Source organism: Mobula hypostoma, chromosome 12 (genome assembly GCF_963921235.1).
Source record: "Mobula hypostoma chromosome 12, sMobHyp1.1, whole genome shotgun sequence".
In the NCBI taxonomy this organism is placed as follows: domain Eukaryota; kingdom Metazoa; phylum Chordata; class Chondrichthyes; order Myliobatiformes; family Myliobatidae; genus Mobula; species Mobula hypostoma.
This window is the reverse complement of record NC_086108.1, coordinates 2,765,946-2,837,728: the sequence shown is the minus strand read 5'-3', so window position 1 is coordinate 2,837,728 and position 71,783 is coordinate 2,765,946. Positions and strand designations below refer to the sequence as shown.

Here is a 71,783-nt window from a genome sequence, read left to right as displayed (position 1 = left end):
CCTCCCTGATGGTAGCAATGAGAAGAGGGCATGTCCTGGGTGATGAGGGGCTGGTCCTTAATGATGGAGGCTGCCTTTCTGAGGCATCGCCGTTGAGGATGTCCTTGATGCTGGGGAGCCTGGTGCCATGGTGCAAGTGGGCGAGTTTGGAGCTTTTTCCCGATCCTGAGCAGAAGCCCCTCTGTACTAGGTGGTGATGTAGCCAGTTAGGATGTTCTCCATGGTACATCTGTAGAAATTTGCGAGCTTTGACCCTGTCGTAAACCAGAACTGTGTATCAAACTAAGATATATTTTTGTCCACTGAGGGGCTTGGGTAGTTTTATGGTGAAGCAGCACACAGAATAAACCTTCAAGTTCACGTTTATTGTCGTGGGCATACGTACACAGGATGAATGACATAAACATTAATTTTACAGAAGCACAGTATATTCCACAGAATATTCATCTGAGTGCTACTGGTACCATGTAACCCAGCACTACCTGTCGCATGGTCGGGGCCGGCGACTAAACCAGCTCCCCCATCAGGCTTGCCTGGTGAGGCGGGTGGCTGGACACCCTGCAGGACGAAAAACAAGACCTGTCAAAGGGCGGATGAACCCTCTCGTGGGGTCAACGGCCATCTAGCAAACACGTGCCGTGAAGCGCGGAAAGGGCATCCCTTGCATCGAAGCTTGGTCTGGCCATTCACTGCAACAGAACCTCCCCCAGCCGTCTTGGACCCCATCATGCCACTGGATCCGGGAGGGGATGTCGAGAGGGTGGGTCTGGACCTGTGCAACCCCCTACTCACCTAAAATCCACTCACGCACACGCTGCTCCTTTCTGAGGAGTGGGGTCAACCCCACTAACTGACTGAAAGGAACCATCATCATCCTATGGGATGGATGGCCAAAGAGAGAGAGATATTCCAAAGATAGACAATAGACAATAGACAATAGGTGCAAAAGTAGACCATTCGGCCCTTCGAGCCTGCACTGCCATTCTGAGATCATGGCTGATCATCTACTATCAATACCCGGTTCCTGCCTTGTCCAAGATGATAAAGATAAGTTAATACAAACTTGCCTTAACATAAATGATACACTTCTTATAAACCTCAGGTGTTCTGTCTTTATTCCTTCCTTCCCCATCCCCCAGTCAGGCAAGAGATACAGAAGTCTGAAAGCACGCTTCACCAGGCTAAAGGACGGCTTCTAACCCAGTGTTAGCAGACGATTGCACGTTTGCCTAGTACGACAAGAGGGTCTCACAATATACCTCTCGTGCCCTCTCCGTTTGGCCCATCGAGTCTGCTCTGCCATTCAAAGATCAAAGTAAATTTTATAATTTGAACTTTGAGTAAATAGGTAACTTTAAGTAAATGTTATAATTAAAGTACATATATGTCAGCATATAGAACCCTGAGATTCATTTTCTCATTGGCATACTCAACAAATCTACAGAAAAATAACAGAATCAGCTGGGGCATTCAGTCAGAGTGTAGAAGACAACAAACTGTCATGGTCCGGATCGGGGTCTCTTTAAAATTACTTTGTTTATGTTACAATCTGGACTGTTTCCCTTTGGTTCCCTGTTTTCCCGTGTCCCTCGGCCTTGGTGATTAGAGGCAATTTGCTCTCGGCTGAACCGGTAGTTTATCGTCTCCGGCTTTCAGCCACTCAGTGCGAGAGCGTCTGCAAAGTCACTAAAGGAACGGCGTGCCAATGTCATCTGGCTGGAGCAAGCCATGTCTCCGCCCGAGGCGAGTGCTGATAATTCGCCTTTCCTCACTGGAGCACCTGTCAAGTTACCTCGCCAAAACGAGCCTGCAAAGTTTCCTTATCGAGGTGGGTCCGTCAGTTAACCCGCCAGAGGGAATCAAGAACCGCCGTCTACTGTTCCCGGGCTGAGTCGAGAGCTCGCCACTACCCGGAGGCTCCAAGTCAAGTCCCGGCCCTGGGGGCATCCAAGTTCCGAGTCAAGTCCCGGTCCTAGCGGCATCCAAGTTCCGAGTCAAGTCCCGGTCCTAGCGGCATCCAAGTTCCAAGTCAAATCTCGGTCCTGGCGGCGTCCAAGTTCCGAGTCAAGTCCTGGCCCTGGTGGTCTGTGATTCCTGTCCTACCCCCCGTCTGAACCCCTTCTCTGCCCCTTTCGCCTCTAGCCCTCGTCTGCAGCCCTCGTCTGCACCTCAGTCTTGTTCTATCACCGGTGCTAGATAGGTACTGTCTGGTGTTCTTTCGTGTTGGTCTTGTCTTGTCCTTGCCTCCGTGGGGTAAGTCAGGCCATCTTGCCGTTGCCCCGCGGGGGTCATGAGTCCCGGCCCTATGTCCTGTTCCCAAGGAGGGGTCCCGGCTCTCTGTTCTGTGTATGTGTCCATGGTTCCATGTACCTGCCCCCCGAGACCAAGGCTCGGTGTTCCCATATTCTTCCTCTCCCTAGTCCATGTCATGTCCTTGCCTTGTTCTGGGGTCCGAGCCCGAGGCAAGACCCAGGTACTGGGTCCTTGCCCAGTCTCTGGCTCGGAGTCCATACCGTAGCCTATTCATGTCTCCTCTAGTTCTGGGAGCCGATTCTGAGTCCTAGCCCAGACCCCTTGTCCCAGCCTAGTCGTAGTCCTCAGTCCTTGTCCAGTTCGCTGTTCCTACTCCTGCCTTGCTCTCCTGGTATCGAACAATAAACTAAATCTAATTAACCTCACAAGATGTGTCTTGCATTTGGGTCCAGTCTTGCTCCCAGTGCCCCCCCCCCATTGTGACACAAACTGCAAATGCAAAACAAAGAAACAATTGTAATAAATAAGTAAGCAGTAAATATCGAGAACATACAATGAGGAGTCTGTGACCCCGTCATGGATGATTTATTACCCTCTCAACACCATTCTTCTGCCCCCTCCCCAGAAACTTTGATGCCTTTATTAGTAAGGGCCATCAATCCCCATTTTAAACATAACTAATGACTTGGCCTCCACAGCCATCTGTGAATATGATTTCCACAGATTCACCATCCTCTAGCTAAAGAAATTCCTCCTTATCTCTGTTCTAAAGAGACATGCCTGTATTCTGTGGCTGTGCCCTCTGATCGTAGACTCCCCCACCATTGGAAACATCCTCTCCACATCCACTCTATCTAGCCGTTCCAATATTCTATAGGTTTCAATGAGATCCCCCTCTTTCTTCTAAACTCCAGTGAATACAGGCCCAGAACCATCGAATGCGCCACATAGATTAACCCTTTCATTCCCGTATTCATTCTTGTGAACTGCTTCTGAATCCTCTCCAATCCCAAGACGTCCTTTCTTAGATAAGGGGCCCAAAACTGCTCACAGTACTCCATGCAGTCTGAACAATGCCTTATAAAGCCTTAGCATTATATCTTTGCTTTTATATTCTAGTACCCTTAAAATAGAAACATAGAAACATAGAAAATAGGTGCAGGAGTAGGCCATTCGGCCCTTTGAGCCTGCACCGCCATTTATTATGATCATGGCTGATCATCCAACTCAGAACCCCGCCCCAGCCTTCCCTCCATACCCCCTGACCCCCGTAGCCACAAGGGCCATATCTAACTCCCTCTTAAATATAGCCAATGAACTGGCCTCAACTGTTTCCTGTGGCAGAGAATTCCACAGATTCACCACTCTCTGTGTGAAGAAGTTTTTCCTAATCTCGGTCCTAAAAGGCTTCCCCTCTATCCTCAAACTGTGACCCCTCGTTCTGGACTTCCCCAACATTGGGAACAATCTTCCTGCATCTAGCCTGTCCAATCCCTTTAGGATCTTATACGTTTCAATCAGATCCCCCCTCAATCTTCTAAATTCCAACGAGTACTATTAGTTCATCCAGTCTTTCTTCATATGAAAGTCCTGCCATCCCAGGAATCAATCTGGTGAACCTTCGTTGTACTCCCTCTATGGCAAAGATGTCTTTCCACAGATTAGGGGACCAAAACTGCACACAATACTCCAGGTGTGGTCTCACCAAGGCCTTGTACAACTGCAGTAGTACCTCCCTGCTCCTGTACTCGAATCCTCTCGCTATAAATGCCAGCATACCATTCGCCTTTTTCACCGCCTGCTGTACCTGCATGCCCACTTTCAATGACTGGTGTATAATGACACCCAGGTCTCATTGCACCTCCCCTTTTCCTAATCAGCCACCATTCAGATAATAATCTGTTTTCCTATTTTTGCCACCAAAGTGGATAACTTCACATTTATCCACATTAAATTGCATCTGCCATGAATTTGCCCACTCACTCAACCTATCCAAGTCACCCTGCATCCTCTTAGCATCCTCCTCACAGCTAACACTGCCACCCAGCTTCATGTCATCCGCAAACTTGAAGATGCTGCATTTAATTCCCTCATCCAAGTCATTAATATATATTGTAAACAACGGGGGTCCCAGCACTGAGCCTTGTGGTACCCCACTAGTCACTTCCTGCCATTCTGTAAAGGTCCCATTTATTCCCACTCTTTGCTTTCTGTCTGCTAACCAATTCTCCAACCACACCAATACCTTACCCCCAATACCATGTGCTTTAAGTTTGCACACTAATCTCCTGTGTGGGACCTTGTCAAAAGCCTTTTGAAAATCCAAATATACCACATCCACTGGTTCTCCCCTATCCACTCTACTAGTTACATCCTCAAAAAATTCTATGAGCTTCGTCAGACATGATTTTCCTTTCACAAATCCATGCTGACTTTGTCCAATCATTTCACCGCTTTCCAAATGTGCTGTTATCACATCCTTGGTAACTGACTCCAGCAGTTTCCCCACCACCGATGTTAGGCTAACTGGTCTATAATTCCCCGGTTTCTCTCTCCCTCCTTTTTTAAAAAGTGGAGTTACATTAGCCACCCTCCAATCCTCAGGAACTAGTCCAGAATCTAACGAGTTTTGAAAAATTATCACTAATGCATCCACTATTTCTTGGGCTACTTCCTTAAGCACTCTAGGATGCAGACCATCTGGCCCTGGGGATTTATCTGCCTGCAATCCCTTCAATTTACCTAACACCACTTCCCTACTAACATGTATTTCACTCAGTTCCTCCATCCCACTGGACCCTCTGTCCCCTACTATTTCTGGAAGATTATTTATGTCCTCCTTAGTGAAGACAGAACCAAAGTAATTATTCAATTGGTCTGCCATGTCCTTGCTCCCCATAATCAATTCACCTGTTTCTGTCTGCAGGGGACCTACATTTGTCTTTACCAGTCTTTTCCTTTTTACATATCTATAAAAGCTTTTACAGTCCGTTTTTATGTTCCCTGCCAGTTTTCTCTCATAATCTTTTTTCCCCTTCCTAATTAAGACCTTTGTCCTCCTCTGCTGAACTCTGAATTTCTCCCAGTTCTCAAATGCTAAGATTGCATTTGTCTTCCTCACCACTGACTCAACCTGAAAGGGAATTCTGCAGGAGGACTCCCAAGTCCCTCTGTACCTTGGAAATAGTTAAATAGTCTACCCTTTCTTCAACCAAAATGCATGACTATATACTTCCCAACACTGTATTCCATCTGCCACTTCTTTGCCCATTCTCCTAATCTGTACTAGTCTTTCTGCAAACTTCCTGTTTCTTTAACTCTACCTTCCCTGACACCTTTGTTTGTATCATCCACAAACTTGACCACAAAGCCATCAACTCCATGGGGGTGAATTAGAGACTGAAATGTAATGAAGGGTTCAGGACATTGGTCTAGATTACAAGCAATCAAGATGGTGGAGGCAACACACGGCGACATTTTTAGCAGACGGCTCTCTAGATACCCTACTAGTTACACTTCTTCTGAACTACAATCACTGCAATCCACAGCCCATAATTTCCCATTTAGAAATATACTTTTTAACCATCTAAATGAACTAGCAATTTTAAGATATACTGAAGCACTTGGCGAACTTCCCTCTCGAGAACGCGGATACGGCCGGACACTGCATCGAGGCCCGTGAACCGAAACTGTGAGGATGTAACTAGTAGAGTGGATAGGGGAGAACCAGTGGATGTGGTATATTTGGATTTTCAAAAGGCTTTTGACAAGGTCCCACACAGGAGATTAGTGTGAAAACTTAAAGCACACGGTATTGGGGGTAAGGTATTGGTGTGGGTGGAGAATTGGTTAGCAGACAGGAAGCAAAGAGTGGGAATAAACGGGACCTTTTCAGAATGGCAGGCGGTGACTAGTGGGGTACCGCAAGGCTGAGTGCTGGGACCCCAGTTGTTTACAATATATATTAATGACTTGGATGAGGGAATTAAATGCAGCATCTCCAAGTTTGCGGATGACACGAAGCTGGGTGGCAGTGTTTGCTGTGAGGAGGATGCTAAGAGGATGCAGGGTGACTTGGATAAGTTGGGTGAGTGGGCAAATTCATGGCAGATGCAATTTAATGTGGATAAATGTGAAGTTATCCACTTTGGTGGCAAAAATAGGAAAACAGATTATTATCTGAATGGTGGCCGATTTTGAAAAGGGGAGGTGCAACGAGACCTGGGTGTCATTATACACCAGTCATTGAAAGTGGGCATGCAGGTACAGCAGGCGGTGAAAAAGGCGAATGGTATGCTGGCATTTATAGCGAGAGGATTCAAGTACAGGAGCAGGGAGGTACTACTGCAGTTGTACAAGGCCTTGGTGAGACCACACTTGGAGTATTGTGTGCAGTTTTGGTCCCCTAATCTGAGGAAAGACATCCTTGCCATAGAGGGAGTACAAAGAAGGTTCACCAGATTGATTTCTGGGATGGCAGGACTTTCATATGAAGAAAGACTGGATGAACTGGGCTTGTACTCGTTGGAATTTAGAAGATTGAGGGGGGATCTGATTGAAACATATAAGATCCTAAAGGGATTGGACAGACTAGATGCAGGAAGATTGTTCCCGATGTTGGGGAAGTCCAGAACAAGGGGCCACCGTTTGAGGATAGAGGGGAAGCCTTTTAGGACCGAGATTAGGAAAAACTTCTTCACACAGAGAGTGGTGAATCTGTGGAATTCTCTGCCACAGGAAACAGTTGAGGCCAGTCCATTACCTATATTTAAGAGGGAGTTAGATATGGCCCTTGTGGCTACGGGGGTCAGGGGGTATGGAGGGAAGGCTGGGGTGGGGTTCTGAGTTGGATGATCAGCCATGATCATAATAAATGGCGATGCAGGCTCGAAGGGCCGAATGGCCTACTCCTGCACCTATTTTCTATGTTTCTATGTTTCTATGAACCCGTGCTCAGCTCCATTACTCTGTGGTGATTAAAGCATCACAGCCCAAGAATGAGAAACGAATCAGTGTAACTGCAAGGTCTGTGTCTTTGCTATTGCTTAGCGCACACACGGGCTCGGTGATTGTACCGATGCACGTTTACTTTTGCTGGGGGGGGGACTTTGGGGTTCTCACGTTTAACTGTCATTCATTCTTTGGGGCACTTCTCTGTTTTCGTGGATGTTTTACGAAGAAAAAGCATTTCAGGATGTATATTGTATACGTTTCTCTGACATTAAACTTGACCTTTGAACCTTTGAACATGGTATACAGAGTTTGATAATAAATTGGAAGTTTTTGAACCCTTGATATATCTAATTAAATATTCTGGAATTTTACAGAGACCTTTTGTTCATGCAGAGAATCACGAGTGTAAGGACTAGAAGGGCCGAGATGGCCTGTTTCTGTGCTGTAATGGTTATATGGTTATATGGTACTGAGACCAAATCATAAACTCTGGGTTGCTTTTAAGGTAAAATAGATCGTATTCTGAGTACTACACAAAGCCTAAACACCTGAGCACAAAAACAGTCCCCCACTTAAAGCTTTTGGAGGATATGTCAGCTCTAGGGTAATTTGTCATCATCGTCATCATCATGTGTCGTGTATTGTGACTTAAGTGATCATGGTCCCATGACCATGGTTGCTGTTAACAAATTTTTCTACGGAAGAAGTTTGCCTTCTTCTGGGCAGTGTCTTTACAAGACGGGTGACCGCAGCCATTACACTGAGCAACAAAGATTTAGATTTCTGAATACCTTTGGGCATATCTCATGAATTTTCAGCCACTGATGAAAATCACCATGACATTTCCATATCACACACCATTTTTTTGAAAGTGCCTATATTTGTTATTTCAATTCATAATTCATTCAGAATAATTGATGCCAAGATTAAGGCAGGCATTTTTGTTGGTCCACAAATCAAACAGGTCATCAATGACAGGCAATTTGAAGAACTTCTAGTGGGACTGGAGAAAGTCACATGGAAGGCATTTAAGGATGTTGCTGAAAATTTTCTTGGCAACTACAGAGCACCAAACTACATACAGCTGGTTGACAAGGTGCTTCAAGCATACAAAACCATGAAGTGCAACATGTCACTAAAGATTTATTTTCTGTGTTCCCATTTAGTGCAAATCTTGGCACTGTCAGTGATAAACATAGTGAAAGGTTTCACCAGGACATTGTGGTCATGGAGAAACCATATCAGGGCAACTGGAATCCATCAATGCTGGCTGATTGTTGTTGGACAGTTGAATGAGAAGCCTCAGACACTGCGTATAAACGAAAATCATCAAGAAAACATTTTTAGTTTAGTTGAACTATTGCAAAGCGTCACCACCATTATGCAATTAAACATGTTATAGAAGTTAATTTCTTGTTTCTCCAAATTCCTACATGATACAAATTGTCTGGAATTATATTGGTGTTCAGTTTCAAGCGGTCTGTCATAAACAAAAAAAAAATTCTGAGAAAGCAACACTTTTGTCCAGTGTTTTTAATAGTGTTCAGAGATTGTCTGTCCGGTGTCAGTGGTCACATAACCAGGACTTGTGATATGCACCAGCTGTTCATACAATGACCCAACACCTGCTCCCATGGCTTCACATATCTCCACCTCTCCCCCCATGTGGTAATTGGACTTGTGTCAGAATTAATAATGCAACCTACAAGCCCTGTCAGAAAATTCATTACACATTCAGAACAAAAGGTTTTGCCAATGTGACAGAGGAAAGGTCCTTTCAATCTCAGGGATTAGGTGGGACGAAGTGTAAGAACTCTGAATAGAGTTTTCAATGGCTCAAGGATTACATCATGATACAGAACCATGTTGAATCAAATACCTTTTCGATTCACTCCCATTGAAGTCAGTCCAGTTAATTTATTTTTAAATTTGGTGATACAGCGCAGAACAGGCCTGTTGGATTTTGATGCTTAAATCCAAGATTCTGTTGGAAGTCAGGAAAGAGGCACAAAATTTGTTGCTCCACAATTGTTTTATTAAGAGTTGATGGAACAAAGGGAAGTAGAACAGGACAGTGATAGTGGTCTACTAGTTGAAGAAAAGAGAGAAACTAAACATAGCGCCTGGCATAAAACAGCATTTTTGTACCCAAGGATAAGAAAAATTCCATTCAAATTTGTAGATAAGAGACACCCCATTAAAAAGTACTCATTTGAAAACTGCACTTAGCCGATAAGATACACTTACTGAAGTAACACAAAACAAATTTCCAGAGCTTTGCAGAATTATATTTTGTACAGCCATTATTAAACTTGTATAAAATACAAGCAGATAATTAATTGTTAATCTGCAAAGAAAGGAAAAATTAAACTGTCTAATCTAAGAATTAAATAGATCCAATAGGCTCTTGCAGCCAAATGAGCCACGCCACCCAGAAAACCACCTATTTAACCCTAGTCTAACTGCAGGACAATTTACAATGACCAATTAATTTATTAACTGATAATTCTTCGGAATGTGGGAGGAAACTGGGGCACTTGGGCATTCACAGGGAGGGTGTACAAAATCCTTATAGACAGCATCAGAATTGAACTCTGAACTCTGACACCCTGAGCTGTAATAGGGTCACACTAACTGCTACGCTATTGTGTTGCCAGAGTACATTTATCGCCATGTGTACAAGTACACGTATGCATAGGTGCAATTAAAAATTTTACTTGCAGCAGTATCACAAACACATCGCATCTCATAAGCTGCATTGTCAAGAAAAAATTATCAATTATCCATATTTCTTTCACAAGAAAGAACACAATTCAAACAAAGTAAGTCCAGTTTTGTGTAAAGTGATCAAAGTGGTCATAGTATTGCTATAATGATGGAGTGGTTAGCGTTGGTTCAAGAGTCGAATGGTTGGAGGGAAGTTGCTGTTCTTGAACCTGGTGGTGTGGGACTTCAGGGTTCTGTATCGCCTGTTCAATGCAAGGAAGATGCATAGCCTGCTGGTGGGGATCTTTGGCAGATGTTAACTTATGGAGGCAGCACCCCCTGTAGATATTACCAGTAGTGGGGAGGGTTGTGCCCATGGCACGTCAGCATAGCAGTTAGCACAATCACAACAATCATTCCAGGATTGAAAGGCTTATCATATGAGGACGTTTGATGGCTCTGGGCCTGTACTCACTGGAATTCAGAAGACTGAGGGGGAGATTTCAATGAAACCTATTGAATGTTGAAAGGCCTCGATAGAGTGGATGTGGAGAAGATGTTTCTTATGGTGAGAATATTGTCTCAGAATAGAGAGATGTCCTTTTAGAATGGAGATGAGGAGAGATTTCTTTAGCCAGAGAATGGTGAATCTGTGGGATATGTTGCCACAGGGGGCTGTGGAGGCCAAGTCATTGGGTATATTTAAGCAGAGGTTGATAGGTTCTTGATTGGTCCGGGCATGAAAGGTTACGAGGAAAAGACAGGAGATTGGAGCTGAGAGGAAAATGGATCAGCCATGATGAAATGGCAGAACAGACTTGATGGGCCAAATGGCCTAATTCTGCTCCTATATCTTGTGGTCTTATGGTTTCAGCTCCAGCAGTCAGTGATCGGGCTTTGATTACTGCTGATGTCTGGAAGGAGCTTGCATGTTTTCTCTAACCATTCCTCCCACATTCCAAAGACCTATGGTTAGGGGCAGTGAGTTGTGCGCACGCTGTGCAGGTGTCAGAAGCATGGCAACTCTGGGGGCTACCTCCAGCACGTCGCAAACGATGACACAAATGTGACAAATCTATATGTTTTATGTGTTGGGCTGAGTCTGGTACTTTCTTACATTCCAGTGCGTTCAGATTGCCATACCAGATCATAATGCTGTCACGGTCCGGTCTGCTGACTTCTCATTTCAGTTAATTTCCTTTACCCGTGTTCCACTGGGTTCCCTGATTAGGGCATCTGATCCTCATTCGAACCAGCAGCATAAAACCTCCAGTTTACATCTACTCGCTGCTGGTTCATCACCGTAGCCAGTGCGGCTATGCTTGTCCCAGAGCCACCGAGAATCCTGGACTCTAAGTTGCTTCGGTGCCTGTGGCTGCTTAGTGAATCCAGTCGTTTTCGTGTCCAGATGAGTTGCTGGCCGTTTTGCTGCTACTCTGAGTCAGGATGCAAATTCTGTCGTTTTCATGTCCGACTGAGATTTGCTGGCCAATTGCCGCCACTCAGAGCCAAGATACAAATGGACTGTCATTGTTTGGTTTTTGCCATCTCGTTTCCAGCTGAGTAGGTCCGGCCGTTTGCCACTACTCCGAGTTGAGAATTCTATCTCTTTGTGTCCAGCTAAGGGATTGCCGGCCATTTGCTGCTTCATGAGCTACTCCATGTCAAGATTCGCATTGTCAGTTGTTGGTTGGGTTAGTCGTCTTGTTTCCAGCCGAATAGGTCCGGCCATTTGCCACTACTCCAAGTTGGGAATTCTGTCTCTTCATGTCCAGCTGAGTGCTGGCCGTTCGCCGGTTCATGAGCTACTCCGTGTCAAGCTATGGATTGTCTGTTGTTGTTTGATTTGGTCGCCTCGTTTCCAGTTGAGTAGGTCCGGCCATTTGCTGCTACTCCGAGTTGGGTATTCTGTCTTTCTGTGTCCAAGTTCAAGTTCAAATCCAGGTTCTGTGTCCAAGTCCGAGTCCAAATCCAGGCTCTGTGTCCAAGTCCGAGTCCAAGTCCAGGCTCTGTGTCCAAGTCCTTGCTCTGTGTCTAAGTCCATGTCCAAGTCCAAGCTCAAGTCCAAGTCCAAGTCTAAATCCAGGCTCCGGGTCCAAATCCAAGTCCAAGACCAGGCTCTGTGTCCGAGCTCCTCCTGTTTTGTTGTCCTGCATCCTAGTCCGTGTAAGCATTCTATCCTCGCTCCCCGGCTTTCCTGGCAACTATTAATAAACACACTTCTGTTAATGCTACTTACGTGTCTATGACCTGCTCTTGGGTCCGCTCCCTATGCCCCATTACAACAAATGCAGCCAGTCAGGACACAGAGCTAAGTAGTGGATCTGAAGTATGTATTAAGAGCGAGAACATAGCACAGTACAGCTCTTACAGCTCACGATGTTGTGTTGACTTTTTAATCTACACCACGATCCCTCCCAATTACCCCTCCGTTTTTCTATCATCCACGTGTATCTATCTAAGAGTCTATTAAATGTCCCTAATGAATCTGCCTCTACTAATTAATTTATTAATGGCTCCGTCTGTCTAAGTAGACAATGGATGCTCCCGGTTTTTCTCCAGGGCACAGACCTGGGTGATGAATATGGAGATCCTGTGCTGCCCAGACATCAAGATCCCCCTCTCGGCCTTGCGGAAGTGGTGCAAAGGAATGCGAAGCAGTACATTTGGCATCAGCTTGGCTGCAGGAGCTGCCGGGAGGTGACGTGATATGTCATCCAACCGCCTTAGGGGCTCCACTCCGGATTTGTGTAGGGTTTACTCCTCAGCCTTTTCTTCTCCCGAAGATACCCACAAGGCAGTGGGATCCGTAACCCTGGATAGGGGCCCATACCGGGTACTGTCAGCCGGAGCCAGCTGAGCCCGGGACTCGTGTAAGGTAGGGTCGTCACCGCCCTGTAGTAGTGACATATGGAGCCACTACCCACTACCCATATCTGCCTGTACTACTGCCTCAGAATCCACCACACACCCGCTGCTCTCTACGTAAAGAACTTACCTCTGACATCCCCTCCGATATTTCCCTCCAGTCACCTTAAAATTATGCCCCTCACCCTGGGAAAAAGTCTCTGGCTGTCCACTTGATTTATGCCTTTTAAAATCCTGTACACCTCTATCGAGTCATTTTTATTCTCTTTCTCTCTAAAGAGAAAGGCCTTAGCTCACCACACCAACCCTCATAAATGTACAAACGTACATCAGTACAGCCCACAGTGTTGTGTCGAACCGGCTACAAAGCAAATCAAAAACACCCAAACACTGATTCCTCCTCCCTACACCATGTCCATATCCCTCCATCTTCCTCACATCCATGTGCCTATCCAAATGTCTCTTAAAAACCTCTAATGTGTTTGCCTTTACCATCAGACCAGGCAACGCATCCACCACTCTCTGATTAAAAAGTTACCCCTCATATCCCACTTGAACCTACCCTCTCTTACCTTCAATGCATGCCCTCTGGTATTAGACATTTTAACTCTGGGAAACAGATACTCCCTGTCCACTCTATTTCTCTCACAATCTTCAATAAACCTCTATTAGATCTCCCCTCAGCCTCCGACACTCCAGAGAAAACAACCCAAGTTTATCCAGCCTCTCATGATAGCACACGCTCTCTAAACCAGACAGCATCCTGGTAAACCTCTTCTGCACCCTCTCCAAAGCCTCAACACCCTTCCTGCAGAGGGCGACCAGAACAGTGCGCAATACTCTAGATGTGCCCTAACCAGAATTTTATAAGTTTGCAACATAACCTCCTGACTTTTAAACTCAATGCAAGCATTCCATAAACCTTTTTAACCACATCGACCTGTGTAGTCGCATTCAAGGAGCTATGAACTTGGACCCAAGGCCTCTGGGCTCAGCAACTCTGTTAAGGATCTCGCCCTTAACTGTCTCCTTGCATTTGCCCTGCCGAGGTGCAACACCTGGTAAATCTCTCTGTACCCCTCCTAAAGCTTTCACATCCTTCCAAAAACGAGGCAGCTGGACCACAGCATAATACTCCGAGTCACTAAACTGGGATGACTGCCAAGTCTTTTTCAAAAATTTTGCCGGGATTCGGGGGCGTGAGTTATAGGTTGGATACGTTAGAACTTTACTCCTTGGAGCTTAGGAGACACCTTATAGAGGCGTATAAAGTCATAGGGGCACAAACGGGATACATTACACAGGAAAAGGGAATCAAAAATGGGGGTGAGGTAGGTTTAAGATGAGAGGATCGGGGGCCGGGGGTGAGCCTCTGACACCCGGGGAACCAACGCTCACAGCGTGTTGGCGGAATCACTCAGCTCTCCCAACGGGGACGAGCGGCCGGCGACACAGCCGATCGATAGAACAATATAAATAGTCGGAACAATGTAAACGTGAGCTCTCGGCAGAAACAACACTCAATTGCGCACTGATGATGTCACTTCGACTGGGTGACGAAACGTTCGCGTCCCCACCAACACGCTCGGCGAACGGCTCTCCGAACAAGGGGAAAGATTACAATGGGCAACTTCTTCACACAGAGGGTGGTGGGTATAAGGAGTGAGTTGCCAGAGCAAGTGGTTCAGACAGGAGGAACAATAACATTTAACAATTTGGACAAGGTGCATGGACAGGAAAGATTTAGAGGGATAGGGCAGGCAAATTAGACTAGGTTCGATTGGCATCCTGGCTGGCATGAAGGAATTGGTTTCTGCGCTGAATTTTTATATAACTTCTTGACTAACATCACCATAATTATCATTATACGCAGTGCCGTATGACGTGGGCAATCATGGTGACCGTGATTGTCCTTGGCAAATTTTCCTACAGAAGTGGTTTGCCATTGCCTTCTTCTGGGCAGTGTCTTTACAAGACGGGTGACCCCAGCCATTATCAATACTCTTCAGAGATTTTCTGCCTGGAGTCAGTGGTCACATAACCAGGACTTGTGATCTGCACCGGCTGCTCATACGACCATCCACCACCTGCTCCCACGGTTTCACATGACCCTGGTCTGGGGTGGGGGGACTAAGCAGCTGCTACACTTTGCCCATGGATGACCTGCAGGCTAGCGGAGGAAAGAAGCACCTTACACCCCCTTTGATAGAGACATACAGTATCTCCACCCTGCTACCCCGACTAACAGCATCTCCAAACCTGTGACTTTACCACCCAAATATAGAAGGTGGTATATGCCTAGACACATCAGCATCGCCAACTTCCCTTCCAAGCGGCTCAGAAATGTATTGTTTAGCTACTGTCCTTGGATTTAAATCCCAGAACCCCGAGCCTAACAACACGGTAGGAGCATCTTCCCCAGAGAAACAGCAGCCATTGAAGAAACAGCCCGCCCCCGCCTTCTCAAGGGCAAACAGATTCATCATGAATGCCGGCCTTATCGTGAGTGCCCAGGTCATCTAGTAGTCTGTGATAGCAATGATCAGATTGTTGTTTAAAGAAGATTTTGAAAGAACTATAACACCGTGGTCTTGGGGGAAAAAAACAGTAGGTGATTTCTGAAAATTCAGTACTGTGCACCCTACCCTAAGCCTTTTGCCCAGTACTGTATGTGTCAACGTGGACCAGTGAGTCAGTTTGTAAAGCTGAGGAGAGCAAGGACGTTGGGAATGACGAGGGTGGTGCACTGCAGGAGGGGAGTGGGACAGCTGGAGGAGCAGAGAAGGAGTGCCAGGGACGGGGTGATGTGGGTGCAGACACACCCAGCCCTGAGACACCAGGCAGGGACATTTGATTCCACATAATTGGTTTATTGATCATTGCAGAATGTCTCTCTGGTGCTTCCCGCTCCCTCCCCTCTCCCTTTCCTTTTTCCCAACCATGAACCCCTTCTCCCTGCCCCTTTCCCAATCTCAGTCCGCAACAGAGACCCAGATCAGAATCAGGTTTATCATCACTCACATATATCATGACATTTGTTTTTTATTTTAAAGCCAGTGCAAAAATCTTAGACACTGTACTGTCTATTGTTAGAAATCAAAGCAGGGTTAAGGACAAGAACAGAGTAAATATTTCAGACAAAGACCAATTCTGATTTAAACCCTTTCCCTCTCCGCAAATGCCGCCTGGCCCGCCGACCAGCAACAGTGACATTTTCTGATTTTATTTCATGTTTCAGGCACCTGCGGCGTTTTGTCGTTCTCAGACCTGGTACCTAAGCTTTAATTAAAGGGCCGTTTTGTTACGTTGATGTTAATCCGAGTGCCTCAAGGACTGTTCTAGTTTCGGTCCCAGACAATAAATGGTGATTGCATTTACCTTTAAAAATATGTATAATAGACTCCAGCCATTGACATCACTTCCTCTGGTCCGGCTATTTAAAAACACAATCGCTTGAATATTCCAGGTTGGTTCAGATCTCCTTAGCGGAGACGGTCGAGCCGCCTTCATTTCCATTGCTTTTCCGTTTGTTACAGCGAACTCATCCCATCTTCAACCTCTTCATTAAATGCTGTATTTCTCCGTCTGTCTGCCCTTAACTGCAAGCCCCCCACACATCGGGAGGCGCGATCCACAATGATTTACAGGGGTTTCGCGGTCTTGATGCTCCTCTGTTACCAGGGTAAGGTTGTTCCAACATCCAAGTGCGTTTCATTGTGTTAAAATGTATTTAAATACTATTTGCACTGTGTTAATACTGTTTGTCTGGTGTCGGCTCTATTATTTAAACGGACTTGCTGGTTATGTGTTATTTAAAATAGAAAAGTTGTGCTTTGTGTGAGGTGGCGAGATTGGTTGGTTAATAGTTAATGGAAAATATAAGATTAAATGCCAGATGGTTATCGGGAGGTGCGATATTATCCCCAAAGCTCCTGTTCTCGAGGGTTCGAGATGTTTTCAGCTCCATGGACAGAGAGCAGAGCCGGGAGCTCCGGTGGCGCTGCGGATTCGCTGTTGTTCTCCGCTCTCCCCGGCCAGGCCACCCTCTCCCTCCAGCCTCCCGGCTCTCCCTCCCTCGCTCCTTCCAGTCGTCTTGTCTCATCCTTCTCTCTCCGCGAGTATGAATGCATGAACATCCTCCCTCTCTCCGCCTTGTTATCTCTCCCTCTGTCCCGACCCTCAATTTAAACCCACACTCTCTCGCCCTATCTCTCCCCCACACCCTCCCCTATTTTCCATTCTCCCCGTCCTAATCTCCGTCTTCCTAATGTCCCTCCCCCCATCTCCCTCCCCCCAGACCCACTCCAGCAAGCCACTCCCCCTTTCCTCCCTTTCTTCTCCTTTACCACCCCGTCTCTCCATCTTCTTTTTCTCCCCCATCTGCCCCCCTGCCTCTTTGTGTCCCTCTCACTCCCCACTTCAAACCCCATTTCTCCTCCTCCCCATTCCTTCCCTCTCCCTCCCTCAGTCTCCCACACCCTCTTCTTCACTCTCTCTCTTCCTCCCCCTCACCCTCTCTATCTGTCTCCCTCTATCACACCCTCTCAAATCTCTCTCACAATCTCCCTCTCTCTCAGTATTTCGTCTCTCACTCCTTCCCCTTTACTGTCTACCTCTCCCTCACTCTCTCCGTCTCTCTCTTCCTTTCCTCACTATCTCTATCTCCCTCCCTCACAATCTGTCTCCCTCACTTTCTCCGTCTCCTTCTCCCTCAATATATTTATCTCCCTTTTCCTCTCCCTCACTATCCCTGTCTCCCTCTTCCTCTCCCCTTATTCTCCCTCACTATCTGTTTCTTTCTCCCACTCCCTTACTATCTCCCTCTCCCTCCCCCTCACTATCTGTCTCCCTCTCCCTCATGACCTCTGTCTATTCTCTCGCTTCCCTCACTATCTGTCAACTTCTTCTCCCTCATCTCTGCCTCCCTATCCCCGTCCCTCCTCACTATCTCGGATCCCTCTCCCATTCCCTCAAATCACTACCTCTGTGTGTCTCTCCCCCGCTCCTTCCTCCTCACTATCTCTTTCTAGACTCCCTCTCCCTCACTCTCACCCTCAGTATCTGTGTCCCTCTCGCTCTCCCTCCCCATTAATACCACCGACTCCCTCGACATCATTTTCTTCCTCACTATTTCTGTCTCCATCTCCCACTCCACCCTCACTGTCTCAGGCTCCCTCTCCTTCACTGTCTTTGTCTCCCTGCTCCCCCCTCTCTTCGTCACTATCTATCTGCCGTCTCTCGTTCTCCTTCACTAACTGTCTCCCTCTTTCTCACCTGTAATTTGGTGACCAAAACTGAACACAATACTCCAGATTCGGCCTCACCAATGCCTTATACAACCTCATCATAACATTCCAGCTCTTACACTCAATACTACAATTAATAAAGGCCAATGTACCAAATGAACTGATTCCCTGATCTGTAAACTCGCTTTCCAGGACTCTGACAACTGATGCTCCCGGTATTGTTTTTATTTACAGTCTGTCTTCTTTTGAACACTAGTTCTTTGTCAGTCTTTATGTATAGTTCTTCATAAATTCTATTCCATTTCTTTTTTCCCTGTAGAAGTCTGCAAGAACATGAATCTAAAGGCAGTGGATGGTAACAGATACATATCATAGAAACATAGAAACATAGAAAATAGGTGCAGGAATAGGCCATTCGGCCCTTCGAGCCTGCACTGCCATTTATTATGATCATGGCTGATCATCCAACTCAGAACCCTGCACCAGCCTTCCCTCCATACCCCCTGACCCCTGTAGCCACAGGGCCATATCTAACTCCCTCTTAAATATAGCCAATGAACTGGCCTCAACTGTTTCCTGTGGCAGAGAATTCCACAGATTCACCACTCTCTGTGTGAAGAAGGTTTTCCTAATCTTGGTCCTAAAAGGCTTCCCCTTTATCGTCAAACTGTGACCCCTCGTTCTGGACTTCCCCAACATCGGGAACAATCTTCCTGCATCTAGCCCGTCCAATCCCTTTAGGATTTTATGTTTCAATAAGATTCCCCCTCAATCTTCTAAATTCCAACAAGTATAAACCTAGTCAATCCAGTCTTTCATCATATGAAAGTTCTTCCATCCCAGGAATCAATCTGGTGAACCTTCTTTGTACTCCCTCTATGGCAAGAATGTCTTTCCTCAGATTAGGGGACCAAAACTGCACACAATACTCCAGGTGTGGTCTCACCAAGGCCTTGTACAACTGCAGTAGTACCTCTCTGCTCCTGTACTTGAATCCTCTTGCTATGAATGCCAGCATACCATTCGCCTTTTTCACCGCCTGCTGTACCTGCATGCCCACTTTCAATGACTGGTGTATAATGACACCCAGGTCTCGTTGCACCTCCCCTTTTCCTAATTGGTCACCATTCAGATAATAATCTGTTTTCCTCTTTTTGTCACCAAAGTGGATAATCTCACATTTATCCACATTAAATTGCATCTGCCATGAATTTGCCCACTCACCAAACCTATCCAAGTCACCCTGCATCCTCTTAGCATCCTCCTCACAGCAAACACTTCCGCCCAGCTTCGTGTCATCTGCAAACTTGGAGATGCTGCATTTAATTCCCTCATCTAAGTCATTAATATATATTGTAAACAACTGGGGTCCCAGCACTAAGCCTTGCGGTACCCCACTAGTCACTGCCTGCCATTCTGAAAAGGTCCTGTTTATTCCCACTCTTTGCTTCCTGTCTGCCAACCAGTTCTCTATCCACATCAATACCTTACCCCCAATACCATGTGCTTTAAGTTTGCACACTAATCTCCTGTGTGGGACCTTGTCAAAAGCCTTTTGAAAATCCAAATATACCCCATCCACTGGTTCTCCCCATCCACTTTACTAGTTACATCCTCAAAAAAATTCTATGAGATTCGTCAGACATGATTTTCCTTTCACAAATCCATGCTGACTTTGTCCGATGATTTCACTGCTTTCCAAATGTGCTGTTATCACATCTTTGATAACTGACTCCAGCAGTTTCCCCACCACCGACGTTAGGCTAACCGGTCTATAATTCCCCGGTTTCTCTCTCTCTCCTTTTTTAAAAAGTGGGGTTACATTAGCCACCCTCCAATCTTCAGGAACTAGTCCAGAATCTAAAGAGTTTTGAAAAATTATCACTAATGCATCCACTATTTCATGGGCTACTTCCTTAAGCACTCTGGGATGCAGACCATCTGGCCCTGAGAATTTATCTACCTTTAATCCCTTCAATTTACCTAACACCACTTTCCTCCATCTCACTGGACCCTCTCTCCCTTAATTCTGGAAGATTTTTTATGTCCTCCTTAGTGAAGACAGAACCAAAGTAGTTATTCAATTGCCCCAAACAGTCCTTCCAGGTGAGGCAACACTTCACCTGTGAGTCGACTGGGGTGATATACTGCGTCCGGTGCTCCCGATGTGGCCTTTTATATATTGGTGAGACCCGACGCAGACTGGGAGACCGCTTTGCTGAACATCTACGCTCTGTCCGCCAGAGAAAGCAGGATCTCCCAGTGGCCACACATTTTAATTCCACATCCCATTCCCATTCTGACATGTCTATCCACGGCCTCCTCTACTGTAAAGATGAAGCCACACTCAGGTTGGAGGAACAACACCTTATATTCCGTCTGGGTAGCCTCCAACCTGATGGCATGAACATTGACTTCTCTAACTTCCGCTAGGCCCCACCTCCCCCTCGTACCCCAGCTGTTACTCATTTTTATGCACACATTCTTTCTCTCACTCTCCTTTTTCTCCCTCTGTCCCTCTGAATATACCTCTTGCCCATCCTCTGGGTCACCCCCCCCCGTCTTTCTTCCCGGACCTCCTGTCCCATGATCCTCTCGTATCCCCTTTTGCCTATCACCTGTCCAGCTCTCGGCTCTATCCCTCCCCCTCCTGTCTTCTCCTATCATTTTGCATCTCCCCCTCCCCCTCTAGCTTTCAAATCCCTTACTCACTCTTCCTTCAGTTAGTCCTGACGAAGGGTCTCGGCCTGAAATGTCGACTGCGCCTCTTCCTATAGATGCTGCTTGGCCTGCTGCGTTCACCAGCAACTTTGATGTATGTTGCTTGAATTTCCAGCATCTGCAGAATTCCTGTTGTTTTAGTTATTCAATTGGTCTGCCATGTCCTTGTTCCCCATGATCAATTCACCTGTTTCTGTCTGCAGGGGACCTACATTTGTCTTTACCAGTCTTTTCCTTTTTACATATCTATAAAAGCTTTTACAGTCAGTTTTTAATGTTCCCTGCCAATTTTCTCTCATAATCTTTTTTCCCCTTCCTAATTAAGCCCTTTGTCCTCCTCTGCTGAAATCTGAATTTCTCCCAGTCCTCAGGTGAGCCACTTTCTCTGGCTAATTTGTATGCTTCTTCTTTGGAATTGATACTATCCCTAATTTCCCTTGTCAGCCACGGGTGCACTACCTTCCTTGATTTATTCTTTTGCCAAACTGGGATGAACAATTGTTGTAGTTCATCCATGCAACCTTTAAATGCTTGCCATTGCATATCCACCATCAATCCTTTAAGTGTCATTTGCCAGTCTATCTTAGCTAATTCACGTTTCATACCTTCAAAGTTACCCTTCTTTAAGTTCAGAACCTTTGTTTCTGAATTAACTATGTCACTCTCCATCTTAATAAAGAATTCCACCATATTATGGTCACTGTTACCCAAGGGGCCTCTCACGACAAGATTGCTCTTAAAATTCAGGTGCTGTTAAAAACCTCAGATCCCACTGTTCACCCGTTCCCCACACAGGCCCAAAGAGCTCATTTACACTCACCCGTGATAGTAGATGTACTCATTAACGAAGGGAATTAGCCGAGATGGGCTTAGCTGTACCCATTACTTTTTGTAGGACTTTCCATTCCAGGGAATTAGCGCTTCTATACCAGACTGTGATGCATCCAGTCAGAATACTCTCCACTGCACATCTGCAGAAGTTTATGAAACTTGTAGATGATATGCCCAAAAACCAGATTTGATGGAGAAAGATTTTAAGGTTTTCAGCACTGGAAAGATTAGTACGTAGGTTCTGATTTAGATGACATGACCTTCGTTGTTTTGTGGCAGCAGTACAGTGCAAAGACTTAAATCTAGCGTAAATTAGAAAAATAAGTATAGTACAAAAGCATGGTGAGGTAGAGTTCAAGGTTCATGGACTGATCAGAAATCTGACAATGGAGGGGAAGAAGTTGTTCCTAAAATGTTGAGTGTGGGTCTTCAGACTCCTATACCTCCTGCCTGATGAAACCACCACATAGACAAGAGGCTGGTCCACTTGAGTTTTTGGTTAATGATGAGCCATTGAACATGGACGTTTTGGGTCTCAATGAAGGTAAAGTCACAGAGCATTGAATATGAAGGTAGGGTGTAAACCTCTCTCCTGTTGGATATTCTCATTGCAGAAAGACTTCGTGAACCAAACGATGGAATGAGAATCCAATTTTGGTTCCTAGCGGATTTGAATTGACTTTATTTCTTACATTTTTCACATAACATGAAGAGTAAAAATCTTTACGTTACGTCTCCATCTATATGTGCAATCATAGTAATTTATAATAAATAGAACAGTCAATCTATCACAGAAATAGACTCAAATCAGCGTGAGTTCATCAGTCTGATGGCCTGCTGGAAGAAGCTGTCCTGGAGCCTGTTGGTCCTGGCTTTAATGCTGCGGTACCGTTTCCCTGATGGTAGCAGCTGGAACAGTTTGTGATTGGGGTGACTCGAGTCCCCAATGATCCTTCGGGCCCTTTTTACACACCTGTCTCTGTGAACGTCCTGAATCATGGGAAGTTCACAACTACAGATGCGCTGGGCTGTCTGCACCACTCTCTGCAGAGTCCTGTGATTGAGGGAAGTACAGTTCCCATACCAGGCAGTAATGCAGCCAGTCAGGATGCTCTCAATTGTGCCCCTGTAGAAAGTTCTTAGGATTTGGGAGGCCAGACCAAACTTCCTCAACCGTCTGAGGTGAAAGAGACACTGTTGTGCCTTTTTCACCACACAGCTGGTGTGTACAGACCACGTGAGATCCTTGGTGATGTGGATGCTGCAGAATTCAAAGCTGTTTACCCTCTCAACCCCAGGTCCATTGATTTTCAACAGGGGTTAGCCTGTCTCCATTCTTCTTGTAATCCATAACCAGCTCCTTTGTTTTTGCGGCATCGAGGGAGAGGTTGTTTTCGTGACACCACTGTATCAGGGTGATGACTTCTTCCCTGTAGGCCACCTCATTACTGTTTGAGATTAGGCCAATCAATGTACTGTCGTCGGCAAATTTAATTAGCAGATTAGAGCTGTGGGTGGCGACACAGTCATGGGTATACAGGGAGTAAAGGAGGGGACTTAGTACACAGACATGAGGGGTTCCTGTGTTGAGAGTCAGAGGGGTGGAGGTGAGGGAGCCCACTCCTACCACCTGCCGGCTCTCTGAAAGGAAGTCCAGGATCTAGTTGCACAAGGCAGGGTGAAGGCCGAGGTCTCTGAGCTTCCTGTCGAGCCTGGATGGAATTACGGTGTTGAATGCTGAACTGTAGTGCAAGAACAGCATTCTCACAGAAGCAGCCTTCTCCAGATGTGTAAGGACAGTGTGTAGAGGTGTGGCTATTGTTCCATCTGTTGATCGGTTGTGTCAGTAGGTGAATTGTAGGGGTCCAGTGTAGGTGGTAGCCAGCTGCAGATGTAATCCTTGACCAGCCTCTCAAAGTATTTGCTGATTATTGAGGTGAGTGCGACAGGACGCCAGTCATTCAGACATGTTACCTTGGTCTTTTTAGGTACAGGAACAATGGTGGATGTTTTGAAGCAGGAGGGAACTCTACACTGGGAGAAGGAGAGATTAAAAATGTTTGCAAGCACACCTGCCAGTTGTGCTGGGCACATCCTGAGTACCCGCACTGGGATGCCATCCGGTCCCACAGCCTTGCGACTGTCCACTTGTTGGAAACATCTGCGTGCCTCAGCCTCAGGGATGACCAGGTTGCAGGTAGTAGCGGTGGCTTTCCTCGGAGGCTCAGTGTTAGTGACATCGGACCGAACGTAAAAGCGATTGAGCTCATTTGAGGCCACGATGTTGGTGGCTTTGCAGTTTGCGACCCTCGCCACAGGTCACATGTGCTATTCGTTGTGAATCTTGACTCAATCTTGTCCTTGTATTGCTGTTTCGCAGTCTTGATGGCTCTGCGCAGATCGTAGCTGCTTTTCCTGAGCTCCTGCTGACTGCCAGCAGCGTAAGCTCTGTGTTGAGTGGTAAGTGCTGCTCGCGTGGAACTATTGATCCAGGGTCTCAGGGTCTTCCCGAACCTGACTGACCTCTGGGGGACAACATCGTCGATGCACTTCCGGATGAATGAGTAGAGGACGTCTTCTGGATGGTGAAGGTCCTTGAGGATGAACACTGCCTTCTTGGATCACCGCCTCTTGAAGATGTCCTCACTGGTGGGGAGGTTTGTGCCAGTGATGGAGCTGCCTGAGGCTACAACCTCTTGCCATCCTGTGCATTGGTGCCTACGTGCCAGATGGTGTGGCAACCAGTCAGTATGCTCTCCACCACACATCTGTAGAAATTTGGCCATGCCTCTGATGTTAATGCTTCCAGAAGATGTTGGGTGGAACCCAGACTTGGTGGTGCTGTAGATGTTACTTGCCTGTTAACTTGTCGGTGTTGTTGAAAGCCACGTCACAGATGTTCGCTGAAAAAGCAGACACTTAATTACCAACAAATACTTGATTACTCTGTTTACTTATTTGGATTAATACCGAGTCTGTTCATGAAGGGGTCCTTCCTTCACTTCTGTCTGTTTAAAGGTCAATCTGAAACCCCTGTTGTTCTTCTACATTAATTAAAAGGTTTAGTGTTTCCAATTAATATCAGAGAATGTATACAGCCTGAAATTCTTACTTTTCACAGACCTCCACCAAACAGAAGAAAAACCCCAATGAATGAATGACAGAAAAACGTTAGAACACCATCGCCCTTCCTCCCACAAGCAGCAGTAAAGCATCAACCCTCTCCTCACCCCCCCCCACTTATTCCAGCACAAAGCAACAGCACCCCCCCCTCCCCACCTGCCAGGCAAGCAATTGCAAAGCTCCCATAGAGACTATGATCTGGGGTTCATCAAAAAAAAGATGTTGTTTATCCCAACACTTTGACATCCCACAGGCTCTCTCTTACTAACAAGGGAGTGAGGTTTCATTCATGCCACAGTGAGAGGAGAGGCCCACAGGTCTCTGTTTCGATGTCACAGCCTGCAGAAACAGCAGCAAATTGCTTCTCACCATCGAGAGGGAGAGAGACTGATCACTTGAGTGCGGAGGCCTCTGACAGCCACACCCACTCCCTCGATGTTCTGATCTCCCGCAATGCTTCAGCGAGAATTGGGTCATCCACAGGGCCACAAAAGCCCATCCCCGAAGGCGGGCACCTTCTGCAGAGATTGAAAATGCTAGGCCGCTGGGCTGGCTCCACTGCTTGTGAAGAAATACAGTTTGAGTGCAGCTGTAGGTCACTGACACCCACAGCACTACAACCACCTTGAAAAGGAGAGAAGAGACAGTAAAGTGAAGAATTTAAACTGTTTCGCAGATGAACTGGAGAAAGTTGCCCTCTGAGCCATTGTTAGCTCTCGATGTCCAAAGACATTAAGGCAAGATAGAGTGGAAGTCATGGTCAGTTTTAACTGTGAGAATGACTACCTTGCCTCTAAAGATCCTCCATATTTTCTGGCCAAGAAAGATCTCCAGCCATGCCCTATTTCTTCAGAGTCTCCAAATGGACCTGCCCTAGAGACTGTTGTATGTGGAAAATCCCAGGAGACCTGCAACTTCCGAGATATTCAACCAATGGTCTAAGTCACTTGGGTCACATCTCTTCCCCATTCCGATGTTCGAACAACAACCATGTCCGCATGGGTTTTTGCACTGAGTTGCTGCCACACAGTTGGCTGATTAGATATTTGCATGAACAAGCAGGAGTACCTAACAAAGTGGCTGCAGAGTGCAGAGCCCCCTGACCCCGTTAACGTCAACTTCCTTTCCGTTAAGTGCTGAAGGTCCTGCTGCAAACTCTAAATCTGAAATCGAGCCAAGAGCACCAGAAATATTTAGCCAGGCAAGCAGCATCCAGTAAGTGAGAAACAGACTTCTCTAAATGTTTCCACTCTTATGACTTTGACTTTGTTTCTGTCTGACCAGCTGAGTGTTGCAAACATTTTGTGGTCTTATTCATGGATATTCAGTTGTGATTGTCAGTACAGTGTAGACAATGTCAAAGCGGGCAAGAGTGCTTTTTTTTAGACCGTAACCAGGCACATACATGTGAGGAATCAAAAAGACGGGCAGAGAAGGTCATTGGTGCAGTCTATCATCACTGAAAGACTGGTACGTGTCCAGGACAAGGGAGCAGGCAAGACAAATCATTCAGAGACCACCCACCCTGCAACCTGCCTTTTACAAAACCTCCCAGTGTGAAGCACTATAGGGCTATTACAACACAAACTTCACACCAAGTTAAAAGCTTCTTTCATCAGCTAGTTAATCTGGTCATCTGGTGACCTCCCCAACCCCTCTATGTATTACCTCCGTCACAGCACTGTAAACACTTTAAACCACTTTGTAAAGCTGTTTTGTGCTGGTATTCATGCACATTTTATTCCATATCTGGCTCTTAACCTCTAACTTTATTTTTTATATAATTCTTTATGCTTTATAGTTGTATGTTGTATGCCATGTCGTGGCCAGCACACCACAGCAAATTCCGAATACATGTAAACGTATACAGCAAATATATGCAAGAATCATTTATGTAATTTAACTTTTAATAAGGTAGGGAGGATGTTTGCACACAAGGAAACCAAAACCCAGGATCTATATATAGAAGTATAAGATATGATTCGGGCCTTTGTGCATATTATAGAGTCATCACAGCCCGATCTGGAAATAACAAAGCCCTTGAATGGGGAAAGCCTCCAAAGGGCAGGGGATACCGTGTCACTTGGATTACTTCAGGGGACTCCTGATTTGCGCTAATTGTGGGGTCCTAGTTTTGAGAATGTTACGACTTGTGGTGTCGCTCAGCCAACCGTTCTGTTGGAATTCTTATGAATAAACTCTGGTCGCCCTCTCTACACTAGAGTCGGTCTTCCTCCTCACTTAGGTTCCAACATTGCCAGTGCCAAGAAAGCAGCATCCATCATCAAGGACTCCAACCATGCTCTCTTCTCGCTGCTGCCATCAACCTTCGGTCCCACACACTACCAAGTTCAAAAATAGTTATTACCCTACCACCATAGATTGATAGATGTTTATGAAGGAGGTGACAGTCACACCAGTATTTAGATTTCTGGATATCTATCAAGCAACTTTGATCAACAGAATGGATTGATGTGAAGTCCTTAAACCTCTTGGGGAAACAATGTCTCACTTGCATTTTATGGTTTTTGAGGATGTGCAGGATTCAATTGTGCACCCTGTGTACAAGCAGCAAACATGCCTGCTGGGGCTCGGGTACACGTGATGGGCCTCGGTTCCATTCACATCTTGCACTTAAAGCAGACCCAGACACAAGAGACTCTGGATCAGGCTCTTTGATGTTTAGACTGGAGATGGCAGTCACTCTCTAACAGAGAGACACTAGAAGGTGTGCCACACTGATTGACAGAGTTATGCATGTCAGTTCACCCCAAGGCTCGACTTTCCATTTCCCAGCAGCTGCCTGTTCTGGGCCAGTGTCATAGATTCCTAGAACTACAGCACAGAAACAGGCCCTTTGGCCCATCTAGTCTGTACCGCACTGCTGATCTACCTACTCCCATTGACCTGCACTCAAACCATAGCCCTCCATACCTCTGCCATCCATGTACCTATCCCATTTCCTCTTCAGTGTTGAACTCAAAGCCGTATTCACCGCTTCCAGCGGCAGCTCGTTCCACACATACATCCTCACCACGCTCTGAGTGACAAGATCCACCTTAGGTTTCCCCAAGACATTCTTCAATTACGTGAAGAACAAAAGGATGACAAGAGTGAAGGTAGGACCGATTAGAGATAAAGGTGGGAAGATGTGCCTGGAGGCTGTGGAAGTGAGCGAGGTCCTCAATGAATACTTCTCTTCAGTATTCACCAATGAGAGGGAACTTGATGAAGGTGAGGACAATATGAGTGAGGTTGATGTTCTGGAGCATGTTGATATTAAGGGAGAGGAGGTGTTGGAGTTGTTAAAATACATTAGGACGGATAAGTCCCTGGGGCCTGACGGAATATTCCTCAGGCTGCTTCACGAGGCGAGGGAAGAGATTGCTGAGCCTCTGGCTGGGATCTTTATGTCCTCATTGTCCACGGGAATGGGACCGGAGGATTGGAGGGAGGTGAATGTTGTCCCCTTGTCAAAAAAGGTAGTAGGGATAGTCCAGGTAACTATAGACCAGTGAGCCTTACCTCTGTGGTGGGAAAGCTGTTGGAAAAGATTCTTAGAGATAGGATCTATGGGCATTTAGAGAATCATGGTCTGATCAGGGACAGTCAACATGGCTTTGTGAAGGGCAGATCATGTCTAACAAGCCTGATAGAGTTCTTTGAGGAGGTGACCAGGCATATAGATGAGGGTAGTGCAGTGGATGTGATCTATATGGATTTTAGTAAGGCATTTGACAAGGTTCCACACGGTAGGCTTATTCAGAAAGTCAGAAGGCATAGGATCCAGGGAAGTTTAGCCAGGTGGATTCAGAATTGGCTTGCCTGCAGAAGGCAGAGGGTGGTAGTGGAGGGAGTACATTCAGATTGGAGGGTTGTGACTAGTGGTGCCCCACAAAGATCTGTTCTGGGACCTCTACTTTTCGTGATTTTTATTAATGACCTGAATGTGGGGGTAGAAGGGTGGGTTGGCAAGTTTGCAGACGACACAAAGGTTGGTGGTGTTGTGGATAGTGTAGAGGATTGTCGAAGATTGCAGAGAGACATTGGTAGGATGCAGAAGTGGGCTGAGAAGTGACAGATGGAGTTCAACCCGGAGAAGTGTGAGGTGGTACACTTTGGAAGGACAAACTCCAAGGCAGAGTACAAAGTAAATGGCAGGATACTTGGTAGTGTGGAGGAGCAGAGGGATCTGGGGGTACATGTCCACAGATCTCTGAAAGTTGCCTCACAGGTAGATAGGGTAGTTAAGAAAGCTTATGGGGTGTTAGCTTTCATAAGTCGAGGGATAGAGTTTAAGAGTCGCGATGTAATGATGCAGCTCTATAAAACTCTGGTTAGACCACACTTGGAGTACTGTGTCCAGTTCTGGTCGTCTCACTTATAGGAAGGATGTGGAAGCATTGGAAAGGGTACCGAGGAGATTTACCAGGATGCTGCCTGGTTTAAAGAGTATGCATTATGATCAGAGATTAAGGGAGCTAGGGCTTTACTCTTTGGAGAGAAGGAGGATGAGAGGAGACATGATAGAGGTGTACAAGATAATAAGAGGAATAGATAGAGTGGATAGCCAGTGCCTCTTCTCCAGGGCACCGCTGCTCAATACAAGAGGACATGGGTTTAAGGTAAGGAGTGGGAAGTTCAAGGGGGATATTAGAGGAAGGTTTTTTACTCAGAGAGTGGTTGGTGCGTGGAATGCACTGTCTGAGTCAGTGGTGGAGGCAGATACACTAGTGAAGTTTAAGAGACTACTAGAAAGGTATATGAAGGAATTTAAGGTGGGGGCTTATATGGGAGGCAGGGTTTGTGGGCTGAAGGGCCTGTACTGTGCTGTACTGTTCTATATTCTAAACATTGCAAAGAATACAGCATGGAAATAGAACACCCAGCCCACCTTGGCTATGCCATCCAAGATAGCCATCTCAGCTAGTTCCATTTTCCAACACTTTCCCATCCATGTCCCTGTTCTGCATTTCAATAGACCAATAGATGTTATTTCCTTCAGCTTCTTCTGCCAGTTACACCGCTGGTGTTTAGGGCAGTAATGAAGGTCCTCCATCTCTGGTGGTGTTCAGGGCTTCCTTCATCGTGTCAGTAGCTTCCTCTCGGTTTTCACTACTGTCAGTCACCCAATCCCGGGTGGAGACTCAGGAATACCGTCACACTCAGATGTAGAAGGATTCTTCATTGCTGTTTCTGTAATGATGTTGTTTGACCAGTCAGGGTTGTTGGCCCTGAGCTGAACCCCTGAACCTGGAGGACTGGTGGATCACTCTCCGTCTGGCCTCTACCCTTTGACCTGTTTGGCTGGGTGACCCTACCAAGAGCCAAATCATAAAGCCCTGACCCCAGCCAACATGGCTCTGTGGGTCATTGAGACACAGGAGACTCTAAGCCACAGCAAGGGTGTGGTCCTTTTGGAGGCATTTCAGGAGCCACTTGATTCGCTCCATCAGGCTCTTGTTTGAATATTCCCAGCACTGACCCCTCACAGTTCTCAAGAACAGAACCCCCAAAAATTCACCATCTTCTGGATGAAGTCATATCTTCTTGACTCACTCTATTGTTTGAGCCTTGCTCACCTCAACCTGGGGTAACATCACTCCTGCATCAGCCCTTCAAAGCCGACAAAAATATTGGACTCTTCAATGGATCGTCCTCCGATTCTTCTTAATTCCTCAAGACAGATCACAAAGCACTCCAACGGGTGACCAGGACAGCTCAGCACATCACTGGGACCCAGAGACGACCTACAACTCACGATGCGTACGGCATGCTCGTCACATCACTAAAGTCCCATCCCATCCCATCCATCCCATCCCATCCCGGACACTGTCCTGTCTGTTCAATCTCCTGCCATCTGGTAGGAGATGCAGAAATATTTTAGCCAAGACAGTAAGACTTCATGAGTTCAAAAGTGGAGGTTATTTTACAACTTTATAGAACTCGGGTTAGGTCATATCTGGAGTATTGCATACAGATCTGATTGCCCCAGTTTAGAAAGATGGCCTATTCCTGTCCTGTGCTCTTTTATGTTCTATCTCCTTCCATCTACAGTCTGAAGGCAATTGACACTGGCCTGTTAATACCCTGTACACCTTTTGTACAGGAACCCAATACGGGCACAGGAGAAACATACAGGCTGCTGCCCCCTAGGTCAGCGTAGAACTTGGGTCTCTGGAGATGTGCCACAGCGTTGCCAGCGTTTCTTCCCATGGTCACTTAAAGAACCTATACCTTGTTGGGCAGCACATGCTCCTGTCTACACCAACAGTGTTAAAACCATTAGATATAGGAACATAATTAGGCCATTTGGCCCATTGAGTCTGCTCCACCATTTCATCATGGCTGATTCAATTTTCCTCTCAGCCCCAATCTCTTGCCTTCTCCCCATATCCCTTCATGCCCTGACCAATCCAGAATCTATCACCCTCTGCCTTAAACATAGGTAAAGACTTGGCCTCCACAGCTGCCTGTGACAAAGAATTCCTCAGATTCACCACTCTCTGGCTAAAGACATTCCTCCTCATCTCCATTCTAGAAGGATGCCTGTCCTCGGGTCCCAGACCTCCCACCACAGGAAACATCCACTCCACAACCACTCTATCGAGCCCTCTCACCATTCAATAGGCTTCAATTGGGTCACCCCTCATTCTTCTGAACTCCAGTGAATACAGACCCAGAGCCATCAAACATTCTTCATATGATAAGCCCTTCAATCCTGGAATCATTTTCGTGAACCTCCTTTGAACTCTCTCCAATTTCAGCACATCCTTTTTTTAAGGTAAGGGACCCAAAACTGCTCACAATATTCCAAGTGAAGCCTCACCAGTGCCTTATAAAGTCTCAACATTACATTCTTGCTTTTATATTTTAGTTGTCTTGAAATGAATGCTAACATTGCATTTGCCTCCTTCACCACCAACTCATCCTGCAAATTAACATTTAAGAGATCCTGCACAAGGACTCCCAAGTCCCATTGCACCTTAGATTTTGGTATTTTCTCTCCATTTAGAAAATAGTCAAACCTTTCATTTCTTCTACCAAAGTGCATGACAGTACACTTCCCGATACTCTATTTCATCTACCATTCATTGCTCATTCTCCTAATGTGTCTAAATCCTTCTGTAGCCTCTCTAATTCCTCATAATGACCTATCTTCATATCATCTGCAAACTTTGCAACAAAGTCATCAATTTCACCATCCAAATAATTGACATACAAAGTAAAAATAATCGGTCCCAGCACTGACCGCTGTGGAATACCACTAGTCACCAGCAGCCAAGCAGAAAAGTTCCCTTTATTCCCACTCCTGCCAATCAGCCATTAACATTTTATAGGCTTTGGAAGTTTCAGGTTGCTAGGTGAGGTGGGACAGGTAGATCTGAAGGACTACTCACCGTTTCAAGGTGAACGATCGAATCCCTGAGTGGTGCTGTTACTCAAGGGCCCAGGCACATAAAGAAGAGGGGCTGATGGAGGAATGGGATGTGCACCGGGGGTTCGGTACGAGGAGGGAGAAAGCAAAAGGTGGAGGTGAAACATATTCAGGCCATGTCCTCATCTCATTGCTACCATCAGGGAGGAGGTACAGGAGCCTGAAGACACACACTCAACGATTCAGGAACAGCTTCTTCCCCTCTGCCATCAGATTTCTGAATGGACATTGAACCCGTCAACACGAACTCATACTTTTTATTTCTGATTTTGCACTACTTATTTAATCTAACTATTTAATATACATATGTATTTGCTATAATTCAGTTTTGTTTCTATATGATCATGTATTGCATTGTACAGCTGCCACAAAGTTAACATTTTTCACAACATATGCTGGTGATATTAAGCCTGGTCCTGGTTCTGGTTCAGGGATAAAGTGAGGGGTACAGTCATGGGGGACAGAGGGGGAGCCATCGACTCACCACGTCTGCACTGACTGTCAAACACACTCATGCACGAGTCACTAGAGATTCTGCAGAGGTTGGAAATCTGGGTCAACACAAACAAAATGCTGGAGGAACTCAGCAGGTCAGGCAGCATCTATGGAGGGACATAAAGAGGATGTTTTGGCCGGAGACCCTTCGTCAGCACTCCTGACCCACTGAGTTCCTCGGTGTGAACATCACCGACAGCCTGTCCTGATGGCCAAGAAAGCCCAGCAACACCTCGACTTCCTCAGGAGGCTAAAGAGATTGGAAATGGTCCCCATTGACTCCTACCAATTTGACCGATACACCATAGGAAGCATTCTGTCTAGGTGCGTCACAGCTTGGCACGGCAAATGCTCTACACATGACTGCTAGAAACTGCAGAAGAGGTTGAGGCAAGGTAGGTTACTTGTGAGGAATAGAAACAGGAAGTATGCTGTGAGGCTGTGTTCTGTACTGGGTGTCAGATGTGGGATGTCCGGGAGACTCCCAGCCTCCCAGCCTCCCGGACGGCCACATCTGCGCCAGATGCATCGAGCTGCAGCTCCTCAGGGAACACATTAGGGAACTGGAGATGCAGCTCGATGACCTTTGTCTGGTCAAAGAAACTGAGGAGGTGATAGAGAGGAGCTATAGGCAAGTGGTCACACCGAGGTCTCGGGCGACTGATAAGTGGGTCACAGTCAGGAGAGGGCAGGAGTCAGATACTAGAGAGCACCCCTGTGGCTGTACCTGTACCCCTTAACAATAAGTACTCCTGTTTGAGTACTGTCGGGGGGGGGGATGGCTTGCCTGGGGGAAGCAACAGTGGCCGCACCTCTGGCACAGAGTCTGGCCCTGTGGCTCAGAAGGATAGGGAAAGGAAGAGGATGGCAGCAGTGATAGGGGACTCTATAGTTGGGGAGTGCAGACAGGTGATTCTGTGGACTTGGGAAAGAAATGTGGATGGTAGTTTGCCTCCCAGGTGCCAGGGTCCGGAATGTTTCTGATCACATCCATGATATCCTGACGTGGGAAGGAGAACAGCCAGAAGTCGTGGTACATATTGGTACCAACGACATAGCCAGGAAAAGGGAGGAAGTCCTGAAAACAGACTACAGAGAGTTAGGAAAGAAGCTGAGAAGCAGAACCACAAGGGTAGTAATCTCAGGATTGCTGCCTCTGCCACGTGACAGTGAGTATAAGATTAGAGTGAGGTGGAGGATAAATGCGTGGCTGAGGGATTGGAGCAGGGGGCAGGGATTCAGATTTCTGGATCATTGGGACATCTTTTGGGGCAGGAGTGACTTGTACAAAAAGGACGGGTTGCACTTGAATCCCAGAGAGACCAAGATCCTGGTGGGAAGGTTTGCTAAGGCTACTGGGGAGAGTTTAAACTAGAATTGCTGGGGGGTGGGAACCGAACTGAAGAGATGGAGGAAGAGGTGGCTGGCTCACAAATAGAGAAAGCTTGGAGACAGTGTGAGAGGGCGGATAGGCAGGTGATAGAGAAGGGATGCGCTCAGACTGATGGTTTGAGATGTGTCTATTTTACTGCAAGAAGCATTGTGAACAAGGTGGATGACCTTAGAGCGTGGATCAGTACTTGGAGCTATGATGTTGTGCCCATTACAGACACTTGGTTAGATCAGGGGCAGGAATAGCTACTTAGAGTGCCAGGCTTTAGATGTTTCAGAAAGGACAGGGAGGGAGGTAAGAGGTGGGGGCACAGCATTGCTGATCAGAGATAATGTCACGGCTGCAGAAAAGGAGGATGTCATAGAGGGATTGCCTACTAAGATTCTGTGGGTGGAAGTTAGAAACAGGAAACACAGAAACATAGAAAACCCACAGGACATTACAGGCCCTTCGGCCCACAAAGTTGTGCCGAACAGGTCCCTACCTTAGAAATTACTATACTTACCCATAGCCCTCGATTTTTCTAAGCTTCATGTACCTATCCAGGAGTCTCTTAAAAGAGCCTATCATATCCACCTCCATTGCCGGCAGCCCATTCCACACACTCACCACTGCGTAAAATACTGACCTCTGACATCTCCTCTGTACCTACTTCCAAGCACCTTAAAACTGTGCCCTCTTGTGCTAGCCATTTCAGCCCTGGGGAAAAGCCTCTGACTATCCACATGATCAATGCCTCTCATTATCTTATACACCTCTATCAGGTCACCTCTCATCCTCTGTCGCTCCAAGGAGAAAAGGCTGAGTTCACTCAACCTATTCCGATAAGGCATGCCCCCCAATCCAGGCAACATCCTTGTAAATCTCCTCTGCACCCCTTCTATGGTTTCCACATCCTTCCTATAGTGAGGTGACCAGAACTGAGCACAGTACTCCAAGTAGGGTCTGACCAGGGTCCTATATAGCTGTAACATTACCTCTCGGCTCTTAAACTCAATCCCACGATTGATGAAGGCCAATACACCGTATGTCTTCTTAACCACAGAGATAACCTGCACAGCAGCTTTGAGTGTCCTATGGACTCGGACCCCAAGATCCCTCTGATCCTCCACACTGCCAAGAGTCTTACCATTAATACTATATTCTGCCATCATATTTGACCTACCAAAATGAACCACTTCACACTTATCTGGGTTGAACTCCATCTGCCACTTCTCAGCCCAGTTTTGCATCCTATTAATACCCCACTGTAACCCCTGACAGCCCTCCACACTATCCACAACACCCCCAACCTTTGTGTCATCAGCAAATTTACTAACCCATCCCTTCACTTCCTCATCCAGGTCATTTCTAAAAATCACAAAGAGTAGGGGTCCCAGAACAGATCCCTGAGGCACACCGCTGGTCACCAACCTCCATGCAGAATATGACCCGTCTACAGCCACTCTTTATCTTCTGTGGGCAAGCCAGTTCTGGATCCACAAAGCAATGTCCCCTTGGATCCCATGCCTCCTTACTTTCTCAATAAGCCTTGCATGGGGTACCTTGTCAAATGCCTTGCTGAAATCCATATACACTTGAAAATTTTTACAGATGTACCACGGACAGCATTCTAGCAGGCTGCGTCAACTTGTGGTGTGGGGGGTGGGGGGCAGTGGCTACTGCACAGGATCGAAGTAAGCTGCTAGGATTTGTAAACTCAGTCAGCTCCATCATGGGCACTAGTCTCCGTGGTATCCAGGACATCTTCAAGGAGCGGTGCCTCAAAGGCAGCATCCATCATTGAGGACCCCCATCACCCAGGACATGCCCTCTTCTCATTGCTACCATCAGGGAGGAGGTACAGGAACCTGAAGGCACAAACTCAGTGATTCAGGAACAACTTCTTCCCCTCGGCCATCTGATTCCTGAACGGACATTGAACCCGTGAACACTACCTCACTTTTTTTATTTCTGTTTTTTCTGTTATTTAATATAACTAATAAATATACATATAGTAGTTCACATTTTTTTCCTATTATTATATATTGCATAGTACTGCTGTGGATTCTGATTCTGAACACCTCTATCGAGTCATCTCTCATCTTCCTTTATCCTAAGGGAAAAACCCGAGCACAATCTACCTCCTTAATCCTGGTAAAGCTCCTCTGCACCCTCCCTAAAGCTTCTGGAGGTTCAAAGGTTCATCTTATTGTCAAAGTATACCTGTACAATACAACTCTGATATTCATCTTCTCCAGAAGGCCATGCAATACAGAAAAACCACGGGAGTCATTGAAAAGGAAAAAGAAACAAAACTCTCAAATCCCAAACCCCTGACCCCCCCCGCTGCACAAAAAGCTCGCAGATTGCCCCCTCAGAAAACCTTCCACATCCTTCCAATCATGAGGTGACTGAAACTGAGCTCGATACGCCAAGTGTGATCTAACCTGGTGCACTGAGTGTCGTCCAGCTCCAAAGAGACTGGGGGAGTTAGCTGAGACATCCTGGGGGCGGGAGGTGCAGGATAGAGGCTGGGGTTGTACCTCAGAGTTGTGTTAACATTGACTGCCCTGCCTGTCACTGTACATCAACTGTTTCTCTCTTGCAGTGACCTGTCGACCACTGTCATCCAAGATCCTGAAGGACGATGATAAGGTAAATTAGTCCCTGTCTTGGCTTTGCTCAAATGTCCACTGCCTTTTGTCCTCTGCCATTTCATCATGAGCTGATCCATTCTCCCATTTAGTCTCACTCCCACGCCTTCTCACCATAACCTTTGATACCCTGGCTACTCAGATACCTATCAATCTCTACCTTAAATACACCCAATGTTTTGGCCTCCACTGCCGCCCGTGGCAACAAATTCCACAGATTCACCACCCTCTGGCTAAAAAAATTCCTTTGCATCTCTGTTCTGAATGGAAGACATTCAAGGATGTTGTTGAAAATTGTCTTGGCAACGACAGAGCTTCAATCTATGTGAAATCCCCTATTATGTATCATTTTCTAAAAATCGTCTTTATTTGTTATCTCGATTCACATTTCAAGTCAGTTGAAATGCTGCCCACAATGTGAGCTGAAACCATGAAGTCGTCGTCGTCGTGGCTATCCCTCAAGGTCGAGGATGATGGTCTTCGTTCTGAAGAAGTGACCCACAGAGTGAAGACGCCTGTGCGTGTATTTGTTTAACGTGTACTTGATGTTGCACTCCAAGAAGCACACGATACTTCACAAATCAACCAACTGGTTCCAATGGCACGGAAACCACGACGATTGGAGCTGGTGGATTTGTTGCAGCCTTCATCCGCCTTCACAGCCATTGAGTTTAAAGTAACTTCTTCTGCCTGTTCCACCGTTGAGGTCTTGGTTGGATTGTTCTTTGTCAGGGACCTCACCCTTGACCTTACCGCCATGGGTGACCCTACCAGGAGCATAGCTCCAGACAGCATTGCTCTCGGGATCACAGGACCACACAAGCCTCTCCACCGCAACAAGGTGACAATCCACGGAGAAGAAACCATGAAGTGCAACATGTCACTAAAGATTCATTTTCTGCCTTCCCATTTAGACTTCTTCCCAGAAAACCTTAGCGCTGTCAGTGACGAACGCAGTGAAAGGTTTCACCAGGACATTGCGATCATAGAGAAACTGTTTCAGGGCAACTGGAATCCATCAATACTGGCTGATTATTGTTGGACACTTAAGTGAGAAGCCTCAGACACTGAGCACAAATGAAAATCATCAACAAAACATTGTTAGCTTAGTTGAACTACTGCAAAGCTATGCAATTAAATGCATTATACTCAATAAAAGTTAATTTCTTGTTTCTCCAAATTGAAGTTGTATTTCTGTTCAGCTTCAAGCAGTCTCTCATCAACAAACCAAATTTCTGAGGAAGCAACATGTTCTAAAATATTAGTTGTCCAAGTTTGTTTGGCAGAGCAGATGAAAGGCCAAATGACCTAATTCTGCGCTGATGCCTTATGGGCTTGTGCAAATGAGAACAAATTCCTCCTTGACATTGTTAAATATTTGAGTTTAAGCTGTTAGTAATAGTGTCCATCTTGTACATTCACATGGGCCAAATCATTTACCCTAACTTGTTATACACTATATGTAACTCCAGACACAGTGTGATTTGGAGACACAAGACACTGCTGAAATAACCAGAGAAGTTGATTCATAAACACAAGAACTTCTGCAAGTGCTGGAAATCCAGAGCAACACACACAAAATTCTGGAGGAACTCAGCAGGTCAGACAACATCCATGGAAGTGAATAAGCAGTGGACATTTTGGGCTGAGACCCTTCATCAGGACTGAGGAGGAAGGGAGAAAGGGTAAGACACCAGAATGAAAAGGTGGAGGGAGGGGAAGGAGGACAGCTGGAAGGTGATAGCTGAAGCCAAATGGGTAGGAAAGGTCAAGGGCTGGAGAGGAAGGAATCTGATAGGAGAATAGAGTGGACTGAAGATTCAAAGTACATTTGTTATTGAAGTATGTATGCAGTATACAACCCTGAGATTCATCTTTTCACAGACAGTTACAAAACCAGGAAAACCATGGAACCTGTTCAAAGAAAAACATCAACCCCGCCCCCCCGCCCCCGCCATGTGCATATGGCACAAATAGACAAGCGAAAAACACCAAAAATAAAACTTTAAACCACAAGTCAAACCGTCCAGGAGAAAGGGAAGGAGGAGGGGCACCAAGGGAGGTGGTAGGCAGGCGAGAAAGAGTAAGAGGCCAGAGTGAGGAATAGAAGAAGAGGGGGAGGGAAAGGGTTTTTAAACTGGAAGGCGGAATTGAAATTCATGCCATTAGGCTGACTGTCCATTTCCCTCCACAGATGCTGCTTGACCCCTTGAGATCCTCCAGCAAGTTTGCCTGATAAGGTTGTTACTTTCCATCATTAGGTGGCAGTTCAGGGAGAGTGAGGGATGGGAATTATCATGCTGATTTTGTTTGTGATATCTATTAAACATGAACGGAATAAGGGGCAGTTAGTCTTCGGGAGGTTGAACGACCTGCAATTCAGTGTCCATCTGTACCTTTGTCTCCCCCTGCAGGTTACCAGATGTATTGCCGAGGTGATTTCAGATACTCTCTCCAAACCCTCACTGCCTCTCAGTGATGAATGCAGCAACATTCTCAAAGAAGGTTAGTCAGCCCGTTCCTCCGATACTTTCCTCTGCCCATTCTCTGCCTCTCTCCCAGTTGTGCAACTGCATGTCTGCTACATGCTCTCTGTCTCTCTCTCTCTGTCACTCACTGTGTCTCTCTGTCTCTGTTGCTGTGCATCCTTTCGACTATATTTTCATAATCTGCCTGGATCTTTTTCAATCCTTTGCATTTAAGATGGTCACAGTGCTAACTGCAGTATTTATCCCTCCTGCTAGATGAGACAGTTCTGGCTATGGTGCATCATCAGAATCTTCTGAGGGAGCTGGAGGAACTCACACATCACGGTACAGTGACCACGTCAAACTGCTGTGGCTGTCGTTTGTGGTGTAAACATCCACCTGCAAACAATTGTAGGATTCTCACCATCTCTCATTCTCTCTCTCTCGAGTCTATCTCACACTCTCGTTCCATCTCTTTCTATCTTTTTTCACTCACCATTTATTTGTATCCGTTTTCTCCCCCCTCATTTTATCTATCTACCTATCTATGTCTCTCCCCTTCCCCATCCCCTCAATCTCTTTTCCTTCTCACTATCTTCTTTCTATCCCCTCTCTCTAATTCTCGATCATCTCTCTGCTGTCTCTCTGTCCTCTCTCCCCCTCCCTCTCTCCTTCTCTCTCCCCCCTCTCCTTCTCTCCAACCCCTCCCTCTCTCCTTCTCTCACCCCCTCCCTCTCTCCTTCTCTCACCCCCTCCCTCTCTCCTTCCCTCACCCCCTCCCTCTCTCCTTCCCTCTCCCCCCTCCCTCTCTCCTTCCCTCTCTCCTTCCCTCTCCCCCCTCCCTCTCCCCCCTCCCTCTCCCCCCTCCCTCTCCCCCCTCCCTCTCCCCCCTCCCTCTCCCCCCTCCCTCTCTCCCTCCCTCTCTCCCTCCCTCTCTCCCTCCCTCTCTCCCTCCCTCTCTCCCTCCCTCTCTCCCTCCCTCTCTCCCTCCCTCCTCTCCCCCCTCTCTCTCTCCCCCCCCCTCTCTCTCCCCCTCCCTTCTCTCCTTATCTTTATATTTCTGTGTCTCTTCTCTTTCCTCTCAATAAATTCCCCAGTATGAATAGTCAAGTTTAATTTCTACCGAGAAGCAGCTGAGGACCAGAGTCAGATTTAATATCACGGCATATGTCATGAAATTTGTTATGTGGCAGCAGTACAATGCAATGCATAATAATAACAAAACTATAAATTATAGTAAGAAATTTATATTTAAAAATTAAATTATATTAGTAGCGCAAAAAGCAAGACAGAAACTTAATGAGGTACTGTTCATGGACTGTTCTGAAATCGGATGGCAGAGGGGAAGAAGCTGTTCTTGAATCACTGAGTGTATGCCTTCAGGCTTCTGTACCTCCTCCCTGATGGTGGCAATGAGAAGAGGGCACGTCCTGGGTGGTGGGGGTCTTGAATGACAGAAGCTGCCTTTCTGAGCCATGGCCTTTTGAAGATGTCCTGGATGCTGTGGAGGTGGGTGTCCGTGATGGAACTGACTGAGCTCACAACTTTCTGCAGCGTTTTCCAATCCCGTACATTAACACCTCCGTACCAGATGGTGATGCTGCTGGTTAAAATGCTCTTCACAGTACACATGTAGCAATATTTGAGAGTCTTTAGTGACATACCAAGTCTCCTCAAACTCCCAGTGAAATATAGTTACTGTTTATCAGTTGTCGACCTGAGGATACATTTCCTTCACATATTCTCTTCACTCTATCCATCCCACCCCATCCTCCTTGTAAAATAAAGTTGCTTTCTCACTTGCCCGGATCTGACGAAGGGTCTCCAATCTGAGGCATTGATTCTGGTCTTTTCTTACCACAGATGCTGCCTGATGTTCTGAGTACCTCCACCATTCCCTATTGTTACCTCAGATTTCTATCTTCTGCACTATTTTAGATTTTCAAACCCTATCTTAAAATGACCTGTCCTCAAGACACTGGTAGAATGATCAAAGGCAGACCTGCATCTTGATAAGGACTTTCATAATCTCAGTATGGTCGTTAGCCAATGAACTTACAGTCCTTGTTGTTATTTAGGAGATCCAGTGAGGTCAGGAGCACCAGCGGCAGCGACGTGATAATCCATAGTAATGATATTAGTTGGGTAATCAGCATAGTTAATTTGCAGGACAACAAATGCGATGTTAGCATTCATTTCAAGAGGACTAGAATATAAAAGCAAGGATGTAATATTGGGGCTTTATAAAGCACTGGTGAGGCTTCATTTGGAGTATTGGGAGCAGATTTGGACCCTTAGGATGTGCTGACATTGGGCAGCGTTCAAAGGAGATTCACGAAAAGGATTCCGGGGTTGAAAGGCTTATCGCATGAGCGTTTAATGGCTCTGGGCCTTGACTCAGAAGAATGAGGGGTGACCTAATTCAAATCTATCGTCTGTTGAAAGGCTTTGATAGAGTGGATATAGAGAGGATTTGTACTATGGTGGAGGAGTTTAAGACCAAAGGACTCGGGTTCAGAATTCATTTTGAATGGAGATGAGGAGGAATTTCTTTAGCCAGAGGGTGGTGAATCTGTGGAATTCATTACCACAGGCACCCATGGAGACCAAGTCATTGGGTATATTTGAGGCAGAGGTTGATAGATTCTTCATTAGTCAGGGCATGAAGGGATACGGGGAGACGGCAGGAGATTGGGGCTGAGAGGGAAAATGGATCAGCCATGATGAAATGGCTGAATGGCCTAATTCTGCTCCTATGTTTTGTAACTGAAAAACATTAAACTAATTCAAAAGAAGACGCTGGAGTCCAAAGTACAGGTCTAACTTCAAGTTTACTTTAAGAGAGGTGTGCATGTGTCACGTGGTAACGTAATGATATATGCAGGTCACGTACATATGACCTGTAATTATTTCAACAAACAAGAATGCTTAAGCAAACGATATATTTAACCATATAACCATATAACAATTACAGCACAGAAACAGGCCATCTCGACCCTTCTAGTCCGTGCCAAACTCTTACTCTCACCTAGTCCCACCGACCTGCACTCAGCCCATAACCCTCCATTCCTTTCCTGTCCATACATCTATCCAATTTAACTTTAAACAACAACATTGAACCTACCTCAACCACTTCTGCTGGAAGCTCGTTCCACACAGCTACCACTCTCTGAGTAAAGAAGTTCCCCCTCATGTTACCCCTAAACTTTTGCCCTTTAAATCTCAACTCATGTCCTCTTGTTTGAATCTCTCCCACTCTCAATGGAAAAGCCTATCCACGTGAACTCTATCAATCCCCCTCATAATTTTAAATACCTCTATCAAGTCCCCCTTCAACCTTCTACGCTCCAAAGAATAAAGACCCAACTTGTTCAACCTTTCTCCGTAACTTAGGAGATGAAACCCAAGGAACATTCTAGTAAATCTCCTCTGTACTCTCTCAATTTTATTGACATCTTTCCTTGTTGACCAGAACTGTACAAAATACTCCAAATTTGGCCTTACCAATGCTTTGTACAATTTCAACATTACATCCCAACTCCTATACTCAATGCTCTGATTTATAGAGGCCAGCATACCAAAAGCTTTCTTCACCACCCTATCCACACGAGATTCCACCTTCAGGGAACTATGCACCATTATTCCTAGATCCCTCTGTTCTACTGCATTCTTCAATGCCCTACCATTTACCATGTATGTCCTATTTTGATTAGTCCTACCAAAATGTAGCACCTCACATTTATCAGATTAAACTCCATTTGCCATCTTTCAGCCCACTCTTCTAACTGGCCTAAATCTCTCTGCAAGCTTTGAAAACCTACTTCATCATCCACAATGCCACCCATCTTAGTATCATCTGCATATTTACTAATCCAATTTACCACTCCATCATCCAGATCATTAATGTATATGACAAACAACATTGGACCCAGTACAGATCCCTGAGGCACACCACTAGTCACCGGCCTCCAATCTGACAAACAGTTATCCACCACTACTCTCTGGCATCTCCCATCCAGCCACTGCTGAATCCATTTTACTACTTCAATATTAATACCTAACGATTGAACCTTCCTAACTAACCTTTCGTGTGGAACCTTGTCAAAGGCCTTACTGAAGTCCATATAGACAACATCCACCGCTTTACCGTTGTCAACTTTCCTTGTAACCTCTTCAAAAAATTCAATAAGATTTGTCAAACATGACTTTCCACACACAAATCCATGTTGACTGTTCCTAACCAGACCCTCTCTATCCAGATAATTATATATACCATCTCTAAGAATACTTTCCATCAATTTACCCACCACTGACGTCAAACTCACAGGCCGATAATTGCTAGGTTTACTCTTAGAACCCTTTTTAAACAATCGAACAACATGAGCAATACGCCAATCCTCCGGCACCATTCCCGTTTCTAATGACATTTGAAATATTTCTGTCAGAGCCCATGCTATTTTCACACTAACTTCCCTCAAGGTCCTAGGGAATATCCTGTCAGGACCCAGAGACTTATCCACTTTTATATTCCTTAAAAGCTCCAGTACTTCCTCTTCTTTAATCATCATTGTTTCCATAACTTCCCTACCTGTTTCCCTTACCTTACACAATTCAATATCCTTCTCCTTAGTGAATACCGGAGAAAAGAAATTGTTCAAAATCTTCCCATCTTTTTTGGCTCTGCACATAGCCGTCCACTCTGATTCTCTAAGTGACCAATTTTATCCCTCACTATCCTTTTGTTATTAATATAACTGTAGAAACCCTTGGGATTTATTTTCACCTTACTTGCCAAAGCAACCTCATATCTTCTTTTAGTTTTTCTAATTTCTTTCTTAAGATTCTTTTTACATTCTTTATATTCCTTGAGCACCTCATTTACTCCAAGCTGCCTATATTTATTGTAGATATCTCTCTTTTTCCGAACCAAGTTTCCAATATCCCTTGAAAACCATGGCTCTCTCAAACTTTTAACCTTTCCTTTCAACCTAACAGGAACATAAAGATCCTGTACCCTCAAAATTTCACCTTTAAATGACCCCCATTTCTCTATTACATCCTTCCCATAAAACAAATTGCCCCAATCCATTCCTTCTAAATCCTTTCGCATCTCCTCAAAGTTAGACTTTCTCCATTCAAAAATCTCAACCTTGGGTCCAGTCCTATCCTTCTCCATAATTATATTGAAATGAAAAGATTTACAAGATTACTCAAATATTACTGAAATATTAAGTACACAATTGGCGTAATGCTTTGTAGAGCCAGCTGTAAGGTGGATGTTTATTTCTCTCTGCTGCCCATGAGGTGTTTGTACATTCTCATGTTGGTTTCCACCAGGTGCTCTGGTTTCCTCCTACATTCCAAAAATGTACGTGTTAGGCTTAGTAAGCTGTGGGCATGCTATGTAGGTGCAACACTTGTGGGCTCCCTCCTGAGCATCTTGGACTGTGGTTGTTGACACAAACAATGCATTTCACTGTTGGTATACATCTGACAAATAAAGCTTAGCTCTTTGCTGGCCACAGGACATCAGGAAGAAATGGCTCACTCTTCCTCAAGATAAAAGGCAGGAAATCCTCCATATCCAGAGACTTGGAATAAGATGCCTTGATATGAGCCCTTTCAGACTGCAACATTACCACCCCATCCCACCAAATTCTGGGCTGGAGTGGGACTTGAACCCACAGCCTCCTGCCTCAGAGGCAGGAATCCTGTCAACGAGCCACATTTCTCAGTCAGGCTCAGTCAATCTGGTGTAGAACCAATAACGTGATAATGGCATCCGGCAGGAGAGCAGCTAGTTGAGGCATTGTTGAGGACCTCAAGACAAACTAGCCCAATGATGGGGGCCAGTGCCTGTGGGATTGGTCAGTGAACTGGATGGGAGCTTTTATCAAGGCCAATTTTCCTGGCAGTAGTCCACCAGCTGATGAACCCAAAGGAATGTGTTGCAGGAGTTGCCAGTCAGTGTTGAACTCAGCGTAAGACTGCCTTAGGGACTCCAGCTCTGAAATTTTCCTCTGGCTTTACTCTCAAAGCCTCCCCCATGAGTGGGTACAGCCAGAAGGCAGTGGAGGTTTGAGATCAGAGTTTTCCTTCTCCAAGATGAGCTGCCAACTACGGCTGACGAGCCCCATCTGCCTGAAGTGACTGGTTTTAAGGCACCAGTAACCCGCCTTTTCTCCTTCTCCTGTCAGTAGAAATGATTCTGCTGGGTTTGGTAACTAAGCCGCATATAAAGGACAGGACTGGACTTGGGTTGTCAGAGACTATTTGAGGTGCATGTCATTGGGAGCGGGAGCTTGCCACCCCCAGCTATAAAAACCTCAAGGAACCTGTCATCACTTTCCATCTAATCCTTAGTTCGCAATTCCTCCAGGGTCCCTCCTACTTATTCTATCTCGTCCCCTCACTATTTTATATCCTGATTAGACCGTGTAATAGGAACAGAATGCTAACTGGCCCATCGAGTCTTCTCCACAACTTTTTCCCCACCCTACCCCATTCTCCTACCTTCTCCCCCTGTCCTTTGATGCCCTTACTAATTAAGAAGCTATCAATCTATTAAGACTCCTCTCAACAAACTGCCCTAATTTATCCCATCTTTCCTCATGGCAACATCCTCGAATGTTTTAACCCTTGTGTTTCTTGTCCACAGGAGAGAGTTCAGCCAAGCAAAGGTCTCTCAATGGTGACAAGAAGTGGAACTACCCGATGGCAGGAGTCACAGAGTGGAATGAGGCAGAGAATTTGGAGAAGAGGGATGAAAGGGGGGAAGATCTCAATGGCCAAGGAGGATCCCATGTGAAGAAGGATCTCCTTTCAAAGGAAGAGGAAGACATGGTGCGATACAGGAAAAGCAAAGAGCAGAACAAGAAAAGCGAAGAGCTGAACATGGAGGAACAACACGAAGACAAGGAAGCTGTTAACAGTAAAGATGACACCAAGGCAGTGGTCCATGCGAGCAAGGAAGAGGTTGTTGATAAAGACAAAGAAAGTTCTGAGAGGAGGCATGGTGAGTCATCTGAGGAGGATCAAAGTTCCAGTGAGGTTGGGCAAGAGGAACGTGACCTCCTCAAGATCGATGAGCTCCTCAAGAAGATCGCCAAGCAGGAACTGGGAAACCAGCAAGGAGGGAAGAAACACTGGGGTGAAGGGAAAGATGATGGCAGCACGGGGAACAAGCACGGACCGGTGAGTGTTGAGAAGCGAGTTCAGGAGAATGCCAGTGATGAAGAGACTGATCAGTTTGAAGCAGGGCAGAAAGGGATGAAGATGCTGGGGGTCGGAACCCACCTGCAGGGAGAGGGTAGCAAGCAATCCCTCGAGCAACAGGAGATCGAGGATAAGAGACACCATCACTTTAGCGTGGACTTGAAGAAGAGACACGAGGGTGAGATTGAACAGGAGTGGAAGAGGAACCGTGATTTGGAAAGCAGCAAAGAAGAGGATAGTGAGGATGAAGAGGAGGAGGGAGAGGAAGAAGAAAAGAGAGTGAAATATGAGGTTGGTAAAAATAGGTTTTCTCCATTTCCCCAGGTGAAGGTGATGATTATAGAGTATAGAACACTGCAGCACAGAAACACGCCCTTCGGCCCATCTATCTGTGCTGAACTGTTACTCTTCCTAGTTCCATTGACTCGCACCTGGACTATAGCCCCCCCCCCCCATACCCTTCCCATCCATGTACCTATCCTAACTTCTCTTAAATGTTGCATTTGAACCTGTATCCACCTCTTCTGCTGATAACACGTACTACATGCACACCACCCTTTAAGTGAAGAAGTTCCTTGTCATGTTCTCTTTAAATATTTGACCTTTCTCCCATAACCTATGACCTTTAGTCCTAGTCTCACCCAACCCCAGTGGAAATAGCTTGCCTGCATTTACCCTTAATATAATTTTAAACCCCTACCTATAATTTTGTATACTACTATCAAATCTCCCCTCAATCTTCTACATTCCAGGGGAGAAAGTCGTAACCTATAACTCAGGTCCTCAAGTCCCAGCAACATGCTTGTAAATTTTCTCTGCACTCTTTCAAGCTTATTGACATCTTTTCTGTAGACAGGTGATCACAACTGCACACAATACTCCAAATTTGCCCTCACCAAACTTCGACATAACATCCCATCTCCTGTACTGAAGACTTTGACTTATGAAGGCCAATGTGCCAAAAGCTTATGACCCTATCTATCTATGATGACACTTCCGAGGAATTATGGATCTGTATTGCCATGTCCCTGTGTAAGTCCTGCCCTGTCTAGTCCACAATACAAGGCACACAATGAGATTCAAAGTTCAAACTTTCAAAGTATATTCTCAAGAGGTGGGGTGGCGTTGCTGGTTAAAGATGAGATTAACGCAATAGAAAGGAAGGACATAAGCCGGGAAGATGTGGAATCGATATGGGTAGAGCTGCGTAACACTAAGGGGCAGAAAACGCTGGTGGGAGTTGTGTACAGGCCACCTAACAGTAGTAGTGAGGTCGGAGATGGTATTAAACAGGAAATTAGAAATGTGTGCAATAAAGGAACAGCAGTTATAATGGGTGACTTCAATCTACATGTAGATTGGGTGAACCAAATTGGTAAAGGTGCTGAGGAAGAGGATTTCTTGGAATGTATGCGGGATGGTTTTCTGAACCAACATGTCGAGGAACCAACTAGAGAGCAGGCTATTCTGGACTGGGTTTTGAGCAATGAGGAAGGGTTAATTAGCAATCTTGTCGTGAGAGGCCCCTTGGGTAAGAGTGACCATAATATGGTGGAATTCTTCATTAAGATGGAGAGTGACATAGTTAATTCAGAAACAAAGGTTCTGAACTTAAAGAGGGGTAACTTTGAAGGTATGAGACATGAATTAGCTAAGATAGACTGGCAAATGACACTTAAAGGATTGACGGTGGATATGCAATGGCAAGCATTTAAAGATTGCATGGATGAACTACAATTGTTCATCCCAGTTTGGCAAAAGAATAAATCAAGGAAGGTAGTGCACCCGTGGCTGACAAGAGAAATTAGGGATAGTATCAATTCCAAAGAAGAAGCATACAAATTAGCCAGAGAAAGTGGCTCACCTGAGGACTGGGAGAAATTCAGAGTTCAGCAGAGGAGGACAAAAGGCTTAATTAGGAAGGGGAACAAAGATTATGAGAGAAAACTGGCAGGGAACATAAAAACTGACTGTAAAAGCTTTTATAGATATGTAAACAGGAAAAGACTGGTAAAGACAAATGTAGGTCCCCTGCAGACAGAAACAGGTGAATTGATTATGGGGAGCAAAGACATGGCAGACCAATTGAATAATTACTTTGGTTCTGTCTTCACTAAGGAGGACATAAATAATCTTCCAGAAATAGTAGGGGACAGAGGGTCCTGTGAGATGGAGGAAATGAGCGAAATACATGTTAGTAGGGAAGTGGTGTTAGGTAAATTGAAGGGATTGAAGGCAGATAAATCCCCAGGGCCAGATGGTCTGCATCCCAGAGTGCTTAAGGAAGTAGCCCAAGAAATAGTGGATGCATTAGTGATATTTTTTCAAAACTTGTTAGATTCTGGACTAGTGCCTGAGGATTGGAGGGTGGCTAATGTAACCCCACTTTTTAAAAAAGGAGGGAGAGAGAAACCGGGGAATTATAGACCGGTTAGCCTAACGTCGGTGGTGGGGAAACTGCTAGAGTCAGTTACCAAAGATGTGATAACAGCACATTTGGAAAGCAGTGAGATCATCGGACAAAGTCAGTATGGATTTGTGAAAGGGAAAATATGTCTGACGAATCTCATAGAATTTTTTGAGGATGTAACTAGTAGAGTGGATATGGGAGAACCAGTGGATGTGGTATATTTGGATTTTCAAAAGGCTTTTGACAAGGTCCCACACAGGAGATTAGTGTGCAAACTTAAAGCACACGGTATTGGGGGTAAGGTATTGATGTGGTTAGAGAATTGGTTAGCAGACGGGAAACAAAGAGTGGGAATAAACGGGACCTTTTCAGAATGGCAGGCGGTGACTAGTGGGGTACCGCAAGGCTCAGTGCTGGGACCCCAGTTGTTTACAATATATATTAATGACTTGGATGAGGGAATTAAATGCAGCATCTCCAAGTTTGCGGATGACATGAAGCTGGGCGGCAGTGTTAGCAGTGAGGAGGATGCTAAGAGGATGCAGGATGACTTGGATAGGTTGGGTGAGTGGGCAAATTCATGGCAGATGCAATTTAATGTGGATAAATGTGAAGTTATCCACTTTGGTGGCAAAAATAGGAAAACAGATTATTATCTGAATGGTGGCTGATTAGGAAAAGGGGAGGTGCAACGAGACCTGGGTGTCATTATACACCAGTCATTGAAAGTGGGCATGCAGGTACAGCAGGCGGTGAAAAAGGAGAATGGTATGCTGGCATTTATAGCAAGAGGATTCGAGTACAGGAGCAGAGAGGTACTACTGCAGTTGTACAAGGCCTTGGTGAGACCACACCTGGAGTATTGTGTGCAGTTTTGGTCCCCTAATCTGAGGAAAGACATCCTTGCCTTAGAGGGAGTACAAAGAAGGTTCACCAGATTGATTCCTGGGATGGCAGGACTTTCATATGAAGAAAGACTGGATGAACTGGGCTTGTACTCGTTGGAATTTAGAAGATTGAGGGGGGATCTGATTGAAACGTATAAGATCCTAAAGGGATTGGACAGGCTAGATGCAGGAAGATTGTTCCCGATGTTGGGGAGGTCCAGAACGAGGGGTCACAGTTTGAGGATAAAGGGGAAGCCCTTTAGGACTGAGATTAGGAAAAACTTCTTCACACAGAGAGTGGTGAATCTGTGGAATTCTCTGCCACAGGAAACAGTTGAGGCCAGTTCATTGGCTATATTTAAGAGGGAGTTAGATATGGCCCTTGTGGCTACAGGGGTCAGGGGGTATGGAGGGAAGGCTGGTGCAGGGTTCTGAGTTGGATGATCAGCCATGATCATAATAAATGGCAGTGCAGGCTCGAAGGGCCGAATGGCCTATTCCTGCACCTATTTTCTATGTTTCTATGTTTCTATGATATGTATCTGTTACCATCCACTGCCTTTAGATTCATGTTCTTGCAGACTTCTACAGGGAAAAAAGAAATGGAATAGAATTTATGAAGAACTATACATAAAGACTGACAAAGAACTAGTGTTCAAAAGAAGACAGACTGTAAATAAAAACAATACCGGGAGCATCAGTTGTCAGAGTCCTGGAAAGCGAGTTTACAGATCAGGGAATCAGTTCATTTGGTACATTGGCCTTTATTAATTGTAGTATTGAGTGTAAGAGCTGGAATGTTATGATGAGGTTGTATAAGGCATTGGTGAGGCCGAATCTGGAGTATTGTGTTCAGTTTTGGTCACCAAATTACAGGAAGGATATAAATAAGGTTGAAAGAGTGCAGAGAAGGTTTACAAGGATGTTGCCGGGACTTGAGAAACTCAGTTACAGAGAAAGGTTGAATAGGTTAGGACTTTATTCCCTGGATCGTAGAAGAATGAAGGGAGATTTGATAGAGGTATATAAAATTATGATGGGTATAGATAGAGTGAATGCAAGCAGGCTTTTTCCACTGAGGCAAGGGGAGAAAAAAACCAGAGGACATGGGTTAAGGGTGAGGGGGGAAAAGTTTAAAGGGAACATTAGGAGGGGCTTCTTCACACAGAGAGTGGTGGGAGTATGGAATGAGCTGCCAGACGAGGTGGTAAATGTGGGTTCTTTTTTAACATTTAAGAATAAGTTGGACAGATACATGGATGGGAGGTGTATGGAGGGATATGGTCCGTGTGCAGGTCAGTGGGACTAGGCAGAAAATGGTTCGGCACAGCCAAGAAGGGCCAAAGGGCCTGTTTCTGTGCTGTAGTTTCTATGGTTCTATGGTTCAGGGTAGTGGTGGGTGAAGTTATCCAGGCTGGTTCAGGAGGCTCGATGATGTGTGTGACAGAGCTCTGCTCCGTGTAAATGTGCTCAGTGGTGGCGAGGGCTTTGCCTGTGATGGACCGGGTTGTGTCCACACTCTTTGTAAGCGTTTCAGTTCCAGGCTGTAATGCAACCAGTCAGGATACTCTCCGCTATTTATAGAAGTTTGTCATGGTTTTCGGAGACAGGCGGAATCTGTGCAAGCTTCTAAGGAAGTAAAGGATGCTGTTGTGCTGCCTTTATCATGACACTTCTGTGCTCTATGATGACACAAGGGCGCGGAAAACACCACCTACAGCGAGGTAACTGATCTAGCGGATTCGGCGGACTAGACTCTCAAGAGTGCAGGTACAGTTGGGGTGCCATCTTGGTAGCGGAAGACAAACTTAACTTGTGGGTTCAATGAAGCAGAGTTCGGCTGCATCTGCCTGCATTTGAGTAGTCTCCCTCCTCTCGCTACTATCGTTGGTGGGGAGTGCAGGAGTCTTGGGACGCACGCTGCAGGTTTGGGAGCAGCTGCTGCCGTGCGAGCATGGAGCTTCAGGGCAGAGACTCCACTCTGATCAGCACTGAACGGGCTCCACCGTCGTGGCTCGCTTTCGGGGACTCTGCCCGTTCGTAGTCGATGTCTTTTTGTTTACCATGTTGTTTTTTCCTGTTTGCATGATTTGTCCTCGTTTGCAAATTGGATATGTATGTGGTGGTCTTGTGTGTGTGTGTGTGTGTCTGCGTGTGTGTGTGTGTGTGTGTGTGTGTGTGTGCGTGTGCACGTGTGTGTGTGCGTGTGCACGTGTGCGTGTGCGTGTGTGTGTGTGTGTGTGTGTGTCTGTCTGTCTGTCTCCTGAGACACCAGGCAAGGTCATTTGATTCCAAACAATTGGTTTATTGATCATTACAGAATGTCTCTCTGGTGCTTCCCACTCCCTCCCCTCTCTCTTGCCTTTTTCCAACCATGAATCCCCTGTTCCTGCTCCCTTCCCACTCTCAGTCCACAATAGAAACCCATATCAGAATCAGGTTCATCATCATTCGCATATCATGAAATTTGTTTTTTTTTGTGGCAGTAGTACAGTGCAATACATAAAATTACTACAGTACCGTGCAAAAGTCTCAGGCCCCCACCCACTATATTTTTGTGCCTTTGGGTATTGCATAGTACTGTCCTTCAAAGAACACAGTTCACTGTATGTTTTGATGTACACGCGACAAATAAGGATCTTTAATTTTTAAAGAATGGAAGCATACAGTGAAATGTGTAGTTATGTGTCAACACCATCACAGTCCAGTGATAGGCCTATCAGTGTCATCACACTTCCAGCACCAACGTAGCATGCTGACAACCTACAAACCCGAAACCTAACCCCTCCCGCGTTTACGTTGACGTTTGTTGGTTTGGGGAAGTGTTTGCACCAGCCATGCTGAACCAGGCAGGAATAGAGACAGGATATGTCACAATGCAGAACTCTCGAAGCCACAAGGGCAGACCTTCGCTTGTCGGAACAGATTAGGGGAAGGAAGACGTACGTTTCGAAAACACCTTTTTTGTAACCTCCGTGCACCGCAGAATGCTCAGTGGCTGGGTATGCCCAGTTCCAGCCGTCAGCACTGCAACCAGCACGGCAAGCTTCCTCCTATAGATCTCTGCTAACAACTGGATGACCTCATGTTCAAAGCTCAAAGTAAATTTATTATCAAAGTGTGTATACATATGTCACCATATGTGGAAGTGCAGGACAGATATATTCCAAATAAGAAGAATTTTTCAAAGGGAAGAAGGACACTACCGTGGCTGACAAGTGAAGTCAGAGCCAAAGTAAAAGCAAAAGAGAGGACATACAAGGAAGACAGAGCTCGTGGGAAAGTAGAGGATTGGGAAGCTTTTAAAAACTTGCAGAAGGAAACTAAGAAGGTCATTAGGAAGGAAAAGATGAATTATGAAAGGAAGCTGGTGACTAATATCAAAGAAGATACTAAATGCTTTTTTAAATACATAAACGGTAAAAGAGAGTCGAGGGTAGATGTAGGACCAATACAAAATGATGCTGGAGATATTGTGATGAGAGATGCAGAGATGACAGAGGAACTGAATGTGTATTTTGCATCAGTCTTCACAGTGGAAGACATCTGCAGTATACCGGACATTCAAGAGTGTCAGGGAAGTGAAGTTTTTGCAGTGAAAATTATGACTGAGAAGATGCTCAGGAAGCTTAATGGTCTGAAGGTGGATAAATCTCCTGAGCCTGATGGAATGCACCCTTGGGTTCTGAAGGAAGTAACTGGGGAGATTGGGGAGGCATTAACGATGATCTTTCAAGAATCGATAGATTCTGGCATTGTACCAGATGACTGGAAAATTGCAAATGTTACTCCACTATTTAAGAAGGGTGGGAGGCAGCAGAAAGGAAACTATAGACCTGTTAGCCTGACATCAGTGGTTGGGAAGTTGTTGGAATCGATTGTTAGGAATGAGATTACGAAGTACCTGGAGGCACGTGACAAGATAGGCCAAAGCCAGCATGGTTTCCTGAAAGGAAAATCCTGCCTGACAAACCTACTGCAATTCTTTGAGGAAGTTGCAAGCAGGGTAGACAAAGGAGATGCAGTAGATGTGGTGTACTTGGATTTTCAAAAGGCCTTTGACAAGGTGCCATACATGAGGCTGCTTAGCAAGATAAGAGCCCATGGAATTACAGGGGAGTTACTTCATGGGTGGAGCATTGGCTGATCGGCAGAAAACAGAGAGTGGGAATAATGGGATCCTATTCTGGCTGGCTGCCGGTTACCAGTGGAGTTCTACAGGAGTTGGTGTTGGGACCACTGCTTTTTACAATGTATATCAATGATTTGGACTACAGTATTAATGGATTTGTGGCTAAATTTGCCAATGATACAAAGATAGGTGGAGGAGCAGGTAGTGTTGAAATAGAGATACTTAGTTTAGGGGAATGGGCAAAGAAGTGGCAAATGAAATACAATGTTGGAAAATGTATGGTCATACACTTTGGTGGAAGAAATAAACAGGCAGACTATTATTTAGATGGGGGGAGAATTCAAAATGCAGAGATGCAAAGAGACTTGGGAGTCCTTGTGCGGGATACCCTAAAGGTTAACCTCCAGGTTGAGTTGGTGGTGAAGAAGGCGAATGCAATGTTGGAATTCATTTCTAGAGGTGCAGAATTAAAGAGCAGGGATGTGATATTGAGGCTCTATAAGGCACTCGTGAGACCACACATGGAGTATTGTGTGCAGTTTTGGGCTCCTTATTTTGGAAAGGATATACTGACATTGGAGAGGGTTCAGAGAAGATTCACGAGAATGATTCCAGGAATGAAAGGGTTACCGTATGAGGAATGTCTGGCAGCTCTTGGGCTGTATTCCCTGGAGTTCAGGAGAATGAGGGGGGATCTCATAGAGACATTCTGAATGTTAAAAGGCTGAACAGATTAGATAGGACAAAGTTATTTCGCATGGTAGGGGAATCTATGACAAGAGGGAATGACTTCAGGATTGAAGGACGCCCATTTTGAACAGAGATGCGGAGAAATTACTTTAGTCAGAGGGTGGTAATTCTGTGGAATTTGTTGCCACGAGAGGCTGTGGAGGCCAAGTCATTAAGTGCATTTAAGGCAGAGATAGATAAGTTCTTGATTAGCCAGGCCATCAAAGGGTATGGGGAGAAGACAGGGGAGTGGGGATGACTGGAAGAATTGGATCAGCCCATGATTGAATGGCAGAGCAGACTCGATGAGCCAAATGGCCTACTTCTGCTCCTATATCTTATAGTCTTGTATACAATCCTGAGGTTTAAGTTTCCTATGGGCATTCACTGTAGAATGGAGAATTACAATAGAATCAATGAAAAACTACACACAAAGACTGACAAACAACTGAACTACAGAAGAAAGACTTTGCAAATAATAGATAGATAGATAACACCAAGATGGGGAGCATAGTGGACAGTGAGGGAGGCTATCATAGCTTACAGGGGTATCTGCATCTGCCGGAAAAATGGCAGATGGAATTGAATGCGGACAAGTGCATGGTGTTGCCCTTGGGTAGGACCAGCCAGGGTAGATCTTACACAGTGAATGGTAGGGCAGTGAGGAGCGTGGTAGAACAATCGAATTGGGGAATTCAAGTACATAATTCATTGAAAGTGGCATCACAGGTAGATAGGGTTGTGAAGAAAGCTTTTGGCCCATTGGCCTTCATAAATCAAAGTACTGAGTACAGGAGATGGGATGTTATGTTGAAGTTGTATAAGACGTTTGTGAGGCCCAATTTGGAGTATTGTGTGCAGTTTTGGCCACCTACCTACAGGAAAGATGTAAATAAGGTTGAAAGAGTACAAAGAAAATTTACAAGGACGTTGGCGGGTCTGGAGGACCTGAGTGAAAAGAAAAGGTTGAGTAGGTTAGCTCTGTATTCTTTAGAAGGTGGAAGCTTGAGAGGAGATTTGATAGAGGTATACAAAATTATGAGCAGTATAGAAAGGGTAAATGCAAGCAGGCTTTTTGCACTGAGGTTAGGTTTGACTACAGCCAGAGATCATGAGTTAAAGGTGAAAGGTGAGAACTTTAAGGGAAACATGAGGGGAAACTTCTTCACGCCGAGAGTCGTGTGAATGTGGAATGAACTGCCAGCACAAGTAGTGCATGTGGGCTCAATTTGAACGTGAGAGAAGTTAGGATAGATACAAGCGTCTGGAGGGCTGTGGTCCCCTTGCAGGTCAATGGAAGTTTTGGCATGGACTAGATGGGCTGAAGGGCCTGTTTCTGTGCTGTGCTTCTCTGATAGATTTTAAAAAAAGAATATAAGTTGTCAAGTCCTTGAAAGTTCATCCCTAGATTGTGGAATCAGTTCAGAGTTGTGGTGAGTGAAGTTATCCACACTGGTTCAGGAGCCTGATGGTTGTGGGGTAATAACTGTTCCTGAACCTGGTGGTGTGGGACCTGAGGCTCATCGTGGTGAGTGAAGTTATCCACACTGGTTCAGGAGCCTGATGGTTGTGGGGTAATAACTGTTCCTGAGTCCATAGGCTGCTATACCTCCTTCCTGATGGAAGCAGCAAGCAGAGAGCGTGGCCTGGATGGTGGATGTCCTTGATGACTGAGAGAAAGTGAATAAATAGTGGAGACCCTTCATCAGATCCTGATGAAACATTCCGGCCCAAAACGTTGACTGTTCATTCCCTTCCGTAGATGCTGCCTGACCTGCTGAATTCCTCCAGCATTTTGTCTGCTGCTCGAAACATGGTTAATCAATACACCAATAACCTAAGTTAGAGGTAGAATGTTCCCACCAGCCCTTCACAAGGAAACCGCCCCCCCATCTTTTATAGATATGTAAAAAGGAAAAGATTGCTAAAGACAAATGTAGGTCCCCTGCAGACAGAAACAGGTGAATTGATCATGGGGAACAAGGACATAGCAGACCAATTGAATAATTACTTTAGTTCTGTCTTCACTAAGGAGGACATAAATAATCTTCCAGAAATAGTAGCGGACAGAGGGTCCAGTGAAATGGAGGAACTGAGCGAAACACATGTTAGTAGGGAAGTGGTGTTAGGTAAATTGAAGGGATTGAAGGCAGATAAATCCCCAGGGCCAGATGGTCTGCATCCCAGAGTGCTTAAGGAAGTAGCCCAAGAAATAGTGGATGCATTAGTGATAATTTTTCAAAACTCGTTAGATTCTGGACTAGTTCCTGAAGATTGGAGGGTGGCTAATGTAACCCCACTTTTTAAAAAAGGAGGGAGAGAGAAACCGGGGAATTATAGACCGGTTAGCCTAACGTCGGTGGTGGGGAAACTGCTGGAGTCGGTTATCAAAGATGTGATAACAGCACATTTGGAAAGCAATGAAATCATCGGACAAAGTCAGCATGGATTTGTGAAAGGAAAATCATGTCTGACGAATCTCATAGAATTTTTTGAGGATGTAACTAGTAGAGTGGATAGGGGAGAACCAGTGGATGTGGTATATTTGGATTTTCAAAAGGCTTTTGACAAGGTCCCACACAGGAGATTAGTGTGCAAACTTAAAGCACACGGTATTGGGGGTAAGGTATTGATGTGGATAGAGAATTGGTTAGCAGACAGGAAGCAAAGAGTGGGAATAAACGGGACCTTTTCAGAATGGCAGGCGGTGACTAGTGGGGTACCGCAAGGCTCAGTGCTGGGACCCCAGTTGTTTACAATATATGTTAATGACTTGTATGAGTGAATTAAATGCAGCATCTCCAAGTTTGCGGATGACACGAAGCTGGGTGGCAGTGTTAGCTGTGAGGAGGATGCTAAGAGGATGCAGAGTGACTTGGATAGGTTGGGTGAGTGGGCAAGTTCATGGCAGATGCAATTTAATGTGGATAAGTGTGAAGTTATCCACTTTGGTGGCAAAAACAGGAAAATAGATTATTATCTGAATCTGAAAGTGGGCATGCAGGTACAGCAGGCGGTGAAAAAAGCGAATGGTATGCTGGCATTTATAGCGAGAGGATTCGAGTACAGGAGCAGGGAGGTACTACTGCAGTTGTACAAGGCCTTAGTGAGACCACACCTGGAGTATTGTGTGCAGTTTTGGTCCCCTAATCTGAGGAAAGACATCTTTGCCATAGAGGGAGTACAAAGAAGGTTCACCAGATTGATTCCTGGGATGGCAGGACTTTCATATGAAGAAAGACTGGATGAACTGGGCTTATACTCGTTGGAATTTAGAAGATTGAGGGGGGATCTGATTGAAACGTATAAAATCCTAAAGGGATTGGACAGGCTAGATGCAGGAAGGTTGTTCCCGATGTTGGGGAAGTCCAGAATGAGGGGTCACAGTTTGACGATAAAGGGGAAGCCTTTTAGGACTGAGATTAGGAAAAACTTCTTCACACAGAGAGTGGTGAATCTGTGGAAGTCTCTGCCACAGGAAACAGTTGAAGCCGGTTCATTGGCTATATTTAAGAGGGAGTTAGATATGGCCCTTGTGGCTAAAGGGATCAGGGGGTATGGAGGGAAGGCTGGGGCAGGGGTTCTGAGTTGGATGATCAGCCATGATCATAATAAATGGCGGTGCAGGCTCGAAGGGCCGAATGGCCTACTCCTACACCTATTTTCTATGTTTCTATGTTTCTATCACTGAGCACATCTACATGGAGCGCTGTTGTAGGAAAGCAGCGTCCATCATCAAAGACCCCACCACCCAGACCATGCTGCCATCGGGGAGGAGGTACAGGAGCCTCAGGTCCCACACCACCAGGTTCAGGAACAGTTATTACCCCACAACCATCAGGCTCCTGAACCAGTGTGGATAACTTCACTCACCACAACTCTGAACTGATTCCACAAACTACAGACTCACTTTCAAAGACTTTACAACTCCTATTCTCTATTATTTATATTTTATTTGCACAATTTGTCTCTTGCACATTAGTTATGCCAGTCTTTATTTATGTATACGTAGTTTGCAAACGTCTTTCTTTATTTTTGTTGTAAATGCTTGCAAGAAAATAAATCTTTTGGAAGTATATGGTAAGATATGCATTCTTTGATAATATATTTACTTTGGACTTTGAACTTTGGGAACACTACAGAGATTCTCAGGGACCAGCCTACATACACCACAGCAAATTCCTAATACATGTAAATGTATAAGGCCATATGACCATAAGACATTGGAACAAAATTAGGCCATTCAGCCAACTGAGTCTGCTCGGACATTCCATCTTGGCTGATTTATTATCCCTCTCAACCCCATTCTCCTGCTGTCTTCATGTAACCTATGACACCCTGACTAATCAAGAACCTATCAACCTTCACTTGAAATGTACCCAATGACGGGGCCTTCACAGCCCTCTATAGCAATGATGAAGAAATTACTCTTCACCTCTGTTCTAAAGGAGTGTCTTTCTATTCTGAGTCTGTATCCTCTGGTCTTAGACTCCCCCCCCCCCGCCCCCCACACAATAGAAAACATTATCTCCACATCCACTCTGACTAAACCTTTCAACATCTGATGTGTTTCAATGAGGTGCCCCCCATTCTTCTAAATTCCGGTTGTACAGACACGGAATCATCAAACACTCCTCATACATTAATACTTCTATTCCTGGAATCATCCTTGTGAACCTTCTCTGGGCCCTGTCAAATGTCAGCACACCTTGGATAAGGGGCCCGCAACTACTCACAGTCTGACCAGTGCTTTATAAAGCCTCAGTAATCTTTGCTTACATTCTAGTCCTCTCAAAATGAATGCTAACACTGCATTTTCCTTCCTCACCACCAATTCAACCTGCAAGTTAACCTTTGGGGAATCCTGCACAAGGACTCCCAAGTCGCTTTGCACCTTTGATTTCTGAATTTTTTCCTCATTTAGAAAATAATTGATACCTTTATTCCAGCCCAACATACACTTCCCGACACTGTATTCCATCTGCCGTTTCTTTGCCCATTCTTCTAATCTGTCCAAGTCCTTCTATACAGACACCTTGCTTCCTCAACACAACCTGCCGCTCCACCCATCTTTATATTATCCACAAAGCTATCGATTCCATCCGCCAAAGCACTGACACACGATATAGGAAGAACCCTGACCCTTTCGGACCGTCACCGGCAGACAATCGGAAAAGGTGAATGGAGCTGATTTCTAACTTTTGACCCACTCTGTCTGACTTCCCCAGGTTGGTAAGCTGAGGAACCTTGCTGAGATCGAGAAGGAACTGAAGGAGGTTGCTGAGAAACTGAGAGAGATCCGGCGGGGATGAGGCTTGTGCTTGGCTCCAATGACCCTGACCATCCTTTGTTGTGTCACGCCGGCCTCTCACCCACTGCTCTGGCTCTGTACTGTTATAGTCCAAAGCGGGGACAGACATGGTGCAGTAATGCATGCTATACTCTTCAATCTTTATTGCTCTTTCCGTAACTGGCAATGTCACTCCGTCAATGACAGGATTGGATTTAGGAAACAGCAACCCCTTCCCTTGCTTTTAACGGGCTTGGAGTATTGTGTGCAGGTCTGGTCACCCAACCACAGGAGGGGGGTCAATAAGGTTGAAAGAGTACAGAGAAACTTTACAAGGATGTTGCCGAGATGTGAGGACCTGCGTTAGAGGAAAGGCTGAACGGGTGAGGACTTTATACCCTGCAGCGTAGGAGAAGCAGGGGAGATTTATTTAATAGATGTGTACAGAATTATTTGGAGTATAGACAGGCTTTTTTTCTCTGAGACTGGGTGCGACTAGAGCTAGAGGTCATGAGCTAAGGGTGAAAGGTGAAATATCTCAGGGGGACCTGTGGGGGAGTTTCTTCACTGAGAGGGTGGTGAGAGTGCGGAACGAGCTGGCGGTGGAAGTGGTAGCTGTGGGTTCCCCTGCAACATGTAAGAAAAGTTCGGATCAGTACATGGGTGGGAGGGGTATGAAGGGGAGGGTTGATGGGACGAGGCACATTTAATAGTTCAGCACAGACTAGATGGGTGGAATGGTCTGTTTCTGTGCTGAAGTATTCTATGATGCTATGACAGCAATGACTCTCGTATGGCACTGCTCCAGGAGAGAGAGAAGAGGGTTGCGTGCTTGTTGATGCATGCTTCACCCGTGGAGAAACAGAGTGGGGGGGGGAGGGAGAGATTGAGAGTGTGGGGGGAGGGAGAGATTGAGAGTGTGGGGGGAGGGAGAGATTGAGAGTGTGGGGGGAGGGAGAGATTGAGAGTGTGGGGGGAGGGAGAGATTGAGAGAGTGGGTGGGAGGGAGAGATTGAGAGAGTGGGGGGAGGGAGAGATTGAGAGAATGGGTGGGAGGGAGAGATTGAGAGAGTGGGGGGAGGGAGAGAGTGGGGGGGAGGGAGAGATTGAGAGAGTGGGTGGGAGGGAGAGATTGAGAGAGTGGGGGGAGGGAGAGATTGAGAGAATGGGTGGGAGGGAGAGATTGAGAGAGTGGGGGGAGGGAGAGATTGAGAGAGTGGGGGGAGGGAGAGATTGAGAGAATGGGTGGGAGGGAGAGATTGAGAGAGTGGGGGGAGGGAGAGAGTGGGGGGGAGGGAGAGATTGAGAGAGTGGGTGGGAGGGAGAGATTGAGAGAGTGGGGGGAGGGAGAGATTGAGAGAATGGGTGGGAGGGAGAGATTGAGAGAGTGGGGGGAGGGAGAGATTGAGAGAGTGGGGGGAGGGAGAGATTGAGAGAATGGGTGGGAGGGAGAGATTGAGAGAGTGGGGGGAGGGAGAGAGTGGGGGGGAGGGAGAGATTGAGAGAGTGGGTGGGAGGGAGAGATTGAGAGAGTGGGGGGAGGGAGAGATTCAGAGAATGGGGAGGGAGAGATTGAGAGAATGGGGGGAGGGATAGATTGAGAGAGTGGGGGGGGAGGGAGAGATTGAGAGAGTGGGGGGGAGAGATTGAGAGAGTGGGGGGAGAGATTGAGAGAGTGGGGGGAGGGAGAGATTGATAGAGTGGGGGGAGAGATTGAGAGAGTGGGGGGAGGGAGAGATTGAGACAGTGGGGGGGAGGGAGAGATTGAGAAACTGGGGGGGAGGGAGAGATTGAGAAAGTGGGGGGATGGATAGATTGAAAGAATGGGGGGGAGGGAGAGATTGAGAGACTGGGGGGGAGGGAGAGATTGAGAGACTGGGGGGAGGGAGAGATTGAGAGTGGGGGGAGGGAGAGATTGAGAGTGGGGGGAGGGAGAGATTTAGAGAGTGGGGGGGAGAGATTGAGAGAGTGGGGGGAGAGATTGAGAGAGTGGGGGGAGGGAGAGATTGATAGAGTGGGGGGAGAGATTGAGAGAGTGGGGGGAGGGAGAGATTGAGAGAGTGGGGGGGAGGGAGAGATTGAGAAACTGGGGGGGAGGGAGAGATTGAGAAAGTGGGGGGAGGGATAGATTGAGAGAGTGGGGGGGAGGGAGATTGAGAGAGTGGGGGGAGGGAGATTGAGAGAATGGGGGGAGGGAGAGATTGAGAGAATGGGGGGAGGGAGAGATTGAAAGAAAGGGGGAGGGAGAGATTGAGAGAATGGGGGGAGGGAGAGATTGAGAGAGTGGGGGGAGGGAGAGATTGAGAGAGTGGGGGGGAGGGAGAGATTGAGAGAATGGGGGGAGGGAGAGATTGAGAGAATGGGGGGAGGGAGAGATTGAGAGAGTGGGGGGAGGGAGAGATTGAGAGAGTGGGGGGAGGGAGAGATTGAGAGAATGGGGGGGAGGGAGAGATTGAGAGACTGGGGGGAAAGATTGAGAGAGTGGGGGGAGAGATTGAGAGTGTGTGGGGGAGGGGGAGATCGAGAGAGTTGGGGGGGAGGGAGATCGAGAGAGTTGGGGGGGAGGGAGATCGAGATAGTTGGGGGGAGGGAGATTGAGAGAGTGGGGGGAGGGAGATTGAGAGAGTGGGTGGAGGCAGAGATTGAGAGAGTGGGGGGGAGATTGAGAGAGTGGAGGGAGGGTGAGATTCAGGGAGTGGAGGGAGGGAGAGATTCAGGGAGTGGGGGGAGATTGAGAGAGTGGGGGGGAGGGAGAGATTGAGAGACTGGGGGAGGGAGAGATTGAGGGAGTGGGGGAGGGAGAGATTGAGAGAGTGGGGGAGCGAGAGATTCAGAGAGTGGGGGGGAGGGAGATTGAGAGAGTGGGGGGAGGGGGAGATTGAGAGAGTTGGGGGGGAGAGAGATTGAGAGAGATGGGGGAGAGAGAGATTGAGAGAGATGGGGGGAGAGAGAGATTGAGAGAGTGGGGGGGGAGGGAGAGATTGAGACAGTGGGGGGGGAGAGATTGAGAGAGATGGGGGGAGAGAGATTGAGAGAGTGGGGGGAGGGAGAGATTGAGAGAGTGGGGGGGAGGGAGAGATTGAGAGAGTGGAGGGGAGGGAGATTGAGAGAGTGGGGGAAGGGAGATTGATAGAGGGGGGGAGGGAGAATGAGAGAGTGGGGGGTGAGGGAGATTGAGAGAGTGGGGGGGAGGGAGATTGAGAGAGTGGGGGGAGGGGGAGATTGAGGGGGGGAGGGGGAGATTGAGGGAGTGGAGGGGAGATTGAGAGAGTGGGAGGGAGGGAGAGATTGAGAGAATGGGGGGAGGGAGAGATTGAGAGAGTGGGGGGGAGACAGATTGAGAGAGTAGGGGGGGAGGGAGAGATTGAGAGAGCGGGGGGGAGGGAGAGATTGAGAGAGCGGGGGGGAGGGAGAGATTGAGAGACAGGGGGGAGAGATTGAGAGAGTGGGGGGGTGGGAGAGATTGAGAGAGTGGGGGGGAAGGGGAGATTGAGAGAGTGGGGGCGAGGGAGATTGAGAGAGTGCGGGGGAGGGAGATATTGAGAGAGTGGGGGTAGGGAGAGATTAACAGAGTGAGGGGGAGGGAGATTGAGAGAGTGAGGGGGGAGGGAGATTGAGAGAGTGGGGGGAGGGAGATTGAGAGAGTGCGGGGGGAGGGAGAGATTGAGAGAGTGGGGGTGGGAGAGATTGAGAGAGTGGGGGGTGGGAGTGATTGAGAGAGTGGGGGGAGGGAGATTGAGAGAGTGGGGGGAGAGAGATTGAGAGAGTGGGGGGAGGGGGAGATTGAGGGGGGGAGGGGGAGATTGAGGGAGTGGAGGGGAGATTGAGAGAGTGGGAGGGAGGGAGAGATTGAGAGAATGGGGGGAGGGAGAGATTGAGAGAGTGGGAGGAGGGAGATTGAGAGAGTGGGGGGAGACAGATTGAGAGAGTAGGGGGGGAGGGAGAGATTGAGAAAGTGGGGGGAGGGAGATTGAGAGAGTGGGGGGTGGGAGAGAGGGGGGGAGGGAGATTGAGAGAGTGGGGGGGAGGGAGAGATTGAGAGAGTGGGGGGTGGGAGAGATTGAGAGATGGGGGGAGGGAGAAATTGAGAGAGTAGGGGGGAGGGAGAGATTGAGAGAGTGGGGGGAGGGAGAGATTGAGAGAGTTGGGGGAAAGATTGAGAGAGTGGGGGGAGAGATTGAGAGAATGGGGGGAGACAGATTGAGAGAGTGGGGGGAGAGGGAGATTGAGAGAGTGGGGGGGAGGGAGATTGAGAGAGTGGGGGTGAGGGAGAGATTGAGAGAGTGGGGGTGAGGGAGAGATTGAGAGAGTGGGGGGGGAGATTGAGAGAGTGGGGGGAGATTGAGAGAATGAGGGGGAGAGAGATTGAGAGAGTGGGGGGGAGATTGAGAGAGTGGGGGGGAGACAGATTGAGAGAGTGGGGAGGAGAGAGATTGAGAGAGTGGGGGGGGAGGGACATTGAGAGAGTGGGGGGGAGGGAGATTGAGAGAGTGGGGGAAGGGAGAGATTGAGAGAGTGGGGGGGAGGGAGAGATTGAGAGAGTGGGGGGGAGAGAGATTGAGAGAGTGGGGGGGCAGGGATATTGAGAGAGTGGGTGGGAGGGAGATTGAGAGAGTGGGGGTGAGGGAGATTGAGAGAGTGGGGGTGAGGGAGATTGAGAGAGTGGGTGGGAGGGAGATTGAGAGAGTGGGGGGGAGGGAGATTGAGAGAGTGGGGGTGAGGGAGAGATTGAGAGAGTGGGGGTGAGGGAGAGATTGAGAGAGTGGGGGGGAGATTGAGAGAGTGGGGGGGAGATTGAGAGAATGAGGGGGAGAGAGATTGAGAGAGTGGGGGGGAGACAGATTGAGAGAGTGGGGAGGAGAGAGATTGAGAGAGTGGGGGGGAGGGAGATTGAGAGAGTGGGGGGGAGGGAGATTGAGAGAGTGGGGGGAGGGAGAGATTGAGAGAGTGGGGGGGGGGGAGAGATTGAGAGAGTGGGGGGGAGAGAGATTGAGAGAGTGGGGGGGCAGGGAGATTGAGAGAGTGGGGGGGAGAGAGATTGAGGGAGTGGGGGAGGGAGAGATTGAGAGAGTGGGGGAGCGAGAGATTCAGAGAGTGGGGGGGAGGGAGATTGAGAGAGTGGGGGGAGGGGGAGATTGAGAGAGTTGGGGGGGAGAGAGATTGAGAGAGATGGGGGAGAGAGAGATTGAGAGAGATGGGGGGAGAGAGAGATTGAGAGAGTGTGGGGGGGAGGGAGAGATTGAGAGAGTGGGGGGAGGGAGAGATTGAGAGAGTGGGGGGGAGGGAGAGATTGAGAGAGTGGAGGGGAGGGAGATTGAGAGAGTGGGGGAAGGGAGATTGATAGAGGGGGGAGGGAGAATGAGAGAGTGGGGGGTGAGGGAGATTGAGAGAGTGGGGGGGAGGGAGATTGAGAGAGTGGGGGGAGGGGGAGATTGAGGGGGGGAGGGGGAGATTGAGGGAGTGGAGGGGAGATTGAGAGAGTGGGAGGGAGGGAGAGATTGAGAGAATGGGGGGAGGGAGAGATTGAGAGAGTGGGGGGAGGGAGATTGAGAGAGTGGGGGGAGACAGATTGAGAGAGTAGGGGGGAGGGAGAGATTGAGAGAGCGGGGGGGAGGGAGAGATTGAGAGAGCGGGGGAGGGAGAGATTGAGAGACAGAGGGGAGAGATTGAGAGAGTGGGGGGGTGGGAGAGATTGAGAGAGTGAGGGGGGAGGGAGATTGAGAGAGTGGGGGGAGGGAGATTGAGAGAGTGCGGGGGGAGGGAGAGATTGAGAGAGTGGGGGTGGGAGAGATTGAGAGAGTGGGGGGTGGGAGTGATTGAGAGAGTGGGGGGAGGGAGATTGAGAGAGTGGGGGGAGAGAGATTGAGAGAGTGGGGGGAGGGGGAGATTGAGGGGGGGGAGGGGGAGATTGAGGGAGTGGAGGGGAGATTGAGAGAGTGGGAGGGAGGGAGAGATTGAGAGAATGGGGGGAGGGAGAGATTGAGAGAGTGGGAGGAGGGAGATTGAGAGAGTGGGGGGAGACAGATTGAGAGAGTAGGGGGGGAGGGAGAGATTGAGAAAGTGGGGGGAGGGAGATTGAGAGAGTGGGGGGTGGGAGAGAGGGGGGGAGGGAGATTGAGAGAGTGGGGGGGAGGGAGAGATTGAGAGAGTGGGGGGTGGGAGAGATTGAGAGATGGGGGGAGGGAGAAATTGAGAGAGTAGGGGGGAGGGAGAGATTGAGAGAGTGGGGGGAGGGAGAGATTGAGAGAGTTGGGGGAAAGATTGAGAGAGTGGGGGGAGAGATTGAGAGAATGGGGGGAGACAGATTGAGAGAGTGGGGGGAGAGGGAGATTGAGAGAGTGGGGGGGAGGGAGATTGAGAGAGTGGGGGTGAGGGAGAGATTGAGAGAGTGGGGGTGAGGGAGAGATTGAGAGAGTGGGGGGGGAGATTGAGAGAGTGGGGGGAGATTGAGAGAATGAGGGGGAGAGAGATTGAGAGAGTGGGGGGGAGATTGAGAGAGTGGGGGGGAGACAGATTGAGAGAGTGGGGAGGAGAGAGATTGAGAGAGTGGGGGGGGAGGGACATTGAGAGAGTGGGGGGGAGGGAGATTGAGAGAGTGGGGGAAGGGAGAGATTGAGAGAGTGGGGGGGAGGGAGAGATTGAGAGAGTGGGGGGGAGAGAGATTGAGAGAGTGGGGGGGCAGGGATATTGAGAGAGTGGGTGGGAGGGAGATTGAGAGAGTGGGGGTGAGGGAGATTGAGAGAGTGGGGGTGAGGGAGATTGAGAGAGTGGGTGGGAGGGAGATTGAGAGAGTGGGGGGGAGGGAGATTGAGAGAGTGGGGGTGAGGGAGAGATTGAGAGAGTGGGGGTGAGGGAGAGATTGAGAGAGTGGGGGGGGAGATTGAGAGAGTGGGGGGGAGATTGAGAGAATGAGGGGGAGAGAGATTGAGAGAGTGGGGGGGAGACAGATTGAGAGAGTGGGGAGGAGAGAGATTGAGAGAGTGGGGGGGAGGGAGATTGAGAGAGTGGGGGGGAGGGAGATTGAGAGAGTGGGGGGAGGGAGAGATTGAGAGAGTGGGGGGGAGGGAGAGATTGAGAGAGTGGGGGGGAGAGAGATTGAGAGAGTGGGGGGGCAGGGAGATTGAGAGAGTGGGGGGAGAGAGATTGAGGGAGTGGGGGAGGGAGAGATTGAGAGAGTGGGGGAGCGAGAGATTCAGAGAGTGGGGGGGAGGGAGATTGAGAGAGTGGGGGGAGGGGGAGATTGAGAGAGTTGGGGGGGAGAGAGATTGAGAGAGATGGGGGAGAGAGAGATTGAGAGAGATGGGGGGAGAGAGAGATTGAGAGAGTGTGGGGGGGAGGGAGAGATTGAGAGAGTGGGGGGAGGGAGAGATTGAGAGAGTGGGGGGGAGGGAGAGATTGAGAGAGTGGAGGGGAGGGAGATTGAGAGAGTGGGGGAAGGGAGATTGATAGAGGGGGGAGGGAGAATGAGAGAGTGGGGGGTGAGGGAGATTGAGAGAGTGGGGGGGAGGGAGATTGAGAGAGTGGGGGGAGGGGGAGATTGAGGGGGGGAGGGGGAGATTGAGGGAGTGGAGGGGAGATTGAGAGAGTGGGAGGGAGGGAGAGATTGAGAGAATGGGGGGAGGGAGAGATTGAGAGAGTGGGGGGAGGGAGATTGAGAGAGTGGGGGGAGACAGATTGAGAGAGTAGGGGGGAGGGAGAGATTGAGAGAGCGGGGGGGAGGGAGAGATTGAGAGAGCGGGGGAGGGAGAGATTGAGAGACAGAGGGGAGAGATTGAGAGAGTGGGGGGGTGGGAGAGATTGAGAGAGTGGGGGGGAAGGGGAGATTGAGAGAGTGCGGGGGAGGGAGATATTGAGAGAGTGGGGGTAGGGAGAGATTAAGAGAGTGAGGGGGAGGGAGATTGAGAGAGTGAGGGGGGAGGGAGATTGAGAGAGTGGGGGGAGGGAGATTGAGAGAGTGCGGGGGGAGGGAGAGATTGAGAGAGTGGGGGTGGGAGAGATTGAGAGAGTGGGGGGTGGCAGTGATTGAGAGAGTGGGGGGAGGGAGATTGAGAGAGTGGGGGGAGAGAGATTGAGAGAGTGGGGGGAGGGGGAGAGTGAGGGGGGGGAGGGGGAGATTGAGGGAGTGGAGGGGAGATTGAGAGAGTGGGAGGGAGGGAGAGATTGAGAGAATGGGGGGAGGGAGAGATTGAGAGAGTGGGGGGAGGGAGATTGAGAGAGTGGGGGGAGACAGATTGAGAGAGTAGGGGGGGAGGGAGAGATTGAGAAAGTGGGGGGAGGGAGATTGAGAGAGTGGGGGGTGGGAGAGAGGGGGGAGGGAGATTGGGAGAGAGGGGGGGAGGGAGATTGAGAGAGTGGGGGGGAGGGAGAGATTGAGAGAGTGGGGGGTGGGAGAGATTGAGAGATGGGGGGAGGGAGAAATTGAGAGAGTAGGGGGGAGGGAGAGATTGAGAGAGTGGGGGGAGGGAGAGATTGAGAGAGTTGGGGGGAAAGATTGAGAGAGTGGGGGGAGAGATTGAGAGAATGGGGGGAGACAGATTGAGAGAGTGGGGGGGAGACAGATTGAGAGAGTGGGGGGAGAGGGAGATTGAGAGAGTGGGGGGGAGGGAGATTGAGAGAGTGGGGGTGAGGGAGAGAGTGGGGGTGAGGGAGAGATGAGAGAGTGGGGGTGAGGGAGAGATTGAGAGAGTGGGGGGGGAGATTGAGAGAGTGGGGGGGAGATTGAGAGAATGAGGGGGAGAGAGATTGAGAGAGTGGGGGGGAGACAGATTGAGAGAGTGGGGAGGAGAGAGATTGAGAGAGTGGGGGGGAGGGACATTGAGAGAGTGGGGGGAGGGAGATTGAGAGAGTGGGGGAAGGGAGAGATTGAGAGAGTGGGGGGGAGGGAGAGATTGAGAGAGTGGGGGGGAGAGAGATTGAGAGAGTGGGGGGGCAGGGAGATTGAGAGAGTGGGTGGGAGGGAGATTGAGAGAGTGGGGGTGAGGGAGATTGAGAGAGTGGGGGTGAGGGAGATTGAGAGAGTGGGGGGAGGGAGAGATTGAGAGAGTGGGGGGGAGATTGAGAGAAGGAGGGGGAGAGAGATTGAGAGAGTGGGGAGGAGAGAGATAGAGAGAGTGGGGGGAGGGAGATTGAGAGAGTGGGGGGGAGGGAGATTGAGAGAGTGGGGGGAGGGAGAGATTGAGAGAGTGGGGGGGAGGGAGAGATTGAGAGAGTGGGGGGGAGAGAGATTGAGAGAGTGGGGGGGAGAGAGATTGAGAGAGTGGGGGGGAGAGAGATTGAGAGAGTGGGGGGGCAGGGAGATTGAGAGAGTGGGGGGAGGGAGATTGAGAGAGTGGGGGGAGGGAGAGATTGAGAGAGTGGGGGTGAGGGAGATTGAGAGAGTTTGTGGGAGGGAGATTGAGAGAGTGGGGGGGAGGGAGATTGAGAGAGTGGGGGGGAGGTAGAGATTGAGAGAGTGGGGTGAGGGAGAGATTGAGAGAGTGGGGGGGAGGGAGAGATTGAGAGAGTGGGGGGGGAGAGATTGAGAGAGTGGGGGAGGGAGAGATTGAGAGAGTAGGGGGGAGGGAGATTGAGAGAGTGGGGGGGGAGATTGAGAGAGTGGGGGGGAGATTGAGAGAATGAGGGGGAGAGAGATTGAGAGAGTGGGGGGAGGGGGAGATTGAGGGGGGGGAGGGGGAGATTGAGGGAGAGGAGGGGAGATTGAGAGAGTGGGAGGGAGGGAGAGATTGAGAGAATGGGGGGAGGGAGAGATTGAGAGAGTGGGAGGAGGGAGATTGAGAGAGTGGGGGGAGACAGATTGAGAGAGTAGGGGGGGGGAGAGATTGAGAAAGTGGGGGGAGGGAGATTGAGAGAGTGGGGGGTGGGAGAGAGGGGGGGAGGGAGATTGAGAGAGTGGGGGGGAGGGAGAGATTGAGAGAGTGGGGGGTGGGAGAGATTGAGAGATGGGGGGAGGGAGAAATTGAGAGAGTAGGGGGGAGGGAGAGATTGAGAGAGTGGGGGGAGGGAGAGATTGAGAGAGTTGGGGGGAAAGATTGAGAGAGTGGGGGGAGAGATTGAGAGAATGGGGGGAGACAGATTGAGAGAGTGGGGGGGGAGACAGATTGAGAGAGTGGGGGGAGAGGGAGATTGAGAGAGTGGGGGGGAGGGAGATTGAGAGAGTGGGGGTGAGGGAGAGATTGAGAGAGTGGGGGTGAGGGAGAGATTGAGAGAGTGGGGGGGGAGATTGAGAGAGTGGGGGGGAGATTGAGAGAATGAGGGGGAGAGAGATTGAGAGAGTGGGGGGGAGACAGATTGAGAGAGTGGGGAGGAGAGAGATTGAGAGAGTGGGGGGGAGGGACATTGAGAGAGTGGGGGGAGGGAGATTGAGAGAGTGGGGGGAGGGAGATTGAGAGAGTGGGGGGAGGGAGAGATTGAGAGAGTGGGGGGGAGGGAGAGATTGAGAGAGTGGGGGAGAGAGAGATTGAGAGAGTGGGGGGGCAGGGAGATTGAGAGAGTGGGGGGGAGAGAGATTGAGGGAGTGGGGGAGGGAGAGATTGAGAGAGTGGGGGAGCGAGAGATTCAGAGAGTGGGGGGGAGGGAGATTGAGAGAGTGGGGGGAGGGGGAGATTGAGAGAGTTGGGGGGGAGAGAGATTGAGAGAGATGGGGGAGAGAGAGATTGAGAGAGATGGGGGGAGAGAGAGATTGAGAGAGTGGGGGGGGAGGGAGAGATTGAGACAGTGGGGGGGGAGAGATTGAGAGAGATGGGGGGAGAGAGATTGAGAGAGTGGGGGGAGGGAGAGATTGAGAGAGTGGGGGGGAGGGAGAGATTGAGAGAGTGGAGGGGAGGGAGATTGAGAGAGTGGGGGAAGGGAGATTGATAGAGGGGGGAGGGAGAATGAGAGAGTGGGGGGTGAGGGAGATTGAGAGAGTGGGGGGGAGGGAGATTGAGAGAGTGGGGGGAGGGGGAGATTGAGGGGGGGAGGGGGAGATTGAGGGAGTGGAGGGGAGATTGAGAGAGTGGGAGGGAGGGAGAGATTGAGAGAATGGGGGGAGGGAGAGATTGAGAGAGTGGGGGGAGGGAGATTGAGAGAGTGGGGGGAGACAGATTGAGAGAGTAGGGGGGAGGGAGAGATTGAGAGAGCGGGGGGGAGGGAGAGATTGAGAGAGCGGGGGGGAGGGAGAGATTGAGAGACAGGGGGGAGAGATTGAGAGAGTGGGGGGGTGGGAGAGATTGAGAGAGTGGGGGGGAAGGGGAGATTGAGAGAGTGCGGGGGAGGGAGATATTGAGAGAGTGGGGGTAGGGAGAGATTAAGAGAGTGAGGGGGAGGGAGATTGAGAGAGTGAGGGGGGAGGGAGATTGAGAGAGTGGGGGGAGGGAGATTGAGAGAGTGCGGGGGGAGGGAGAGATTGAGAGAGTGGGGGTGGGAGAGATTGAGAGAGTGGGGGGTGGGAGTGATTGAGAGAGTGGGGGGAGGGAGATTGAGAGAGTGGGGGGAGAGAGATTGAGAGAGTGGGGGGAGGGGGAGATTGAGGGGGGGAGGGGGAGATTGAGGGAGTGGAGGGGAGATTGAGAGAGTGGGAGGGAGGGAGAGATTGAGAGAATGGGGGGAGGGAGAGATTGAGAGAGTGGGGGGAGGGAGATTGAGAGAGTGGGGGGAGACAGATTGAGAGAGTAGGGGGGAGGGAGAGATTGAGAAAGTGGGGGGAGGGAGATTGAGAGAGTGGGGGGTGGGAGAGAGGGGGGGAGGGAGATTGAGAGAGTGGGGGGGAGGGAGAGATTGAGAGAGTGGGGGGTGGGAGAGATTGAGAGATGGGGGGAGGGAGAAATTGAGAGAGTAGGGGGGAGGGAGAGATTGAGAGAGTGGGGGGAGGGAGAGATTGAGAGAGTTGGGGGGAAAGATTGAGAGAGTGGGGGGAGAGATTGAGAGAATGGGGGGAGACAGATTGAGAGAGTGGGGGGGAGACAGATTGAGAGAGTGGGGGGAGAGGGAGATTGAGAGAGTGGGGGGGAGG

At 47.8% G+C, this 71,783-nt stretch overlaps 1 protein-coding gene across 1 annotated transcript; it reads left to right on the top strand.

Moving 5' to 3' along the window:
• The first annotated feature begins 16,217 nt into the window (after positions 1 to 16,217).
• Positions 16,218 to 60,644, top strand: LOC134355105 (chromogranin-A-like). The gene is made up of 6 exons (XM_063064848.1): positions 16,218 to 16,462; positions 36,618 to 36,664; positions 39,078 to 39,168; positions 39,408 to 39,476; positions 45,790 to 46,637; positions 59,733 to 60,644. The coding sequence occupies exons 1-6, from the start codon at positions 16,417 to 16,419 to the stop codon at positions 59,814 to 59,816; spliced, it is 1,185 nt and encodes a 394-aa protein (XP_062920918.1). The 5' UTR covers positions 16,218 to 16,416; the 3' UTR covers positions 59,817 to 60,644.
• The last annotated feature ends 11,139 nt before the right edge of the window (positions 60,645 to 71,783 follow it).

Bases quoted from the DNA above. Each gene is read 5' to 3' on its own strand.
- LOC134355105 (XM_063064848.1), top strand. From the start codon at position 16,417: ATGATTTACAGGGGTTTCGCGGTCTTGATGCTCCTCTGTTACCAGG. The intron at 16,463-36,617 runs GTAAGGTTGTTC...TCTCTCTTGCAG, and splicing joins GATGCTCCTCTGTTACCAGG to TGACCTGTCGACCACTGTCA. The intron at 39,477-45,789 runs GTACAGTGACCA...TCTTGTCCACAG, and splicing joins GGAGGAACTCACACATCACG to GAGAGAGTTCAGCCAAGCAA.